This window comes from Archocentrus centrarchus, chromosome 6 (assembly GCF_007364275.1).
Source record: "Archocentrus centrarchus isolate MPI-CPG fArcCen1 chromosome 6, fArcCen1, whole genome shotgun sequence".
NCBI classification, from domain to species: domain Eukaryota; kingdom Metazoa; phylum Chordata; class Actinopteri; order Cichliformes; family Cichlidae; genus Archocentrus; species Archocentrus centrarchus.
The window spans coordinates 13,219,640-13,291,728 of record NC_044351.1 but is presented as its reverse complement, the minus strand read 5'-3'; the positions used below and the strand labels follow the sequence as shown (position 1 = coordinate 13,291,728).

Here is a 72,089-nt window from a genome sequence, read left to right as displayed (position 1 = left end):
GTTCTGGTGGCACGAGTATCTTTGGAATAGCGAATGATGAATTCTGGTGTAGTAGCAAATCAACTCTACAACTCTATGTACATGGACAGTTTTTTTCTGTGTTTTGGCCTTTCGTCCATGCATTAACAACATTTTAGGTAACCGAAAATGGAGCTTCTGAAAAATTTCTCCGGGGTGAAGAATTTCCATTTCTGTGTTTATATGTGAACAAGGAAGATAAAGATTTTGCTTCTTGCAATGTCAAAGTTGTTCACCTTTATGTTACTGTCTGCATGAGCCAATTTTCAGCAGTGGCAGACAGAAAAAAATACTGTTGCTGTTAATCTTACTAGTTGCAAGTCTTTTGTATGCTTACACTTACACTCATAGTTACTGTACCTCCATTTAAAATGCGGAGGTTTTAGAGTGAGCTTCAGATGTCACTGCTACATTCAACAAAGACACTTTCACAGGGCAGATCCCGCTGCCGCTGTCTGTCCAAAGATTCATTTCTTCCTCTACGCACCATCTTTGTTCACCCAATAACCCTGCCCCACCCCCCACTCTCAGGCTTCTGATTAAACAGTAGGGTTATATTGCCACCCGTTGCACTGGCATGCTCTTGGCATTTTTTTTTTTCCTGTTTTCATTTGGACGGAGATATTTTTCAATACACAAAAGTGGAAAATTCCCATTTTTTTTTTTTAAAAGTGCTGAAATACTTGCAAGTTCATCTACACAGTTCTGTCCAATAGTCTTGAGCCCTCCTTCTTTGCTTTATATTTTGTTTCCAAGGAGACAGAGACAAAGTTTTTCTTTGGACATAGGCTACTTTTTCGCTCATTTTCCCTGTACCTCATTTTCACAGGAATGTCTTTAAGCCACTTAATACTGACCTATAAATCATTCAAGCATAAAAAAGTGCCGAACTCAACCAGTGTTGCTTCTACACATAACAGACAACAAAGAATCAGTCTTAAATTCTATCTTTATGCATTTTGTTACTAGGAGCCGGTCACAAAAAGCACACAATTTGTTCCTATTTACTAAGTTGAATCTATGAAAAATGCCAAAGATAACACAGTTTGACAGGCATAAAATTGTATTTTTGCACCAACAAGGCAATTCCCAAAGACTTTTTAGCTGAAAATGTGGCATATACCAGGATGGTGTGCAGTGTGACCCTAAAAAATCTGAGGATACTAGACAAGGGAGGACAAAAGAAAAAGTGATAAGCCTAACAGACTATCTGCAGCAGGTGAACAGTATCCAACAAAGACCTGACACAGAACCTGAGAGATGCATCTGGCCCTTCAGCTCATCTATCTACTGTTCACTGAAGCCTCTTCAGAAATGGTGTCAGTGGAAGGGTGGCTGTCAAGAAGCCATTCTTAAGGAAAGGAAACAGTAAAAAGGCTGAGGTGTGCCAAACGGTGGAGGCTCTGTCATGATTTGGGGCTGCATTTCAGCCAGTGGTGCTGGAGATCCTGTCAAATCTGATGGAATTATAAATGCAGAAAACTACCATCAGAATTTGATCCACCATGCAAAACCATCTGGAAAGTGTCTGATTGGCAGTGAGTTCATTAGATCCCAAACACACTGCCAACGCAGTGAAAGCTTCAGCATTTTTGAGGCAGAACAGAACTGAACAACAGGCAGCCAACATCCAAGGAAGAGCTTTGAACGTCCTTCTAGAAGCCTGGAGAACTCTTCCCAAAGACTGCTTAAAGAAATGACAAGAAAGCTGCCTCGGAGCGTTCAGGCTATGATGAAGAATGAAGGTGATCATACCAAATACTGACTTTAAGCTTGTTAAAACTATACATTCATTTTGTACATGCTTCAATAAATGGCTACACCTGTTTCACCTCTTCCTAGCAAAATTGTGAAGACATGACAGATGCCTTTACAGTAGGACCTGGTCCTACTATTTGCTCATTGGTGTGTTTTTCTAATTAATAATAATAATAATAGGCAGTAAGGTGGCTCAGTGGTTAGCACTGCAAGCACAGCAAGAGATTCCTGGGTTCAAACCTGGGTAGGCTCCTTCTGTGTGTAGTTTGCATGTTCTCCCCATGCTGGTTAAATACATGTATACCTATAAATTTAAGCTAAATCACTAATGTAGTGAATGTGAAATCAAGAAGCAGCTACCTGGTCTGAAGAAAAATAACATAATAAAGAAACCTAACTGGTTGTAACTAATGAATGACAAAGAGAAATAGCATGCGGAAAACACAACAAGTCTTCAATTTTCAGTGAATATAGCTCAAATTACAAGTTCTTTGGCAGCATTTACTTGAGACTCTGTAAGGTAAAGCCTTATGGCATGAATGGTTTACAGTCATCAGCACTCAGCTCTCAAATTACATAAGAGGAAACCTGTTAATTGCTTTGACTGAAAGGTGTTTCGAAAAGCCAAGTTAGAAAGTTCACATGATGAAATCCATCTGCACATACAAAGCAGAAGCTTTAATTGTTTAAATACAAAACTCACCCATTAAAATCACTGGATCAAAGCAACTATCTACTTATATGTAATTGTGTTCCTGATGTAAATACCAAATTTTAGATAATTTCCTGCCCAACCAGATAGTAAAAGTATTACCTGTCCCTCTTATTAGCTTTAGCTGATATTTGTTAAAATCTTAATACTCTGTAGAAACCCTCCAGGAGATAAATTTCTTAAAAGCCCAAAACACAACCATGTTAATCATGTACACTCCATGAACCACATCTAGTTTTGGGGGCTCACGTGTCAAAGTGAAACCGAGTCTCTGTTAAATTAAGAGCAGTGTTTTGAAAGTAACACTATATTCTGTTGAGCCACTTCTCAGTGCTTTAATTCATACACAACCAAGTACATATTTGGTATACCAATACAAGATAAGAACTTGTTAAACTAAACCCATTTTAAATATTTATTTTACAAAATGACTCAGTTTTTTTTTTTTTTAGGCTAACACAAATTGAGTTAAGACTATTTAAAAATACCTGACAACTGATATAGATTTTTACAAGTCTTAGTGCAAACCAGTCGGCCAGTGGTTTCATTTAATGTGCAGAAGAAGATCATGTTACATTCTTATAGGAAGCATGAAAAAGAAAAAAAAAAAAAAAACTCACAGCAAAGTCAGTTGTGAGTCACGCTCACGTGGAAAAGGGTCATCTCAGGTAAAGTGATCACGTGGGCTTTCGTGATGTTTCAGGTGTAGCACTTCACCCTGTTATTGTTGACAAAAGCTGCTCCATATGCTGTTGTCTGCAAGAATTCAACCTGACACCGACACGGGGCCAGAAATGCCGTGACACAAACAGAGTATGGGATTCCCCTCAATTTACCTGTGACCTGCTTTTAAGGACAAGTCTGAAGGGATGAGCACCTATGCTACCAAGTGCTTTTGTGGGGGTGTGTATGTGGGCCTTGTTTGTTGTGCAGTGATAGGCTTAGATAGGCTGGCAGACGTGCCTTAACAAGATGTGGGGCAGGCCTTGATAACACAGTCGGTTGAGCTCTCTATTTTCAGTCATGAGACTCCACGAACTCACTCACCCCAGCCAGTGCAAATGAAAAACAGTTGGCTTAAGATTCAAATATCATCATATAGCAGGAAATTTGTTTTTCTGTTATATACATACAACCATGTGCAGCATGAATAACAATCTGGCTCAAACACATGCACGTGTGTTTTGCATTTATTCTTTCATTGTATGCTTGTAGTATACTATATTCTATAGTCTATGTGTGGCACTTGTGTGGGCACACACATTCACAAGAGATTGTTGCATGTGCCATCCAGTTCATTTATTGTTGAGTGTTTGTCAGGGTATTATCACTTCTAATCCCTTTCAGTGCACTTGGAGGGTCTCTGTTTGAGGGTTTTATCCCTCTTTGCTGCTGCAGATTGTCTGTTGGGCCATCCCCACAACCCTGCTGCAGTTCTGTTATTCATCACGGCATATGTTATTCATCACATGTTGTAATGAGCTGTCAGAAGCAGCCTTGACAAATGCTGCTTTTCTGCTTATGAAATGATCGCATTGGCCTCACACTTCAAACCGCTATTAATATCCAACGCTGACTGCACCTCACTTGTAAAATCTGTTTCGTGGGCACGCATTACCATAACTCAAAGGCAGGAGGATGTTATATCTGCAAAGTCAGTGAAATACAAAATTCATCATTGCATGCCAATGCTCTAAAAAACAAATAAACAAACAACAAAAAATAAACAACAAGAAAGACTTTGGTGAGGCTTAGTCAGGCTTTATCACTGAACAACATACTTTCCTTTACAGTAAGTGACCCCCCCCCCCACACACACACACACACACACACACACACACACACACTCCTTCCAGAGATGACAAACACACATTGTCCTCGTGCAAGGCCGAAACAATCACTTCCTTTGTGATGGAATGCTCGGGGGTCAGGCAAGGTCAAGGATCTTTAAGAACTGCAAAACGATAAAAAATGAGCATATGTGTGGAAAGGAAAATAGGACTCATTCACAAGAAGGCTATTTATATAAGCATTTGCAGTGTGTTTTAGTGTAAACACCTTATCACTAGAGGAGATCAAGTTTCTTTTTTTGTGCACGTCCATTTAATTTTTTTGTATTTAAATGCTCACAATCTGGTTCAGACAAAGTGTCATGTCTAGCACAGAGCTCAGCTTGAGATATTTCAGTTGCTGTATGGAGATGGTTTTGTTCCTCCTTGCGTCAGTCTTTATTTCCCTTCACCCCTCCTCATCTGCACTGGTTGAATCAGCACACTGGGCCTCCTGGTGTCACTTTGCAATGGCATCCCCACAGGCTTACTTTACAGACACTGTCCATGTATCAGTGACAGAGACCTGTCTCCCCAGCTAGAAGGGCCATGGTGAGCAGGAAATGACTTTGGAACAGAAATGGTGGCTCAAGTGAAAGAATCATCAACAAGAAAAACTTTTGCTTTTAACTGAGAGATAAAGACAAAACGTCGCAATAAACCAAAAGCAACCCACAGAGCCTTTATGTAATGTTTTGGCTCTTGGTCTCATTTTAATGCTTAAAAAGCATCTGTGTTCACTTTTTGCTGTGTAAAGTGCAGCATTTGACACGGCGAACAGTATGGCCAAAGGGTACATTTTAACCCTGCGCAGTGACTAAACAGCAAAGGAAGGAGATCAGCTTAAATTGGCGCACATGTGAATATTACTCACTGAACTTTTATCTGACCCGTATGATTAGAAAGGAACTTGAGCCGTAGAGTTTACACATGCAGCGGGTGTCATAGTCGAGCAGTTTATAGCTCCGGGGTCTGCTCTGTTAAAAGGTGCAAATGGGTCTAGACGCAGCAAGATTGATTGTATATGGATAGAATTTGGTGCACACTCAGTGAGTATAATTTACTGGGTCACTGGAGCTTGATTTTTATCTTTTTTGAAATCTTTGAAGTATTTGGAGAAAAAAAAATCTAATTAATAACAACACCTTCATCAGGATATCTGCTGACACAAATATAGAAAAAGCAGAAGAAGAAGGTTTGTTTAAATTAAAAAAAAAAAGAGAGAGTGGGAAATGCAAAGTAATGTAAACAATTATGTTCTAATTTGTCTACTACATTAAAGGGTAGTTCCAGTTTTTCACAACCTTGGCTTTATGCTTTCTAGCTTGGGCTTTTATTTTGAAACTGAATAAGTGAAATGAATTGCAAACAAGCCAACAGTGTAACACAATTATCTTGTTTTGAGGTAGAACTAAAATTGAGCACAATTAATACATAAGCAATAATCCCTCATTATAAAGACAAAATGTAACAACTACAATAAGAATGGTCTATTTAAGTCACCAAACTGTGGTGAATATTTATAGTGGGAAGTAGAGAGGGAAGTTTTTTGTAGCCATGGTAAAAGGAGTGATTTAAAAAAAATAACTTTCCTGTTGAATAGACTAAAACAGATAATGATAATGCTTTGAATGTGGCACAAGCTAGTAAAATATAGTGCTGCGAGGAGCTGTAGGGGTCCAATACTTACTTTGTTGATGGGGTGGCAGTCAATGGAGGCCTTGGTAGTCAAATCCCTGGCTGCTTAAAGTGGCTTTAGGGACATGGATCCTCACCTCTCGGTTGGGGAAGGAGTCTAAGTTTGTGCACGAGGTTGAGAGATATCAGGCAGTTACAACTGGGTTTACCTAATATAAAACACAGGTTCTGGAACCAATCGCCTGGAGAGGGGCTGGACTTTATTCCACGTTGCCCATGGTAAGCAGTGCTGAGCAGGGCTTTGCATACTGGCTCAGACTCTGTACACTGGGGTTTTTCCCAGTGGACAAAAGGGTTGCTTCCCTACACCTTTGGGCTGGGAAATGTATCCTGATTGTTGTTTATGCCTCTCAGAGTACACAGTCTTCTTGGATTCCTCAGGCACATCCCTGGACCCCACCCAGGGACTCCAAGAAGTGTAGGGACTCCCAAATGTTAGCAAGAGTGTGCTGGGAGTGCCAGGCAGAGGTCCTATTCCAAGAGATCTCAGCTCCCATCTCTGTAAGAATTTTGACAGCATTCCAAGGGAGGCTGGGGACATTCAGTCTGAGTGGACCATATCCTGGACCTCCATTGTTGAGGTATACTATTAAGGTGGTTAGTGCCTGTTGTGGTGTCAGTCTCTAAACCAAATAGTAGAAAAAAAAGTCCTTTTGAGTTTTGTTGCCTTCTTAGACTCTGGACATAGCTGACAGGTACCAATAGCCAAAGCAAGGCACAGCTAATGAACCAAAATTCAGGAGTGTGAGGAGTTAAATCAGACCAGTAACAAGGCTTTCAGTTGTCCTCAAAGCAATTCTGGCAAATCGACAAGCAACTCAGGAAAAGAAAGCAGCTTCCTACCTACACTGTATGTGGTGGGGATGGAGTGCTGCTGACCTGAAATGAGGATATAATCAGGGTCAGTGGAAGGAATGCTTTAAGGAGCTCTTCAGTCCCACTGACATGCCTTCCATAGAGAAAGCAGTAAATGGGGAAGAGGGAGATGACTTGCCCATCACTGTGGCTGAGGTCACTAAAGTAGTTAAAAAAATTCCCTGGTGGCTCAGCCCATAGAGTGAACTTCGCCCTAAGTTCCTTACGGCTTTGGATGTTGCTGTACAGGCTGACAGGTTGACTTGGGGACAATGGCAAACTGGGGTGGTGGTCCCTCTTTTCAAGAAGGACCGAGGGTATGTTCCAGTGTCATGTGGGTCACACACCTCAGCTTCCCTGACAAGGTCTGTGCCAGGGTACTGAAAGAGTCTGTTTACTAGTTGAGTCTGCCATCAAGAAGGAACAATGCTGTTTCCGTCTGGGTCGTGGAACACTGGAGCAGCTCTTGGACCAGCTCTTTTCTTCTCAAAGATATTCAAGAATTAAAGGATATGCAAGTTTGCCCAACCAGTGTACATGTGTTTTGTGGACTTGGAGAAAATATTGGCTCACGTCTCTGTGTCCTGTGAGTAGTGCTTGGGGAGACTGGCATATAAGGCCAGTGAGTGAGAGCTTGGTTCACATTAATGTCAACAAGTCAAACTCATTCCCAGTGGGTGTTGGTTAGGGCTGCCCTTTGTCATGATTCTGGTCAGAATTTTTAAGGATAGAATTTGTAGGCGCAGCCAAGGGGTAGAGGTTGTTGAGTTCAGTGGTCTAAGGATCTTGTGTCTGCTTGTTGCAGATGAAGTGGTTTTGTTGGCTTCACTGAGCAATGACCTCCAGCTTGTGGAGGAGTTCAAGTGGCTTGAGGTCTTGTTCATGAGTGAGGGAAGAAGGCAGTGAGAGATTGACAGATTGCTGGAAGAAGTGGCTGTGGAGGTCTGGGCATCTCTTCTTAGATTGTGACCTAGACTTGGATAAGCAGCAGAAAATGGATGGATGGATGGATGGAAATTTGCTAAGGCTATGGTCAAACCTGTTAAAAAAAGATCTAAAATGTGTTACAAAATTTGGTTTAAACAGCAATGTTGATATCTTAATGAGTCAGACTAGCCTTATACTATAATTTTCAATAAATCCAATCAGCAGAGCCAATAAATTGTTAGTTCCCACCCCAATACATCAAACTGACCCGACCAATCTTTTGAGCTCAGCCCTAAGTCTATTTGTTCTTATAACTTATATAATTTTTTAAAATAGTAAAGAATGTAAAGTACCGATTTCTAGAAAGAAATCAAGAAAATCCAACATAAAGCTGAAAATGAACTTTTTAAACTAATGCGATACAGAAGTAAAAACTATATGTCGGGGAAACATTTTCATCTGTAAATTCAATGCACCACTGAATATGTAAAGCAGCAGTATCATGTTTTGGGGTAGAGTCAAAGTAAGCAGTACCCGTTTTTATTATAATGATGAAGCATACCATTCCTGCAAAAATGTTGCTTAATTGCTTTTAGATTTAGAACTCAGTTTTCAGACTTTTAGAACAATTTTGGTCTGATTTTGGCTACAAAACGAATACTTTTCAATGTTGGTTTTAGTTTTATCTTGAGACTGTTAGGAATAAGCATATAAAAGGATATAGATTAATAAAGAATCTTTTCTATTAAGAAATATGACAGAGGACACTGTCTATAAACGCTGAGAAGCTCTTAAGCAAAGTTCCGGAGCACAGGTTCCTAAGTACTATTGCGGTTACAGAAAGGCTGTAGTTAAAATGCATGGTGCTGATAGAAACCATGCTGCTCTGAAAGATTTAAAATCTTTACTCCGTGCACTCATGGATATGAGTGACATTTCCTCACAGGGGAATAATCAGGTCACTGAGTGCACTTGTGATTGTTATTCAGTTTGTGAAAGTTGTGTATAGCACTATACATATATAGATACATTCCAGATTTTTTATGTCAGTCCCCACACCATGAGAAGAGACAGGTTCAACTCTTAATTCCAGGCAAGATCTGTTAAACAGAGTATTAAGATATGTTTGATCTTTAAGTGGTTTATGCTACATGCTAAAACAGAACCCAACGGTAAAATGCACTTTGACTCAGAACAACGGCCACAATGTTTATCTTTGATCAAGCTCTTTTTGCATCTTAATAGGGGTACAGTTGCTGTACATTGATATGCCTAGTGGGACTGGGAGTGTGGGGTGTCCGAGCCAGACACTGTTTCAATCACACAGCAAGGCTGGAATTGGAGGAGATGTGTTCCTCTGAATCTAGAAAATGGTATGCAATCAAGATTCAAGCCCCCCCCCCCCAACCCCTTACAGTTACTTACGCACACACATACAATCAAGTTGGCAGTCCAATCCACAGTGGTATTGACCGTAGTCAGGAAGTGCTAATGAAGTTATTAATGATATTCATGTGTGCAATAGCGTGCAAGTGGGACTGAGTCTCCATTAGCCAGCTGGTCAATCTGTCTCAACTTTAGTTCATTGTGATTAATAAAGAGGGAAGAAAAGAGCAAAAGAGGCCTTTTCTGTGAGCCTTGTCGAGTAAAAATGAGACAAAAAATGTGATCAAGACAAAGAGAGAATTCAAAAAGTCACTTCAGCAACAAGAGGATTTCTGCCACTGGTTCATAGATAATGGCAAATCTCCTGATATAAACTTTCATTGCATGGATGGTTATTTGCACATCTGACACTTTTCCTTACGCCTTAATATTTATAAGTTTAATTTAACTTTAAAGATTTTGAATGAAAACATTACTACAGATACACTGATGAACAGATACACAAATGCAGTATTTACCTGGGGACACAATGCTCTCATCCGCAGTGTTAGAATGGTCTGTTATGATAGTCACACTTTCAGAAATGGCAACAGTAAAGATGGAGAAAGGGCTGAGGAGCAGTCAGACCTCTGATCTGTGTGGGCCGGATCCAGTTGCTCTGGACTGCTTATTAAGAACCGCCTTCCCACTGTTGCCTCAAAGCTTGTCCAACAGCTCCCTCTGCTGGGTGTCCACAAAAACCAAGTTTAGACAAGCCCTCTTTAACCGCACTCCTAAAAGATTTAATGCAAATAAAAAGCAAAACTCAGTGGTCAGCTCGCTTTCTACAAGACCTGTGTTACCTGTTTTGTCTGACAGCTTGTGTTCACAGCTGGGAGTTAAAAAAAAAAAAAAAATCACCTTATCACCACCACTGCTGCTCTTTTTCTCAATTCAAAACAAAACTCTTAACTTCCTGTTTTCTCTGTGTGCACATTTACTTGATAATTAACTGGAAATAAATACAAATAGAAAGCAGACTGACTTTCAAATCACCTAACAGCTTCTCTTGCAGGATTTTGTGTTGCATACTTTGTCTCCACCTACTGGAAAGGCTCCGCTGCCACTTTGCTTTCCATGGCTTTTAATGGTAGCTTGGGCTGCTCACAAAAGCATTAAATAGCTATTCTATCATAAGCAGACAGTAGAGAACCAGAATTTGCCTTACTTAAAACAATACTGATAACCTTGGTAATATTTAAGAATATTGAACTACTTTGCTGTATTCTTAATGCCAAAACATAAAAGCGTTGTTATTCTACATGACCCTGTTGGTGAGACTTGCGGATAACACCTCAAAGATCAGATTTTTAACTGAATGGTTCTTTTGCACATCACATGTACATAGATTCTTGACATATTGCTCTAATTTATTATACCACACACAGATGGGCATGGATTCCCAAACACATCATCATTCGAATGGAGTCCTGATGACAGCGGTCAAGTCTGAATTTTATACAGGAGTGCCAGGATCCAACCACCCATTAACCACCAATATATCCCTAAATATATTTAATCGCTTGGTTATGAATGATTTATCTGTCCGACAGTATCCGGCGCCAGCACTGTGTACGCTTGGGAGCCATTATTCTGTTCAAGCTAAATGTAGATAAAAGAAAGACAAATTTATTGCCCTTGTGCACCATTGATATAATAGGAGGAATTGCATTGTTCACATTTGCTATCTGCCACTTTCTGTGAGCTTTATGTGCATCTGTGTCTCTGCCAACAGGCATTTTCTACAAATTCTGGTAGATTCCAGTAAGTGGTGTCAGACAGCTTTCCTAGGCTTAACGGGAAATCTGTCTTTAGGGTGCAAGATTATAACCTTTGCAAACCGCTGGTCAATGGAAAAGTTCTAATCCACTCATACACCAACTACTCCTGGGTGTAATATTGGCTCCAGGAGATACGGAGGTGGCCGAATTGACCAAAAACAAATAAATTCTGCAAAGAATAAAATAAATACTGTGAATACTCAGCATATGGGGAATGGAAGAACATTTTGGTCTCTGTTTTCTTTTAGTCACTTTTGATTATGTTACAACTGAATTCAGAGACCAGAAAATGCGATCGGGTAGATGCGGTTCTAATAATGATAGTAATCTCCACTCTGCTCACTTTAATCCCTTTTGTTCAATAACTAATTCCAAATTGCAGTATGATCTGAGCATTCATGTCCACATCACCACACTACTACATTACCACTCCACAGTTACAGTAGAACAGCCTCTCATTGAAGGCTCATAATGACTTTTGCTCTTGCGTGTCCTAAATGTTCTAAGATGGTCTAAACAAAGGAGACCTTCTGTTAATTCTGAAGGAATGCATGCAGTAAAAAAAAAAAAAAAAAAAAAGTGTTGTGCCGCAACAAAATAAAACCAAATGGAAAGCCTTTCATGTCTCTGCAGCTATAGTTTATAAAGGGGTTTATGCTAAGACTGAAAATATCATTGTCATGCTGGTAGAGGCTGAGGTAATGGCTCTAGCCTCAGTGTGGAGGATGGTTTCTCTTCTGTTCTAATCTTCACCCAAAACCCTCATACCAGATGGAAGGAAGACCTGAGGAGGTTAGAAGAAAGAAGGAACCTCTCAAAGCAGCCAAAGACCAAGTCCAGTGAAACTGTAGTGCCCCCCCCCCCTCCCCCTTGTTTTCAAGCAGCCCAAGATCCTCTCTGTTTGTAGTTCCAGTGGAGATGAGAATGCTGACAGGGAGCCATGGCTTTAGCAATGCTGGCTGTCACTCTCGTGTCTCTGCGGAAATGTCTTCTTCCTCTGTGCGCCGAGGGGAAACTTGAGGGCAGACACACAGACCGACAGACAGACAAACCGCAGGCAGCCCAGCTCGCGAGTTGAAATAGCAGTCACTTTTTCACAGGAAGTCATTCCTCACTGTGATGTTTCGCTGCTCAGACACAACAAAGTGGGCTTTTGCAGACACAAACACACAGGAAGAAAAGTGTAGGGTGAACGGGAGGCCAGCGTGAGAGTTGAAATGGAGTGTGTGTTGACAGCCTGTGCAAATTGTGTGGGATTTAAATCCTCAAAGCAACTTGAATAGCTTGAAATAGCTTCAAATAATATATATATTTATTCATATCCTTTTTTTTAGGGAAAAAAACACCATTTGTGTGTGTGGTCTGCTTACCCTTGAAATACATGTAAACTAAGCAAGGCACTAATCTGTCAGTGTCTCTATACTGGTGTCACCAGGGCAACGTCTTTGACATTCATTGTTCTTGACAATTCAAGGAATTCTGAGTATGACCCTCCTGACCCAGAATGATTTCTCTCTCTCTCTCTCTCTCGAATTCTCCTCCTGGCTGTCTCTCTATCCACTGTCCAACTTTTAGGAACTACAATAACTTCCTTGACCCAATATAGATGTCAGATTACTGTTGTGGAGTCAAACAGGCAAACAAGCAGTGTGTGTGTGTGGCTGTGTAACAGATCCATCCAAACATTCCTTTGTGTTTGTGAGGCCCCTGCAAGGTTCAGTGTGTGGCTGACACAACAAAGAGAACCTGTGTCTGACAAGCAGCCTGATGCCAGGCCCAGTCTGGGGATGCCAGAGAAGCTCTTAATGCTTTGAACCCACCTGAGACTGGAGCTTGTTTTAAGTAACAGACAGCGCAGACAGAGATGCATCAAGTTTTCATGCTATGAAGCAAATGACAGAAATGATTTACCTGATTGCAATATGATTTTTGCTAACGTCTTGTTAGTTTAGAGATCTTTAACCGGGATAATAAATTAGCAGTCTGTAATGAAAGGAGAGAGTCTTCATTCTTGTCCTTTTCTTTCTTCATTCCACTTCCATACTGTTATGCCAACTTGACTCGAGGCCAGTGCCTCATGCCTCAACATGCTACTTTATTGTGTCTCGCACATACTCTACCTCCAGCTTTCATGCAAAAGCGACCTAATGTTTACCAGTGCAGCCTGTTATCATGAAGTGGCATATGAATTACACGCTATTTAGTTTAACTCAGTGTTTCTGAGACTTTTTCTTTTGTAATTCAGAAAATAAAAAAAAAATTGTGCACCCCCCCCCTTCACATTTTATATTATTCAGTATCAACTGAGGGTAGCATGGTGGTGCAGTGGTTAGCATTGTTGCCTTACAGCAAGAAGGTCCTGGGTTTGAATCTGCAATCTGGCTGTGGCCTTTCTGTGTTGGGTTTGCATGTTCTCCCCATGCCTGTGTGGGTTCTCTCTGGGTACTCCAGCTTTTTCCCACAGTCCAAAGACATACCATTAGTGGTGATTCGAAATTGCCCATAGGTGTGAATGATTGTCTGTCTCTCTGTGGTTCACATACACAACATTTTATAATTTTTATCAGTATTTTTACTGCAAATGGACATGTGGTCACACAGGTTTGTCACATGATGTAATTGTAGTTCTGTGCTTCCTTACTTTGGCAATGACAGCTCATCAAACTTCATCTGATGAGGAAAAACTATTACATTCAAACTTCATAACTGAGGATCTTTTATTGGCTTTGTAAACATACCAGGTGCCGATTTACAGCTTTTCATTATTGTTATTGTTTGATATAGTATGACAATGTAGTGAGATCATGTGATGGGCCATGTGTTTGGATTCACTATTTAAATAGTTGTTGCTTCATCTGCCCAGGCTATTTTCACAACTTTTTTCTTCCTGAGGATTTAAAGGCTAAATAAAATCAAATAAAAAGTATGAAAAATAGCTACCTGCTGTACTGTGCAACTGTAACAGTTAGAAAAAAAATAAACCCAACAAGAAGCAAAATGTCCCGGCTGTTGTACGTCCTTTAAGCTTGCAGGAAGAAATATAACCATTGCATAACATGAAATCTTGGCATGTACCACAAAGGAAATTTTAAGGATGATTGGTCAAGCTAATTACGCTCTTATATCAACAGAAATCTAGCTTAAATATCACTTCACATCAACAAACCTGAAAAAGCACACAGTAAGTATCACACACTGCAGTGTATCAGACCACTATTATTATGCCTCGCTATACAGCTGCCAAGCCATCAGCGAGTGGATGCCACAGATGGTCTTTGCATATTGCATATGCTGTGTTTGGTGTTGGGATAGTATGGGATAGTTGGGATAGTATATGAAAAGACCCTCTTACAGTGCCAAAATATGAAAACCACATTCTTATATCCAAACATTTCAGGCCATCAGTATAGAAACCTCAGTCTGCCAAATGCAACAGAAACAGTAGGGATAGACTGAGGAGAAAGGCACATGTAAAGATGGAGTGGCCCGAGAATGGCCAAACACTTTCAAAAATGTTTTAAAAAGGACACTTAGCTTATGCGCTCATCTAGAGTGATTGATGCTGGGTTTGTCAGCAGAATAATGAAATTCTGGAGAAAAAAAAAAAAAAAGCAACAAAAAACGAAAAACAAGTTTGGCCCTTTGAAGTTAATTTGACTTAAATATAATATCATTGTGCAAATAACGTATGATGTAATGTAAGACAATAAAAGAGAATGCTTTTATGAAATTATATTTTGTTCATTTTGCAAAGAGAGTCTGGAGTTCATTGTTAGCCACATTTTTATGAACTGCTCTGCAACTGAGTGAAGACAACACAGTTCCACTGGCTCTGTAAACTCAGCTAACCAGCTTCTTCCCCACAGCACGTTTGTCTTTGTGATTGCCATTGAAACGGTGTGTGGTTAATATCTCTGTGACCCTGATTGGAATGCCAAAACATTATCACTCGCCAGAGGAGAAAACACTGGGAGACGTGTATCAGGTACATTTCTGAAATTCTGCTTGATTTCTCAATGAACTTGGCCCTTGTTTTCTTACTGTGACCTGAGGCCAAGCCTTACCGGTTTGTGTGAGCTTTCACAAAAGCAAGCCTCAGAGTGTGCTTGAATGGCCATGGGACGGAAACGCACGCTGTTTGAGTTAGGAGAAGTGCAAACACAGACAGTGCATGGGTCATTGTGTGAGATGGAGAGGAGAACGAAAGACCCACTCATACTGCAAACACTCCCAGCTGTTCAGATCGATGTTTGCGTTTGTGTGTGTGTGTGTGTGTGTGTGTGTGTGTGTGTGTGTGTGTGTGTGTGTGTGTGTGTGTGTGTGTGTGTGTGTGTCTGTGTGTATGCATATATGTGCACATGTCCAAGCACTTGTCCCCGTCCATAACTGCGGCCAGATACAAATATAGCACCACACCTTAAGTCAATGCACTCCATTTAGATTTCACAGGTATGTAAACTCCAACATGAAAGTGCGCATTTGATGTATCTGCAAAGTTTACCCAAAAGGGGAGGAAAGTTAATACCTAATGAAGTTTTACAACGTTATCTCCTTCATATTCCTGCCTATTGGGGCAAAACATGATCAGAACATTCACTAATAGCTCTCAGCCAATGGACCAGTATGCACTGGAATCAATTATGTAAGCCGGTTACTTAAAGTACTATAGAGATTGTTGGAGTACTACAAACACTGAAGCCCTGAGGCAAACCTCAAGCTTACTTGTTATATTTGATTTATGCTTTATTGATGAGTTTTTTTTTTTAAAGATATAACAGCAATTATACAGTTGAATTGTTGCTTCTGGGCATAAGGAACAAGTCATGTTAATATTATAGATGAAATTGTGTTTAAAGTGCCAAATTGACATGGACTCTGTCTGTTCTCGGTCCTTCTCTCATATCCACTGGCTTATTAGAGGGCAACAGAGAGTACTGCTTGTATTCGCTCCACTGCACACAATGTCTGGGGGGGTCTTTGCTACAGACACAAGTCATATGTCTGTCAGATTTTATTGTGAATGTAAATGCTAGGGTTCCACTCTCTGACCAAGGAAGCTGAAATGCGCTTGATGTTCTTTTTTTTTTTCACTGTATTTTTTTTTTAAGTGACGAAATGTAAAGGTGTGAAATTTTCTCTTTGTGTCTTGTCTATATTCTATTGTATTATAATGTTTTTCAGTGTTACGGCCCTGGCAAGGTGTATCTTGTAAGAGAGATTTTAGTCTCTAATATTTATCTGGTGAATTAAAGTTTAAATAAAAACAAATTAAAAAAAGATATATGCCCCTCCATGGACAGCCCATCCTCATTTAGCTGAGATCCAGACTGTGTTCAGACTGTGGCACACAGGCCTCCTGCCCATCTGATATAATGCAAATATCTGAATGCAAAATGTTTGTCCAGTGCAGTCAGGCCAATCAAATCCTATTGAAGAGCGAAAGGGGAGCATTTGATTTTCTTCTAGAGGTTTCTTCTAGTGCGTAGCTGTGTGTATTACTGTGCGTGCATGAGTTAAACTGCGTTTGACATATTAAGCCTGCGGGCGCAGACATTCATTACATTATGATCCCTGGATGACATATAATTTTGAACTTTTAAGGATTCTTGAGAGTCATCAAAACATATGATTAAAAAAAAATCTCGAATACTGAAGATCGATGGAAGAAGCGGGTAGACGTATTTTGCTGATGCTACTTCACTGTGCTTTTCGGTCATTAGCAGTATTAGCTGGAATATCAATAAGTGTTTGAGCAGACAACGTAAAGTCAGAAAAACAGCCATGAATTATGCCGCCTTTTGCGTGACATATGCTGTTTGATCAACGTGCTATGATTTGTTCCAGTTAAATGTGTTCCTGCTGAACTACTGCATGCAGTAATTATCAAGTGTATATTGTATTACTTTTGTGAAAACATACATACTCAACTAGTCACTCACATTTACTCACGAGCCAGGTCTAGACACATGGAACAGTAGCAACAAATCTTAATCTCAGTCATTCTAAGACCTCTCCAAGTTGAAACTGGACTCTTTTCTTTCCTCTATGTCATTTCATTCATTTTACTGAGGGTGTTCTTGAATATAGACTACAGCTTTGGCATAGTGTCCCAGACTGTCAGATTTGGGAAAACCGATCCTGCCTCCCTGCACTGTCTAAGAGCCCTGGCCTGATCAGGAAAACACCCGTGACAGTTTGGCTAGCGGCCTTGCTAAGAAGTGAACCCTATTTTAAATAGCAACATTGCAAATTAGTGTTTGAAGGTTTTAACATTATGAAAAATGAAAAACACTCCTCTCGCTTTGAGCTTCAGTTCAAACTTCATACAGTTGCAGCAAGTGGCATTGGACACTATGGAGAGGAACCAGCCATCAAAAAAAACCTGCCTTCCATCAAGAGGGCATGGTGCAGCATTTCAGCCTGGGCTAATCATCCAGGAAGAAGCAGGCTGGGATTCATGCAGACCCAGCCTGGCAGATCAGTGTGTGCACACATATGCACACAAATGAGCCTCCAGGGAACTGATATACCAGTGAGCATGGTCAGGAATTAATCAGACACTCCCTGCTTTCCTGTACCTGTAGCTGTGACTGAACAGGACAGATGAATAGGCCAAACCCATTAAACAGGCTAGGAGGAATGGTGGGGCTGTTCTAATCTTTGACCTCATAGTTACATGTATGAGTGGACATCTGACATGCAGGTCAATTACTGCCAGCATACTTCTGCACATCCTCATCATCATATTCACAAAGTAAGTCTGAGCTTGGCTAATTGAAGGAAGTGTTAAAATTAAGAAGAACAGAGAGTTACAGAGAGATGTCTGATGGAGATTGAAAGGGGGACTTTGTGAGTACAATATAGCCATTTCCCCCCTCTTGCCTGGGGCCCAGTGTAGATGTGGTGGACCCAGCCCCAGACGCCACTCCGTGGTTTGGCACACTCTGCATTTTAGCCTTCTCACTGTTTCCAGCTGAACCAGCTCCCATGCAAACACATGGGCAACCGGTGGGTTTTCTTATTTAGTTGTCGGTCAAGAGTACTTAATAATATTCAAAAAGACAGTGCGACATATCATCCCATGCTTGCCAAAATATGATCTGTTTTTTTTTTTGTTTTTTTTTGTTCTCCTCCCTCTTCCCAACATTTTTCCCCTCTACGGTTTGGGAAGAGAGTATGGAGATGAAAAGGAACAGATACACAATGCTGCAATCTAGACAAAGTTTGGCTGGCACTTATTAAAGTACTAGAGCAGACTAAGAAAATGGTAAGTACAGAGCAAAGACAGTGACTGCCTTTCAAGAGGCTGCAAATGGAAATATTTCAAATACAGTGGCCTGAAATGCAGCATAAAGCAGAGGCAGTGATGTGGCGTATGACTTACGCAGATTGATATGTCCTCACTGACCTAAATGCTGTCATCCCTGCCTCAGCTTTTTGAAGTTAAATAAACAGTGTGTCACAAGATCTTCCATTTACCACCCAAGTGCTACAGTGTGTGAGAGATTCTCTGTGTGTGTCCGCGGTGCTTGTGTCTACGGTTTAATTTGTGGGTCTGTATGCAGATTTACTGCACGGACACAGCGGGACAAGTAGTGTGTGTTAGTGCGCACGGGGCATGTGTTCACCAGTTTGGATGCGTGTGACATGTCTGTGATGACAATGGCGAGTGACAAATAATGCTGACGCACACTGTCCCTAGTCTTGATCCTGCTTCAATAAAAAAGAGTCGGTCCTTTGAACATTTTAATTAAACTAAACAGGACCATCTCCACCCAGGCCTATGAGTTATGTACATTTGAAGACAAACAAGACCATCTTTTACAGGGTAGACATCAAAAACATGTCTTTTTTATGTCACCCTGGGCCTGCATGTTGACTTTCATTATTTCTAAAATCCATCTGGAATTTTGATGGGCATGTTTTGAAGGAAAAGGCCTTGAAAACCACAATGCAGGGATGTCTTGAAACAAAGGTCTCTGCGGTTTTGTCTGTTTCTCGTGGCGAACAACAGCCCGACAGTCTCTGTGCTCAGATAGCTCATGTCTGTAATTTTAGTTTATGCCATCATTATTACAACACGTTAGCCATTTTTCATGCAGTTTCTTGGAAATGTACAGAATTGATGGCTTATGTGTTCTCTAAAGAAACATACTAAGACCATAAAAATGAAAGAGCAGAGAAAAGGGTCCCTCGGATTTGGACCAGCTAAAGTAAGCAAATAAATAAATAAATAACTCAGTTTGAATATCATTAGCTGTGACAAAAAACAGACTATGGTAAAGTGGAGTGACCTTGTCAAAATGACAGTTTTACTGCATTTTCTCCAATAACCAAACATGTTTAAGCAGAATTTAGTTTGAAAAAAAGAAGCAGGCAACGTCAAGAGTAATCCTGAGTAATCCTGTAATTCTGTAAACAAATAGTGTATATATATATATATATATATATATATATATATATATATATATATATATATATATCTGTGTGTGTGTGTGTGTGTATATGTATTCCTGTTGCCACCAGAGGGAGTCTTCTTAGTCAGATGTACAAAAATTCCCAAAGGAGTTATCTCCATAGTCTGAACATCTGCTCAAAATTCACATCACCCTGACTCAAAGACAATGAATGCGAATATTGATGTGTTGTTTATTTTTTTTTTTTTCATGCATGTCACTGGTGATCAAAATCACTAACAGAATACCACTGAACCAGTTCATTATTATTAGTCATTATTAGTCATGCAGTGGTATTTTTTTTTCTTTCAAACAGCTGGAAAGCCATTCCTCCTCTGTTTCATTTTATGGGGTTTACTGTTGTGGTGTAGCCCATCCGGACTTGTGGGGCAATGCCTAATGTTGCAAGCGCCTAGCCGGGACTACAGACCTATAAAAGGCCATTTCACTTCGTTCCTTTTAGTTTTCTATACAACAACTACACGTGTTGAGCTCAGCATTGAAGCCCGTCCCATCCTCTGCATACCCATGCTTGAGGAGGAGGAGGAGGACTCCTTTTGTTACCTGTATAAGACTACCTGGCGGTTGCAAGACTACCTGGCGGTCTGAGTTTAAGATGTCTTCAAAACATAGAAACAACGATGTTCAAACGCTTTGAACAACACAAAATCCACAGGGTTTTTAGGACACAGCAGTGTGGGCAACTAGATTTTTTTTTCTCTCTACCTGCAAGGCACAGCAAGTGGGAATTCTTAATTAGGTTATATCGTCAAAGTAAGGACGAATAGGAGGCACTTCCTCCAAGAACTCATTCACCTCTCAAGTCCGACCCTCTCTCAAGTTTCATTTTGGAGTTCTTAGCCACCTTTCAGGTCGTCATCAGCATCTCACCTGTACTAGTGGACCATGGATTTCGCGCGGTCGAAGATTTCCAAGGAGCTTCTGCTAGATGTCGCGGGAAACAGACGGTATACTTGCATCTGGAAGGGTTAAGAAACCTGCCAATGTGAGCGTGGCCACTTACTGTTACAGTGCATGGCCTCTGGACAAAGTGGTAACGATCATGCACGAATCCCTCCGAAGACGGAGTCTCTGCGTGTTCCTGTGTTTTGGCATCATATACCTCAGACTCGGGTGAGTTTATGCTTCTTATCGAGACACTGTTTTCCTCGCATGCACAAGCCTGAATATGAAATTCGTTGCGACAGTCAGACACATTTTAGAGGGACGATTCGGCTGGCCTCTGACCTCAGAGCTAAGCATGATGATGAAAAAAAAAAAAAAAAGTCAGGTGTATTTAAACATATAGGACTCATTACATCTGAACGCCTGTGACCGGGGAATGTGTTATGCGTAAAAAGCTGCAGATCTGTTCTCATGCCAACAGGCAGTACGAGCGACTGGCATTTACTACCAGAAGGTTATTTAATTCACCTCATGAGACTCCTTCTCCTTTGTTGCAGAGGATCATTTGAGCCGCTGTCTCTGCCTCAGATTCAGCTCACCCCTGCATGCCTTCATTAATAGCGGCACACTGAGTTGTAGCTCCACATTCCATTGCCCAGACGGAGTTTTTACCTGTTTTGCAATACCTCACCTTGATACATAAACACAGAAGGACGTCTATCCCTTCCTTCTCTGCTGCCTCTATACCACAGCGCCTCTCAAGCGCGATTATGTTCGGATCTCCAGGAAGACACGCGTTAGAAGAATCGTGTCTTTTTGCCCATTTTCTGCGCGCATCTTAATGTTAATATAACATTAATTATTAGTGAAATGTTCAGTGAGGCGAAGAGTACACGTTCTAACCTTTAGATACACCTCTGAAACTAATATGCTGAAACCAATATAAATTAGCTGCTTTAACCATAATAAGGCCCAGGGGTTCTTTTTATACAGTTGAGTATGTAACCCTGATCCCATTTAATTCGTGCAAAAGCAGAGCCCGAGTTATTAAAAGTATTCAGTCTATAACAGGTTGCTTGTTTTCATGTGACACTACATTTGCTTCAGTAAAATTGAATGATTAAGCTCCATGCATCTTGTTATTAATGCACCGATTCCATAATCTCGGAGATACGTGCAGCCAAAATGAATCAAACAACCATATCACATGACAGTAGCTCCTTTATGGGTCTCCTGTCTTATTGTTTACTAATCCTGAGCAGTTAGCTCATTCCTTCCATCCTTTTACTCTGGCTAAGTCTTTCATGGTACCCTCTTCATGTACAATGACTGGAGCCTGCAGGTGTTGAGTGAAAGTCACGATGCTGAGAAGATAAAAAAGGGAGGGGAAAAAAAAAGCCTCCACTCACCAAGCTCTGCCACAGAAATCTCCCCAAGTATTTTATTCCTCCTGCTCACGTCCAATCCCAATCAACAGTGCAGTGTTCACACATTTACTTTCATCAACCCTACAATTTGAGCAAAGACAATCCGGTTTTAGAGCAGGGTCTCAAAATCAGTGTTTGACTATGATAGGATGGCAGTCATCAGAGCGCAGCAGACAGGCAGACAGCGGAAATATTATAGACGCCTATAGAAATATTATAGTCTTACCACAGGAAAGAATAACTCATATTTGAGTTCAATGAATTATGGTTTATGTTTCTAAGGAAATGTTACAGGAGTACTTAGCAGAGGACACAATCCTGTAAATGTCCCGAAATGCTACAAAAATGTCATAACAAAGACATCCCCTTATAGCAGCGGTAAGTTGCAGTCATATATATATATATATATATATATATATATATATATATATATATATATATATATATATATATATATATATATATATGAACTTGTTGATTCAAAATGGCACATCCTGCCAAGAAATGTGCTGATTTTTTTTTACACATGGAGCTCTGCTGATAGTGTGAGGCTGAAGCAGCCGACCTCTGTGTTTGTTTATTTTTGGCTGGATGGCGGGTTGGGGTGGTGGTGGCGGGTGTGGGTGGGTGAGTGGGTTGGATGGGGGGGGGGGGTGATAATGATGAATGAAACCTTCTGCGCGTCCAACGGGAATCAGATGAGTGTCACCCTATTGTCCCGCTGTGGCAAAGTGGGCGGATAACAGTGTCTCTCCCTGCCCAATGGCAGGCACGACTCTCATGAGAGCGGAGAGAGGCACTTTTCTGCCATGCAAAATCCCTAAAACCATCATCATTCCGGCTCGGGAACCCACAGTACTGTGTAACAACCTCCGCTGCTCAGAGATGACAGAGCCAATCTCAGCGCACACACGGCCCTGGGAGCTTGGAGCTGCGTAGAGTCACCGCGCAAATACAAGGAGACGCACATCAAGTTCTTTTTGATTTTGTGCGAAAAGGGATCTAAAGCCGGGAATTAAAGGAGGGTTTTTTTTTTTTCCATCGCAGTCTGTGTCGTCTCACTCAAACCGAGCGTGGCCGTTTGCTCAATGTCATCATGATCCTCTTCTCGTCGCGCAGTGTACTGCTGTCAGTCTACTATCCGCAGATTTTCCTGATACTGACGAGTGGCAGCTACCTGTAAGTTTGAGCCAATTAACGGGTCCTTAACTTCAGTGGGTGCGCGCGCTCATCCTCAGCAACACATAGGCTCACGGGTTGGGTTTTACTCCTCTTGCAACCTCCTTGCTTGACAGCAGGCTATATTTTCTTTGTCCTAATAATCAAAAGTCGTTTCCAAAGTGGATTATTTTAGTCTTTCCCCATCCACAGGTTAAAGTTATTTACACCGTGACACCAAACTGTAACGAACAGGGATCAGGTCTAACAGAAGTGCAGCTCAGGCAGTACATTTTTATTTAACTCGAGCGCAGCTTGTTTAACAGACCTAATGTTATCCAAACGTTAACTCCGAAAGAGAATACTCATCAGTGGAAACACCCGGGAAAACGATCCACGTGGGAATGTAGTAATTTGGTGTAAAGCTCGACGCTCTAATGTGCCATCCCTCAGTGAGCACGTCTTCAGAGTAAGTAGGGCTCCTTTGCTTTAGCCTGTCGGATTTCAAACATTTTACAAAATCAGGAAAATGATACTTTGGAAACTGCAACATTGATTCATTTTGGCCACTGAGCGGCAGAGATGTTCAAGACAATTAGATTCAGTTTTTTTTTCTTTGAGGAAAACTTAATGCCATATGTGTCCTTTTTACGTACGGAAGCACCTTTTACCTGCCAGCGCGCGTGAAAGATTATCGTCACGCATTACCTCATCTCGTCTTGATTTGGGACATTATCGTTTGAAGCCGCATCTTAAAATATCTCCCTGCAACATGTACGTGATTGGCACTATAATGCGCTGAGCTTTGAATTAAAGTATCTTGCAGAACAGTGGCTTTCTTAAAGTTTCCAAAATAATTACTCAAGCATGGTCCCTTGCTCCATCCTTTGCTGCCCGGAGACCCCAAACCTGATGCTGAAATAGATGTGGTTTTTGGTTTTCAGTTAAAAGTAGGTTACACTACTAAGTATAGTGATGGCATACACATCAAAGTTAAATACCATTGTTTGTTTTGATTATTTAAGTATGTTTTCAGTGGTGTATTAACCGCAGGATAAGCTATGAGGAGAACATTTAAACATAGATTCAAAATAATACAATACCCTTTCATCAAAACTACAGGAAATGTTTTGGCATGTAAAACTGTAAAAATTTTTGCAGGGCTGTGGGTAGTAAATATGCCCTGAGCCAAAGTATATATCTATGTGGACCTTTGGGGTCACTGCACACCGAGCCTGTGGAAACAATCTGACAACTGTCTGTGGGTGTGCATATGGTTTAAAACAGCACAGATAGGGTTTTTTTTTTAAATTCTAAGACACTTTATTGCCCTGCTCATCTTAAACACATTTGTAAATGAGAAGCAAACGCAGGCAGTTGAGCTCACTGCTAAATTTACTGTTAATTTCATCAAGGGGAAAAAAAGAGACTATTTATTCACTTAACTTAAGTAAGTTGTGCCTCAGGCATTTCTGTGAGTGCCTTCCTCGGTAGAAAATGCATGCCTGGGAACTCAACAGTCTGTCAGTTATGTTCAAAGTGTTCCATGTGATGAAGCAGGTGGCTGTAAGCAAACTGCATGCCATGACGCAGATGATAGTTGCTCTTAAGGCCACACTGCGCTGTGATGGAATCTTTAAGCTCCTCACCACCCAAACCGGTTAAGATTTGAGCTCTTCCACAGAAATGACTTCACACTGATCGAGGCCAGTGGTGACTGTTTAGTGTTAAGGTTGTTGTGATCAACGTAACACAGAAATGACCGAGTTTCATCAACAATATTAATGATAAAATGGTCTAAAAGCACAGTTCTTAAAATGTGCTTAGTTTAACTTAAAAAAAAAAATCAGAATGGATTTACAGCTAAACAGAAAGAACGTTTAACTGTGGTCTCTACATGTTTTAGGTTTACTCGGTTTATGGTATGCACTGTGCAGAGTGATCAGACTTGGCAAAAATGCATTCCACCTGCTGCTTTACAGTTAACACACACGTAACCCCTCCTCTCATCTCTCTGCAGCATCACCGCTAAGCCATAATCCAGTGACATCGGCAATCGATTAAACCCCACACAGTTTGCATTAATCAGTGCTTTGGCTTATTACTACATGAAACTTAACTTTACTTAATATTGACAGTCCATCTTATGGGAGATCTGTGTGACTGTGGGCGAGCTGTCCCCATGCTGCTGGCATACAGCGAGCATACGCTAAGCAAACAGAATCGCATTTGCGCACTTTGATGATGCAGGGATTTAAAAGCTTAACTCTGGAATTCTCTGTTTGGTGTTGTCTGTTTGTCGTGTTTGCCCACAGTAGACTGTGATTTCTTTAAATTAGCATGTAAAGGACATGAGAAACAGCTAACAAAGGAGGGCTATTAAGAGGTCTCTTTGTCAGACCTAAAAATATCAGTGTGCTGTTGTGTTGGATCTTCAGCGGGTCAAACAAACCCGCTTTATTCATCTCTAATGTTCATTATGGAAGAAAGTGAATTTCCCCAGTTGCACGTTACTCATCTTAATGAGCCTGCCTTTCCGCCTTGTACAAACTGGAGGTCATCGTTGTCATGAACTACCAGGCATGCAGCAGAGGGTCAAAGAGGGTCAGAGAAGTTCAAGCCACTTTACAGCTGAGAAAGCAAAGCGGGAGTGAAAAAAGCAGCAGGCTTCAGTGTTGACTGTGAATACAGAAGCCACCAGATGAACGGCCTGTTTTCTAAAAGGCGATTTTGTTCTTATTATTTTTAAGTCTTCTTTTATTTTATTTTTTCACACCTAGTGTAGTGATGCATGTTTGTTTGCACGACCAAATTTAATAATTCTTTTTTTGTCTAGTAAACATCAGGCTTATGGTTTTCTCTTTTCTATTTCTATGAAAATGTGCATCCTAACACATTGACATCAACTAAAAAAAAAAAAAGTCTTTACAGCCAATATTTATGGTAACTTTGAGCACGGAGTTGGTAAAATCAACAGCGTACCCATTTGCGTGTCCCTTTTATATGCTTTAGTGCACTCCCCTGACTGCAAGACCAAGAGAATGTGTGTAGTTTGGTAACAGATACTCCTCTCATTGCAGTTCGGATTTATTCTAACATTTGTCTTTGAAATCAAGATTTATGTTGTTCTTCCATTGTGGAGGAACTTAACAACAATCAGAAAGAGAACGCGGTCGTCTGAGAGTTTTAATAATCTGAAATCAAATCTACGTTCTCCGTCAGAGCCCTGAGAACAAGAGCGCGCCAACCTAAAATCTACATCCCTAAGAGCTGTGTCTCTGCAGTCTCTCCCTCTGTTTCTCTCCTTCATCCGTTCTTCCATTTCACCCCTTATATATGTTGCCATTGCTTTTCGCTGACACACAACTTGCCTGTGTTGGTTTGGCCCGTTTGTGGTCAATACTTCGGAGGTCGACATCATACTTCAAACACAGTGTTTGCCTCCACGCTCATTTATGGCTCCCTGTCCCTGACATGTTTGAAAAGTATGTATCTACATGGTTTCAGGGGCTATAAACAGAATCTTGGAGAAAGTCTGAGTTTTTTTTTTTTTTGGTAATCTGTTTTGGTGTTCTCAGTGGCTATAAAGCTATCACAAACATGTGCTGCTATGACTGTTATGAAGACTGTTGTCTGTTTGAGGAGACAAGGAGAGAGGAGGAGGTGTCATTTATTGCACAAGATATTACTACATTACCAGTGAAGAAAACCTGTGTTGAAAACCTTGCGTATGTTCACTGCAAACCAGTTATAGGATGTGGGTAAAGTTAAAAAGAGTCTCTCATGAAATTTATGGGCAATTTACACTCCAAGTAAGCTTCAAGGACATAATTACACAAATCATACAAATGGCATGACATTTGGTTAAAAAGTGAATGCTAAAAACTGCAGCATCAGGCACTGAGGTGGTCTGCACAGTGCGTACACAAGTCTGGAAGCTATTCACACCAGTATGTTACCTAACAATTGACACAAAAACCCAAACAAATTACTTAAACTCAGGTCTTCCAAAACATTGGCAAATGGTGTTTGTGAGCAGTCAAATAAGCATCTCGCTGTCTCTCTCTCTGGGCTGTTTTAGCATTTTTTTTTTTTATAGGTTGGATTAAAGCTTTCAGGTTTTTCATTTACCTCTAATCCATTAAATGGTAATACTCTCATGCAGCACAGCTTTCACTTTACTATGGAATGTGCATCAATCACAGGCTGAATTGAATCCTGTTCTGGAGAGTCTCATGTAAGTGAGTCAATCTGACCATCCTCTGGAGGTTCTAACTGAGTTTGTTTGTGTGTGTCTGTGTGCGTGCATGTGTCTGTGTGTGTGTGTGTCTGTGTGTGTGTGTGTGTGTGTGTGTACAACGATGCACACATGCATGTATGCTGCTGCGTGTCTGTGCCTATGAATGCATGTCTGCATGTGTGGCGGTGTGTTTTTCTTGCTTTGGCAGGGCCCTGTCCTCAGTGGTGGCTCTGGGTGCCAACATCATCTGCAACAAGATTCCAGGGCTGGCACCTCGCCAGCGGGCCATCTGCCAGAGCCGCCCAGACGCCATAATTGTTGTGGGCGAAGGGGCCCAGATGGGCATCAATGAGTGTCAATACCAGTTTCGATATGGACGCTGGAACTGTTCGGCGCTGGGAGAAAGAACAGTCTTCGGTCAGGAGCTGCGAGTAGGTTAGTCTGCGTTCTTTCACAAATTGAAAGGGTATAGTGTGTGCTTGTGTTCATGTTTGTGTGTTCTGTATGGCAATGCATGTGACAAACCAATGCAGGTTTTGATTATTTTTTTTTTAAATGATGGAATTTCTGACACTGATCTCTTCTTTAATGAGCACGTTTAATTAGTATGAGGCCTTTGGAGTGGGGTTGAAGTTAGGTTCAGTGTTATTGTCTCCTACCCTACAGGACTCTACTCTTCTGCATAGCATAATAACCATATGCTACACAGAAGAAATGACATAAAACTCAGAATAATCTAATCCCCTTATGTACATCCACCACTTAGGAAAAAAAAAGCTGAAACAGTCAAGACAATAAGATTTGGATGCAAAACAAAGCCACAAAAATAATACAGCTTAAATGATATTTTACATTAGCAGCACACATTCTTCTAAATTTATAAAAATACAAATTCACTGCATTGAAAAGTCCACATGTATTCACTCATAATAACTATGTATTTGGTATTACATTGGTTTGAATATAACCTCGGGGTGAGCAATATACTGCTTGAATAGCATAAAGGAACAAACCATTTGAGACATTGTACAGTACAGAGGCATAGTTTTGTGCGTTTGTAGTTGCTTAAGGGGTACTTTAGGAGGTTAAGGGTAGGAATGCTGTGTAAGCGATAAGGTTGCTGCTTGGTCACGAGAGATCACTTTTATCAGGGATAGAACTTCACAAGTGCTTGTTGGTGTGTCCCCCTAACAGTTATTCACATCACTAAATGAATAACTTAACTTAAAAAGGGGACTAAAACTTAGATGCTTTTGTGTAGCCAATGTGCGACGCTGAGCTGACGGTAGATAATTTGTTTCACTGCCTGTGATCGCAACTATTAATTTGGCGATGGCAATGTAGCTGACAATAATAATACCAGTAATTTTCTTATTAAAAAAAAGAAGTTACATAATGCATGGTTCGAGCCATCTTATTGTCACAGTTTTGTGAAATAGTACCACGAGAGCATCAAAAATGTTGTACCAAGCCCTGACCCTCTGAACCCCATGAAATATGGCTCGTAACAAGCCAAACCCAAGCTGCACACATCACATAGTTCAAACTCAAACCAGTAACGCACAGTCTCTTTTGATTCTCTATTGTATAACCAGTCATGTTGCTCAAGAGGCTTTCGCATGCCACTGATTCCACCCCATCTTTGCTGTCCTCATCTCAGCTGAAAATGCCGTATTTCTCTAGTGTTCTCTGGAGTTATTTTGCTGATGCAGTTTCTGCAGCGAGTGTGTCGGTTAGCAGCATTCCCACCATAGCTGGCTATGTCAAAATTATGGAAAAGCTACCGAAAAGCGCAGCAGCTCTAATGGGGAAAGCGTATGGCTGAAAAACGATATTGCAAATGAAGAGACAACTAACGGTGTTATTGCAGAGAACTCGTGTCAAAACGAAAGAGATGGACACATCTGTTGTTAATTGGAATAAATTGGTTGTGTCCATGCCTGGCTGGTTCATTTGAGTGTGTACAGACAGTAAAAGCCCCAAAAGAGGGCAAACATTTACATTTAAAAATGCTTTGGTTTGAGAATCTTCTCAAACTTCTGCAAATCTCTTTTGCGCTGCTTTTGTTTTACAGGGACTTTTATATATTTCCTTTCATTTAGATGCTTTGTTGTCATTACATTGCGGCTGGGCTGTGCATTTAATCCAGTGGCTCTGTTCACAATCCCTGCTCTTAAGCAGCAGCTGAATTAGCTCCAGCTCCTTTTATCAAAAGCATTTTTTTTCCCCCGTGTTGTGAATGTGGTGCTTTCTTTGGTAATGAAGCTCATGTTGTTTTCCTCAACAACATTTCCCCCCCCTTTTAACTTGCTTTTGTACTTTTATTTTATGGCCTTTGAAGCACTCAGAGATTTATAAGTGATATTCGGCAGTGGTCCTTTGGATGCATCTGCACCTCTCTTCTGCATTTGTGCGGAACAGCTATTAATGCTTTTATGTATTACACTGCTTACCCAAAGCAAATTTTAGTATTAAAACATATATTCAACCCTATAGGGGGTCTTCTCTGCTTTTTGTCAGCGATGCAGCATCTATATTATATTTAGTAATGGCGTCATTTGAATTTTGTGCTTACTTGTTTGGTTTCCATAGTAGATGTGCCCGCACTGAGCACATCACTATTGGTGTCCAGTTATAGTCAGAGACCGATGACTGCTGGGCCTGTCATGATTGTTCTATAATGATGGGACTTGGTGGCCTTCTCAATAAAGTGTCCCTACGATGACGTCTTCCTCTAGACCAACATGGAACTTGATTTAAGTTAGGGTTCCCAAGGCAGATTTTGGGGTTATTCAATGAATAAATAAAATAACCAGCCAACAAGGACTTATTTTTCCCCTCATTTATGTTCAAAAATAATCCCCACAAAAATCCCCCACCCCTCCACCCCATTTTCTATTGTCATGTTTGAACCACACACAAAGTTAATGTGCAGTAAAATAGGCTGAACTGTACAGATTTATGTGAAATGAGTGTTACATCAAAAGAACACATGCCAGTAGAACTTAAACTCGCTCAGTTACTTCACATTTGTAATCTACAAAAGGACTTATTATATGGCACCATGTGTGTCAGTGCAGTGACACCAAATCCTCTCAATCTGCATCTCTGCAACTGATGTGAACGCTATAAAAAAAAATCTTACACATAAATTTCTACTCAGAGAGCTTGTTGCACACTTGGAGGAAGCCATGGCTTGGTGAAAAGTCTGTGCAGGATGTTAGGTCATCAGTTTGGTTTTAGAAGGCATAACTACTCTGAAAGACCTATAATCACTTGTTTAGCAGATATTTCTTGCTGCCATTGATCAAATTGTGGGAAAAAAAGCAAACCAATTTAGGGCCAATTTAGGGTAGTGATAAAACTGCAAATACAACTGCCTTGTGCTTTAATTCTTAATTGGATATTTCAAGGGACACCGCAGAGACACCATAATGCTTTGATGATGCAGAGGACTCAGCTTTTTGTTTTTGACTTTTGTTCCTATAAAATGTTTATGATGTTGGGAACAAATTAGCAATCAGATGATTAAACCTGTCATTATGCAGTCGTACCCATGATTTCCACTCCAGTCCACTACATCGGTAACTTGATGTGCAAGATGGTCTGTTCTGCAGAATCAGCTGTTTGGAAAACATCTGGTCATCTCTATTGTCGCACCTAAACCACAAGTTGTGGCTGCAGCCTTATTGGCTGGTAGTTACTCAGGTTGCTGACTGGCACAAGTGCATAGCTTGAAGTCTGATCATGACCTTGTGAATCTCCCAGATCTCTACCCCCAGGTCTGTGCTTGCATTATAAAGAGTAGCATGTGCTGCGTGTTGATTTATGGCTGTTTGAGTTGAGCCTATACCAGGTGTGCCAACCATTATCACAATATTACTTACTAGAAATGATGCATAAATGTGCATGCTTTTTCACCTGTCTCTCTTTATAAGATGATCCCAATAAGATGTGTTTGTACACAGAGTCATAGTGTGCAGAGTGCCCGTAAGCAGTCTGGGAATGTGAATAAGTGATAATGTGTTTTAATGTTTATGTGTCGGTGTCACAGAAGGTGTTTTTATGACAGAGTTTTTTGGTTCAGTGGTAATGAATTTTAACACCAGCTCCATCACCCTATCAGTGGACCTCTCTAATGAATTTCTTGTTATGTGCACATGCACACACGAAGCCCCTCTACTAGGAGAGATCAGTCGGTATAAAAAGTATTTATATTTATGTGCTTGAACTTAAACCCAGTGACTGCTGGATACAGGTGTGTGATTATTGCGTCTTGAAGAAATGAGATCAAGCACTCTGCTGCAGGAAAGGGTACTGGATGTGATTTAACTGTGCTGTTTTAGTTTAGCACTGTCCCACTAGGTCATCGTAGGAAACCACAGACACCACAGCTACTGCAGAACTGCCCTGTCAGACACAGTGGAAAGTGGGCGACTGTATTTCGTCTCAACACCTGAATTTCAAGCTGCCAGCAGATTGCATGTGACATTCGCAGTTGTGATAGTTTCCAGTGATTATTGCTCTTGATTGAAGATGTAACCATGTTTTCTAACCACGTCTGTATGCATTATGGAATTCTTTAGCACGGCATATGAAATCATGGAATACACCCCTCCGAGAAAACGTTCCGATCCCCGCTTCAAATCTGCAGATTCCAACATCATCATAATCAAGTCTAGGAAAAGCTGTTCACGTTCTTCTTCTATTTAGGTTTTTCATTCAAATCCCCCAAATTATGAACACTAAACCTTTTCCCTCCCACTCTGTGATGCAGTCTTAGGAGGGAGGAGATGTCGGCAGTTTTTCAAGAAGTAAAGATCAGCCGACCGCAAGTCTTATGCATTCTCTTTGTACTGCCTTCTCTTGGAGGCAGTCTTTCTTTTCTGGAGCTGGTCCAAGATATTACATTTGCTTTCCAAGAGAACGCACATTAATAGCTGGGTTATTGAGTATTACAGGACCCAAGATATCTCCATTCAGCAGAGATGATTTAAAGACTATCTATTTGGTATTTATTTCACTTTTCTACTTTAATCGTTGGTTTTAAAGGATGGTTTCTGTTGGCATCTCTGCTCACTTGACAGTAAATGAACTGAGGGTAAAAAAAAAAAAAAAAAATGAACCCACATAACTGTTGAAGCTCTACCACTCAACAGTTCCACTGTTTTGCAAAGAGTGTTAGCTTGCTTATTATGCACTAACTGACAAATTGGAGTACAACACCGTAAACTCAGCGCTGAGATTTGAAACTAGCAATTTGACTGTGTCTCTCTTTCCTCTGCAAACGCAGATTTAGCATTATTCCTTGTGCCCCGCTACAGTGTTGGCATGAGTTGGTACCATCAGCCTGCAGAAATGTGGAATGAATTATCCTGTGCTAACAGAAATGGGTGTTATTGAATGACTTGTTGCAGTCTATTAAGAAGCAATAATAAAATTAGAAGCACATCCATCAGCAGCTTAGGAGGAGGAGGAGGGGCGGGGGGGTTCAGGATAAGAATGGCAATTGTGGTCTGCCCTCCAATCCTTGGCCTGGTTTCTGAATGAATCATTCTATTTTAAATACTCCTGTCAAGACTGATCCCATAGCAGTGATTTGTTGATACCAATTTATTGTGCATAATTAACTGTTGTGTTACACATTTCACATACAAACAAAATCTCAGTGTTCTTCTGTGAACTTGCTTTATTTTTCTATTGCATTTATTCTGCTTGTCATCCATGGTCGATTCAGCTCTTTGGTTATCGATCTCCTTATCAAAGCATATTTGAACTTCGTTCCTCTTTTTTAATGACATGTTTTGACTTGGTAGAGCCTCATCCTGTGTGCAATGAGACATTCCTTTGGCTAACTACCTGTAATAGAGATGCCCTTCACTTAAAAGAACTACCTATGAATACCTTACAGCTCTGTTCAAATTGCAATGCACTTGAAGTCAGTGATTAGAGCTTGAAAATGGACACCTTTCAACAGCTACACTCAGCATCAAAGGCCAACACTGGCCCCCTTGTCATAAAATGGCCTGCTCTGGTTACTCTTTGTTTGACTTTCCAACCAGTTTGTCACCATCCTGATCCATGCTTTTCACGTGAAAGAGGTTTCTTGTTGTACTGGTAGTGAAATATTGCAAAAGTTCAATCATGCTGCCTTTGGCTCATTGCACAAGAGCAGATACAGCACTTGAGCAGGTGAGCCACTTGCTGCAGAGGGAACACAGTGATTAATTTTTTCCATTGTTCTGGCAAAAACAAAGATTTGAATTTAAGTGTGGTTAAAAGAGGACCGTTGTGGCATACCTAGGTAAAACTGTTGCTTTACTTTTTATAGGTAAAATTTTTTTTTTTGTACTGTCTCATTCTCAGGTGCAGAAATGCCACCCCAAGCTATGGGTCACAAAAAAGAAAAAAGAAAAAAAAAAAAAAGGAAATGGAAGTAGGGTAGAGAGGTGTGTTAATGCCTGCATTTCCCCATCCTCCTCCATAATATCACCTTCTGGCTAGTTGTTTCCTCTTTCCTTTCACCCATTTCCTCTCAGAGGATCAAGAGTGTGGTGAAGGCAGTGGTTGATCCACCTGCCAGAGCTACGTGGCTGCAGGGGCCAAACCAGCATCTAGACACCAGAAAGGATGTTTAAGTCAGCAGGTTCATTGAAAACCATTTGTGTGGAAAGAACTCCCGGACAGGCACATACTTGATCAGGAGCTGGAGATCCAGAGCTACCTCTCAGAGGAGGCGAAAGGTCACTACAGACACGAAGAGCCAGACATAACTGAGGGAGGTTGTTATTTTTTTGAATTCCCCAGTTAAACAGTGGAGGTGGATAAGTAAGTGCAAAGGGGATGTGGTTGATAAAAATTTGGGAATTTTTGGCTTAGTGCTGTATATAGCATTCCCTTTTATAAAACCTGAATTCATGAAGAATAAAGTGTGCCAGAAACAACCGATTTTTAGCATCTTTTCCCCCATTCTGAACCGAATAATCAGAGAAAAAAAAATGTGTGTGAGACCTTTTTTTCCACATTGTTGCTGTAGTTAATTATAATATATATTTTTAAAAATTACTTTGGTGAGTTTGGTGTCATTTGAGAATCCCTGTGGTGTCATTATATTTCCTGAACAGTCATAATTAATAATTATGATGCCCACATTTTATTTGTTGTTGAAGACTTGAAGTAGCCATTAATTTGCTTTTTCCCACATGTCTCCAATTCATCTTACACACCGCACTACAAGCTCTTGGGCTGAGGACAACAGAATGCTTGCAGATTATAAATTCTTTGGTGGAGCTCCTTCCCCTTCTCGGAATCAGTTGATGGTCATTTGTGGTGAAATCATATCTCCACAGAATGCAAGTAAAACATCGCAGTCTAACCTAAGGCTAATAATGAACGGACAAGAAAATCTATTCAAATGACCACGTGGTTTGGTTATTGCTTTGTTTTCTCTTTTTTGACAAAATAGGAGCTAATGCAATCTGAAAATGTTCATTTTGACCAGCTGAACATTTCCAACAAACTCCCTTTAAATCACACAGTGATCGTGTCTTAAAAACAGGCATTCGAGGAGAGTATAAACAAAGCAAAGCAAAGCAAAGGAATCAGTCCGCATTGTAATTTCAGCCATCTACACTGTCAAACCCCACAATTATTTAAAATTCAAAGAAAAAATAACATGGCATAGGTGAATAAACTGACATCTCGAGTTTTAAAGGCTATGATTGGCTGGGAGTAAAGCCTCGCAGAGAAAAAAAAGGCATATTACCTTGTTTGACGTACAAGGACTAGCTTAACAAAGACAGTTAAAAAGGCATTCTTCAAAACTGTTTTTTTTTTTTTTTTTTTTTTTTTTTTTTATCAAGAGTACACAAGTGGATACTTTGACACTGGTGAACTCTCCTGAAATGCCATCAATCATCTCACTGCCACTGAGGCTTTTTTTCCCTTTGTGGGATTAGTTCTTGTTGGTTTTACGCCCTTCAGGCATACTGTGGTTACCAACTCAAATATGTAATCATTCACCCAATCCTGCTATCCCATAGAGATAAAAAAAAAAAAAGAAGTTATCATTAAAGGATGGAATATTGAAGCTGTTATTCCAAACTGATAAAAGATCTGATGCATCATAGCACCGATCTGCCAGCAAAGCAGCAGATTCACTCCCAGGCAGCCAAGTAGTTGGCACCATGCGGATAACAGCGTGGAAATGACGCGTGCATTGTGTCATGGTGGAGCGGTGGTGGATAAAAGGCCCATTTTTCAGCCCATCATCATGTGGGTTGCACTAATCCTCTCTGCCTTCCTCCGTGTGAGTCCAGTGAAACTAGAGCGGTCAAGTGTGTGTGTGTGTGTGTGTGCGTGCGTGCGTGCCTGTGTGTAGGATCTTTCCCCAACTTTATCAGATAGGAGAGTCTGATGCTTTGTTGTTCTAGAGCCCGTGGGCTGTGGTCCTCATTGGCAGCAAAGGTCATCTCTTATGCTTTTTCTCCCAGTGTTTTGCCTCACATCCCCTGCCCACATCACGTGCCTGTATCTAGGGTGTGGCCTATCGTCCTACGCAACCGAACAGCACTATCATTGCCAGGTCCCTCGGCTTGTTCATTCATCAGCTCTGTCTCTGTCTCAGACCGTGTGGGTGTGTCGGGTGCTGGGGTTCCTCTTCCTTTCCTCACCACTTTCTAGTTCTCTCTGCTGCCCACCCACAGTCTGTCTGCTTACATGGCCCGGAGTTGTTCAGGGGTCCGACCCTTGTGGCCCCTGTGCATGTATGTATATACGTATGTGTTGCTTGCCCCTCCCTTGCCTGTAGCCCTGTGTTATCAGTGAGATCTGTGTCTGTCTGTGTCTGCCACTGCAGCTAGACACAGGAGGAAACAGGATGCAAGAGGATCAACTGTAATCTCACTCTGTGCTTTGTTCCACACAATCCCAGGCCCATCACTGTATTCTCTACATGCTGGCCCACCACTGGACATTTGCATGTGCCAACAATCACATCGCCGCTGGCTCGCTTAGGTGAGCGCTCATAGATGGGCAGTGTTGGTGCATTTTAAGGCAGAGGCACTGGTTGGAGGGAGAAGATGCTGAGAGACACGGAGCTTTATTTGACTGTGTGATGAGCAAATATCAGCAAATATGAAAATGTTTAAGTCTGGAGGTTTCTTTTGTTATGAGAAAGGAACCATGTCATCAGTGGCATATTTGACTCGTTGATTATAGTGATGAGGATAATGATGTCTTCAATGATGTGCCGTGGGATTCACAGGTATCTCAGTAAATATGTTTCCGTTGAAGATGAAACAAATTCAAATAAGATTGAAATTGAGGAAAATCCTCAACATTGTCCTCGCATGAACTTGATGAATGCCTCTTACAGCACACGGCGGCCTGCGTTTGTAGATCTGTGCAGGTGAGGTCCTGATTTGGACTCATTATTAGGATGAAAGGGTGGAAAGAAGGATTTGTGCTTGTTTTAGCAAGCCTCGGTATTCAGTCGAAAAGCTTTATCTCCACCTCGGGCAGATCAGAGAAGAGAAAGGATGCTTTTGAAATGTTTTGTGCCAGCACAATTTTCTTTGCCTGGGAGGCAGCTTACTTAAATTCTCAGCATTTAATGCTGTACCGGCAAAGTTAAATACTCTCATAATTGTTTTAGCTTTACTGCTCAAAGCCCTCCTTATTACACGAATCAAACTCGAGAACCTACAGTGGGTGGCTGTGCCAAAGCGTGTCACTTCCTCAGCTCTGTGATGTGAGTTCTCAGAGAATGTGGAGCCTAGTTCTGGTAAAACAATATTATTTTATTGTACAGGAACATGGCTGTGCTAATTCCTCAAGCTGCAAACCTCACGGACCACAACTTTGTCTATAATTTGCTGGGAGCATATGTTCATAGCAACGGTACATAAAGCGGAACGGAAAACAGTAGTAGAGAGCGCAGTAGTCAGTTCAGTGATTGGTACACAAAGCGAGGGGTTTTCCTCCAACTTTCTTCCCCTTCCATGGGGCCCTGGAGACAGAATTCCAGCACCAGTATGGCTTTGGTTAGAGCTTATTTTCAGTATTTTTGGTGTCATAACTTTATTATATGTGTACAGTGACGTAAAATAACTTTGTTATGTCGTATACATTAACTAGTGTGCATCATATTTCCATTTGAATAACCCTGCTGCAGAGTGACTGGTGTGTTTCATGTTCTGATTTTACTGCATGATGCTTTGGTTTTGCTTTCTAAAATGATGACCAGGGGCTTTTTTTTTTTTTTGGCTTTAGTGTTTTGATTCAATTTGTATACTTTTGCTGCAAGGCAGGGGAAAAGTAAGAAAACTTGAGATTTTGTTTTTTTTTTTAAAAAAACAAAAAATGAGTTACATGTTACTTGGGAAACAGCAGTCCTAAGCACTCTGGTTATCTCCTTTTTTTTTTTTTTAACTTTAAAAATAGAGCTGGTTATAACTGCCATATACTTTATTAAAAAAAAAAGTTTGTCATCATGTTTTTTTGTATCCTGTCAAAATCCCACCATAGGTGTAAAGACTCTTGGCCACCAGCAGGTGACACTTTTCCCTTTGTTCACTGTGTGCCATTCGTCTGTGACAAGATGTTCTTATTCATAATGGATGTGAAACTTGAATTTCTGGTGTGTTGCGGTGTTGTTGGAATTTTATTTCTTATGCAATCCAACCCTCCTGTGTCCCCGGGGTGTGAGTGCATGTCTGGGATGAGGGGACATTAAAAGGCTTTCCCCTTCACTGCTCCAGCACCAGCGGGCTTGGCTTGTGTGGAGAGGCAATTCAGCCACCCTGCTGGAAACCTGCCGGTTTCTGTGTGCATTTGTGTGTGTGTGTGTGTGTGTGTGTGTTAAAGTGTATGTGCATGTGTGTTTTGCTGTTGTTTAGCAAACACTGTCTCCCCACCCCACCACACCAGGAATCCAACCTAAACTACTTCTCTCCAGTCCTTTACCCATCCTCTGGTCCACCTCATCTTTGCAGTAACCGAATCACATCTTTGCTGTGATGTTTTTAAAGCCACGTGCTTCACTACATCCCTCTTAGCCTGTGCACCTTCCTGTGTACTTGTGCAATCTGAATTCTCAGAATCACGGTCATGTTTTATGGGGAAGTGTGATGACAAGGACAGAAGGAATTTGTTTCTGGCTGGCAGTACTAGTAAAATAAATTAGTTCAACATCTACACTGGCCACTTTGTAAACGTGAGGTTAGTCATAATAGTAACGGATGAATGTGAGAAGTGCAACATGCAGGTTGTCAGGCCATTTTTGTTCTCTCATGACTTTTTTCAGTATATTTTAAACATTTGTCTCATGATGGGGCAGACACACAACATGACTGACCTTGGCCTGGTTTTTGGAGAGAAAAGGGCGCTCTACAGCCAGTTCTTTGTCCAAGTCCCTTCAGTATATCTTTTCCCTTTCCTCTCCTGTCAGCAATATAGCCTAACCATGGCCGGTGAAGAGAGAAGAAAGCAAGGCCTGTTGAGGTCAGCGGCAGTGTTACTACATCAGCTTGTCTATACTACACTAGCACTGCCTGTATAGTATCCCCGGTTGTAAATCTTCTATGCTGTGTCATGTGAATTTTGGCTAGCGGTGTGCCCGCCTCTGTCTCTAAACACAGATTGCAGTTTTAGCGGCAAGCCACTACATCCAGAGATTTCTTTTTATGTCCTAGTTTCGGCAGATGGTCAAAAGACACGATGGGCATTGCAGCAGGGGGCGGTGTCCAAAGTGGTGTGGTCCGGTAATGTGAAGGCCAAAGCATACTGCATCAGTAGCCTCCAGAACATTTCTAGTTTTAGCCCCTAACACAGGGCTACAACAGAGGATTTTATGCTTATTAGCTCCCTTACCTGTTCTCAGTGAAACAAGGCTGATCTTCTTGCCTGCTTTCTTGGCTGCTGTAGCAGACACTTGCCACTAAACTCCATTAGACATCTGGTTTAATATTCCCCCATTCTTCTCTCCTGGATGTTTCCAAGTTCATTGAGGTTTTTCTGGTCACTCCAATTTTCCACTGGCAGCTAGCAAGGCTATCCCAGGGTGGTTCCTCCTGGAGTGCTGTCAGGACTCTGGGGCCAGCCTCTTTGGGGCTTTTTGCTGCTGTTATGGGTGCATTTTTCCCTTCAAAATTTCATCAAACACACATCTGTTCGGAGCCTTTTCTTTCCCGAGGGCACAGGCGTAAAAAGATGCTGCACACACAGGATCTGCACAGTACACCTATGCATTTCTGTTAAAATGTAGGTTTTGTGACTATATTAATATAATTTAGCCAAACAATTCGACACCAGAACACAGTGTTTGGTGTCTAGGCTCTGAGCTCATCACCTCCTCCAAATATGATACATATAGAAATCGGGGGTGATGAGTAAATGTTCACCCAGAGCCTACAGGTGATGCTGTGTTGGTAAAGGGGTTGACACATCAGGGTAGTGCACTGACATGTCGGAAGGAGAGATGGGAAATTCTGCAGCTAGACCACCAAATCGGGAGGGAGGATGTTTGGAATATGACATGCGGAGAGCGAAGCACGTTAGTGTGCATGACGCAGTGTGGCTCGGGTTGCCTGTCTGAACTAGCTTGTTGGCTTCACTCCACTTATTTTGTTCTTAACCTTTCAATCTTTGATTTATGAGTCAGTTGCTTTCAGGGAAACAGCATTAAAGCATTCTCTATTCCAATTGTCATTATTTGCCCTGTGAACAGCACGAATTGGGCCCCGAAATGTGCAAGCATCTAGAGCTCGGAGTACCACCCTTTCTCTGGAAACTGCCTTTATCCTGTTTTAAACATTACAGCGACACTCTGGTTGTGCATCTATGTGTAAATGTGTTTTTAACAGTGTATGTGCGTAAGGGTGGAGGGTAGTGGAAGTGTGTCGTGTTATTTTATTATGTGGCCGGTCACTGAGTGTTTGCATGCATGCGTATGCATGTGAACAGATCTACATTACAGCTGTGTGACTGCATTTGTGCATGAGGTGGGGGCAGCAGAATGTCACCACAAGCTGGTGGGGCACAGCTCTGCTACTAACCAAAGGAGCAAGTGGTTGTGAGTCAGTGCCCACCGGGCAAACCTGTGGCTATGGTATTAAGTCTACAGTACCAGTGCCAGGGTAGGAAATTAACAGTGGCTTTGGGTGAAAACAGCTCTGAGAGTTCAAAAATGCCCCTGAGACCAGAATAGGAGGTGTAAAAAGTCCCTCTCAAAAAAGAAGAGGAAATGAAATGGAAAACAGCTGCAAATGGCTGCATATTAGCAGTATATTTAGCAGTATATAAAGCACATTACTTTTTAAATAAAAAAGTTGAATAAAAATTAGTAACCAGTATAAACCCTATTGGATAACACAAGCCATCGAGTATTTTCTTGGCATCCGTAAAGCAGCTTATATCTAGTTTCCTTGTAATTTTCACTTTATCATTTTTGTACTTTTGTACTTAAATGCTGATCTACTGGAAACTTCTGACATGTTTAGAAGATGCAGTCAAATGCATTACACTGTGATTTAACTGGTTAAAATATACCAACAATAATACATGAAAAATGACTAGAACTCCATCCAAATTCTACTGGAGTTTACTAACAAATAAATCAGTCTCTGTCTACAGATGATTTGATTAATTATCTTTGGTTCAAACCCAAGTTTTTTTTGTTTTTTTTGCAGTGTGTATTGGCGTCTAGGTCCAGTATCCAGCAGCAGGAACTAATGTTTTGGTCTAAAGAAATACAGCAATTTCTGTTTGCAAACTACCAAATATGATAAACTAATAAATGATGAACCAGCAAGGAGCTTTTGGCTCTCTGAAGTGCAGAACAAAAAACACATTTTACCTAGAGTGATTCGAATAATTTCAGCTGAGTACATTACACAACACACATCAAAGACTTACAAAACATCCTTCTCCACAGGCTGAAAGGCCCCTTAAAACACTCCCTGGTTAGCCTTGTTTCTGAGGATTGGCCCCTTCTAGATTATTGCCACTTGAAGGGAGACCAGGGTTGTAATAACCCCCAGTCTTTTCCGTACCCAGAGAAGATGCCTTTTAATTCAGATTCCTTTGTAGCCATTAGGGGAAATAGTACAGTTCCTTCAGAGATGCAGGAAGTGAGTGCAATTGTATGACATGGCTATTGTCATCCTCCTTTTAGCTAAATTTGTACCCAGGTCCTTGAGATCATGTTTAATCCTAAATCCATCACTCAAATTGATGATTTTGTGATCAAAATGTGACTTATTGTAGTGGTTAAATTAATACAAATAATTTAAATTAATCACAGTACCCAATTTAGTCATTTATTTTATCTGTCAATGAGAAGTGTCAAACATTTGCTGGTTCCAGCTTCTCAGATGGGAGGCATTTTTCCATTTCCATTTTCTCTTTATTTCTCTGTTATCTCTCTTATTGGCAAAACAAAATATTTGAAGTCTGCACCCTGGGCATTGGGAAAATCTAATCCAGACTTTCCAAAATGTTTAATTTATTAACAGGCATGAGTATATATATATATATATATTTTTTTTTTTCTATATATATTCCGTATTTTTTTCCATAACCATGACCCTATTTCTTATTTTTGACTGATGAAAGTGTATATTATATTTTATCCAAGGCCATAAGCTCAATTTTTCAGCTCATAAAGAATAATGTGAACCTTCAGTTTGACTGCATTCATGGCCAGTGAGCATGTATTGTCTTTAAAGCCTTTTCAGACTGAAGTACAGACTATGATACACAGGTAAGATGAACTCTATCAGGTTTAGCTCCTGCTCTTATCTTTTGAAGCCCTGGTACCATCTGGTTTAGGCAGCACAGCACTTCCTTTCTTGTCAGTGATCAGTATCAGAGGCAGCGAGACCTGCAGACCCCAACTGTGTGCAGTGTGGGCAGCAGTACAAGGTGCTCCTGTAGAGGAATTCAGCACTTTGGACAGCACCTACACCAGCTCTCCCCACACTGGAATTCCAACACTGCACTCTTGCAGGCTAGGCCCAAGGAATTTGTGGTGGGAAGTATGACCACATTTCTACCAAGGTACAGAATGCAAGCTGTTTATGAGAGGAATGCAAAATGGTGGCTTATCAAGATGATGGGAAAGATTTTGGAATATCTGTGGCATTTTCAAAATCAAATTCTCTTCCCTGTGCAATACTACGTGGAGAGGAGTGCTAAACGTTTCCTTTTCATTAGATGGCTCTGGATTTGATTGCTGTTGTACTTTTTTGAGAAATACTAAAAATATTTTGGATTACAATTTGAAACAAAAAAAGAGAATCTTGTTTTAATCTGTCATTCTTCTTACTTGAGATTGTTTGCACTGGGCACTGTTCCCAAGCTGCTAAAATCTCATTTCATTTAAGTAATTCTCAAACAATATCTTTATTTTCTTTCAGGCAGCCGGGAAGCAGCTTTTACGTACGCCATCACAGCAGCTGGGGTGGCCCACGCTATCACAGCAGCATGCAGCCAAGGCAATCTGAGTCAGTGTGGATGTGACAGGGAGAAGCAAGGTTATTATAATCAGGAAGAAGGCTGGAAATGGGGAGGATGCTCGGCTGATATCAAATATGGCATCGAGTTCTCTCGGCGCTTTGTGGATGCCCGCGAGATTAAAAAGACTCCACGTCGTCTGATGAACTTGCACAACAATGAGGCAGGCAGAAAGGTAAAGAAAGATGCCTTTATTCTTTGTTTCACATATTTTGGGTGCAGAAGTAAATCTCTTTTGCAATGAGCTTTTTTTTTTTTCTTTTTTTTTTAAACACATTTTGGCCATGATGTCACAAAAACAAACAAACAAAAAACAGGAAGCGAGAAATGTAACAAAGCTTGTTTGGAAAAATATTGAAGTAAAAATATATTATTTAAACTGTCCCTTGTAAATGTCCATCACAGACAGAGCACACTTAACTCTAAACAACGAAGGCTACAGTAATTGGATTAAGCTTGTTTTTGTAGATCCCAACTGTGTTGCAGCAATGCTGCTTCACATGTCAGCAATAGTTTGATGAATACAGTCTTATCATGATATAAATGATGTCTGGAGCAACTAAATACAGCTGGCTGCACTATGGGAGTAATTACAAAGAAGAATTATTATTTATTCTTTAAGTCGCCGATAACAGGGCGTAATTTTCTGCCAAACTTTCCATGAATGGATTTAATGACAAACACATGTTTGTCCATAGATGCCGGGATGGGTGTGCTAATGTGTTCCTTTGAAAACACAAACAGTCCCAGATAAAGAGCTCAAAGTCACACAAACATGTGACAGAGAACTGTGATCAGTCAGTTGATCAGCAGCTTATTTCTTAGAGAACACGCTGCCAAACTTCATCATGAATGTTAATGAACATAAGACAGGGAGAGTATGGGAGGTGAATAAAAGAGAAAGGACAATATTAAATTGAAAACTGGATCTAATTAATAACTTCAGCTGTATAATGTTCACTGGGAAAATGGAGCCTGCCCCAGTGGTTGCCAGATGGAGGACTGCCATTTATCCTTTCCAGTTCCTTTCATGGAATTATGAAGTGTAAAGTCAGGAACAGGATATTATTGCAGTTGTCTGCACAATACCAAAACATGTCACTGCCATTTGACTGCATCTATTCAGGGTGTGAAAGCAGGCCAACAATGCTAGTGTTAACACAGCGGACTGATAGGGTCTACACTGCATGCCAGGGAACTGGCAGCTCTCTGGGTTGCAGTTGGCACTGTTGCTGTTCTCTGTCTGAGACTTGGAAACTCAAATGCTATGAGGATGTGTCAGATTCTTTTTTGTTGAGACTGAAGGAAAAACCAAAATCTTTATTTTTTACAGTGTAAGAACTTATTAAGGATGCAGCGGTCTGAGCCTTCCCTGAGCATACCTCTGTTTGTTTCCCAATGCACGCACTCCATTAGTGTCAGGTGGATTGCATAAGTATTAGATAAAAAACAAACAAACCGTAAGTAATGTGAATTACATTAAAAGTTAGAGACAGATAGGAGTCTGATTGTTCAGACCATTTCTGACGCTCTGTTTTTAGTCTTGCTCATAGTCCATAAAACATGTTTCTGTGTACTACTTACATCATCATTCAGCATCCACTGAATTAATGAGCTAAACTGGGGATGATGGTTTGACGAAATCCAGGAAATCAAACACTGATCCAAGCAGTGCATCTGCAGTTTGCCAGGTGGAAGCGCATACATATGCATCACTGTATGTAAACTTAACTTTATGAAGTTACATCTGGATTTTGTTCATGATTGGCATTTTAAATGACAAGTGTAAGGGGTGGGGTGGGGGTGGATTATTACCATCAATATTACTATTACTACTGATTGATGAAAAACCCAACCCCCCCCCCCTTACACACACACACACAAAAGTTTTATGCATGGTGTGTATCTGGTCGTATCAGACTAATCAGTAACAGATCAGAGGCTTTGATGGACATACTTTAAGTAAATGTTTCCATACATATGTCAGACTCCTTATGCCAGACATTCCTTGTGGTTTTTGTGCTGTGCATTTTTGGAAATCCTCACTCTGAATTAATACTAGAGGCATGCTTGACATCTGATCCCAGCTTTTATGTAGTTAGGAGGGCTCCTTTTTTTTTTTAAAAATCAAATTTCCTCAAACCACATGAGTGCATAGACAAGACAGAGAGAGCTATAGAACATCACTTGTGTACATTTCATAAGTGTCTGACAGAAGTGATGACTTGTGCTGTTGGCGAGGCATCGCTCCAGGAAAAAGCTACAACCACCCAGAGCAACAACAGAGGCACAGGCTTTGTTCAAGCAAATGAAGAGTTCTTAATTGGGTTAAAAGAGTCATTTCAGGACTGTTAGCAGTGGGTTAACAGGATCCAACTAAATGACACCCTGTGATTCCTCTGTTCCTTTGTCTTTGAGAATAGTTACACACGCTTTTTTCTTTCTTACTCTCAAGGAACAAAGGATTGACACTTGAATACTGACGACAGCACACAATATTTACCATATGCCGCAGGATTAGGAGAAAAAAGGAGACTTTTTGCCCTGTGTACCATATGTTGGAGATAAACCAAAAAAACCTTAGGATCAAATCTAAGGAAGGGAATCACATAAGAATAAATTGTCATATAGTCACATGTCAGATTGTAATATAACATAATATATCAAAATCCTCTTCCTTACCCGTATGGCAGTAAGTCTTTTTTGTTTTTTTAAATCACAGTTCTGGTTAAGAACCCACACAAACCATGAGTGTGTGTCCAGCTGTAAACAATTAATTGAGTTTGCCTGTTTGTACACTACATGTGTAACACATTTAATGGCACAATGGATTCAAATTTTCAATGGTGATCGAAAACATATGAGATGTTTATGTTTCTGCATCACTAATGTGGCTTGGGGAAAGTATAGACACAATTAGTAAAATGGGATATTACTAGTTCCCTAAGTACAAGTTTTTCCTTCATTCAAGATTTGCAACTGTGTATCACAAATGACTGAAAACGCAGATATACTTGGATTCCTCTATCAGCGCTCAGTGAGCGGAAGAATATCCGTCTGTCCATCTCTCTGTCTGCCTGGCAGCAAGAGTACTACCAAGCTAAAATTCATGAAACATGGTGGAAAGGTGGAACAAAACATGCAAATTCAAATAATTTTCTTTTAAAGTTGTGATGGGGCCTTGGACTTCGCAGACAATTCAATTCAATTCAATTCAGTTTTATTTATATAGCGCCAAATCACAACAAACAGTCGCCTCAAGGCGCTTTGTATTGAGGATAAAGACCCTACAGCAGGAGTAGGGAACTCCAGGCCTCGAGAGCCGGTGTCCTGCAGGTTTTAGATGTGTCCCTGATCCAGCACACCTGAATCAAATGACTGAATTACCTCCTCAGTCTGCAGTCAAGTCCTGCTAATGACTTCTATATGTGATTCAGGTGTGCTGGATCAGGAAAACATCTAAAACCTGCAGGACACCGGCTCTCGAGGCCTGGAGTTCCCTACCCCTGCCCTACAGTAATACAGAGAAAACCCAACAGTCAAAACGACCCCCTATGAGCAGCACTTGGCCACAGTGGGAAGGAAAAACTCCCTTTTAACAGGAAGAAACCTCCAGCAGAACCAGGCTCAGGGAGGGGCAGTCATCTGCTATGACTGGTTGGGCTGAGGGGAGAGAAAAAAAGACATGCTGTGGAAGAGAGCCAGAGATGAATAACAATTAATGATTAAATGCAGAGTGGAGTATAAACAAAGTAAATAAAGCGAATGAAAAGAAACAGTGCATTATGGGAATCCACCAGCAGCCTAGGCCTATAGCAGCATAACTAAGGGCTGGTTCAGGGTCACCTGATCCAGCCCTAACTATAAGCTTGATCAAAAAGGAAAGTTTTAAGCCTAATCTTAAAAATAGAGAGGGTGTCTGTCTCCCGAATCCAAGCTGGGAGCTGGTTCCACAGAAGAGGGGCCTGAAAGCTGAAGGCTCTGCCTCCCATTCTACTCTTAAGTATCCTAGGAACCACAAGTAAGCCAGCAGTCTGAGAGCGAAGTGCTCTGTTGGGGTGATATGGTACTATGAGGTCTTTGAGATTAGATGGGGCCTGATTGTTCAAGACCTTGTAGGTGAGGAGAAGGATTTTAAATTCAATTCTGGATTTAACAGGGAGCCAATGAAGAGAAGCCAATATGGGAGAAATCTGCTCTCTCTTTCTAGTCCCTGTCAGTACTCTAGCTGCAGCATTTTGGATCAGCTGAAGGCTTTTCAGGGAGCTTTTAGGACAGCCTGATGATAACGAATTACAATAGTCCAGCCTAGAAGTAATAAATGCATGAATTAGCTTTTCAGCATCACTCTGAGATATTGTGCAAATGCAAAAAAGCAGTCCTACATATTTGTTTAATATGTGCATTGAAGGACATATCCTGGCCAATGTATCAATGTATCAAACCTTGCAGATTTCTCGAGCTTTGTAACCTGTCGCATATCTATAATTGCTACAGCTCTACAGCTGATTTGTTGTCCCTACCACTCCCCAGGTTTTAGAAGAAAGGATGAAGCTAGAGTGCAAGTGCCATGGCGTCTCAGGCTCCTGCACCACCAAGACATGTTGGACTACACTTCCAAAGTTCCGTGAGATTGGCTACGTACTCAAGGACAAGTACAATAAAGCTGTGCACGTGGAGGTAGTCCGGGCTAGCCGACTGCGCCAGCCCACCCACCTCAAGGTAAAGCAGACTCAGGGCTACCGCAAGCCCATGGAGACAGACCTTGTTTACATTGAGAGGTCACCCAACTACTGCGAGGAGGATGCAGCCACAGGGAGCGTGGGCACCCAGGGACGTCTGTGCAACCGCACGTCACCGCATACAGACGGCTGCGACCTTATGTGCTGCGGTCGGGGATACAATACGCACCAATACACAAAAGTGTGGCAGTGCAACTGTAAGTTCCAATGGTGCTGCTTCGTCAAATGCAACACATGCAGTGAGAGGACGGAGGTGTTTACCTGCAAATAAGGACACAAGGAGCTCAGAGCCAGGAACGTGATGCACCAAGGACTAGCTAAACGAGGAAAACCCGGGAGAACGAGCGAAAAAGTGTGTCTTCGAGATTTTGAAGCTAAGAAATGGAATTTACACTATCAGCTCTTCAAGGCGTCGTTTTGCACAGCAGAATCTTATCTAATTGCTTTTCAGAAAGTAAATTCTAAATATCAGTAGGTAATACCCCAAAACTTTACTGTCACATTGAGATTGTGCTTATGTACTGATGTATCCACAGTGAAGTTGGGACTACATGTAAAGAACGAGGCCCTCGGTGGGAACTGTGCTTTGCACTCTGGGATTTGTAATTGTTAGATTGCAATATAACTAGACTTGCATGGAGAGGAACAGTCACATGGGAGTTGATCGAAATGACAGCCACTGTTTAAGTCTTTGATGAAAAACGTTTTATGGGTTTTGTCATATTTTCACTAACGGGGGAGGGGCACAAGTGGATCTTGACATGAATGATACCCCTAGCCTGGCTGGGGCTAATGGTGGAGGTCTGTAGAAATGAAGAACATTTTGTATGTATGGTGCATCAGGGTGCGCCAATATCTGAGTGGAGAACTCTGTTTAAACCCTCTGCTGCCAACTGGAATATGGTGGAGTATGTTAGTTTTCCAGTCACACTGGAACTGTCTGTTCTGAACACTGAAAATAAATTGTCTATTTATGTTATAGTATCTTAAAACAAAGCACTAACGGGTAGACATGTCTTTTTTTGTACTAAGTGTAAAGAAAATTACTTTTTAGAAACTCTGACTGGAAATGTGTGTCTATTAGAACATGACCCCCCCCCCCCAACCCCTAAAACACCTAATCTTTCCTTTAAAAAAACAAAAACAAAAAACAAAGTTTTCATGGCTACTGGTGTATTGACAGCAGAATAGATCTTTACATGTTTCGCATTCAGACACCTTGGCTCTGTTATGTTGTACAGTAACAGCTATTTCAACGGTTGTGCAATTTCAGTCAAAATACAGTAGCATGAAAACACTGCAGAGATCCTTCCTCATTAAACATGAACATTAAAACTGTGCTGGATGTGGATGTGTTAGGTGCTGCATCTATATTTTCTATTCAGACATATGAGAACTAAATAGCTCCCATTTTACTCAATTTGACAGTTCGTTGCTAAAATATCGATTGAATTAATTCTTTATCATTTTTTTTTTCAAATTCAACCAAAGACTAACTTGGAACTGATAATTTACTTTTTGCTTATTCTCATTTTGGCTATAGGGGTATTTTACTTCTGGCTAAATAAGCTCTCCTGTGTAACAACAATAAAGGATATTTCCACTTTATTACAACTTGGATCTTACTTGAGGAATCACATTGTGCTCACTATGGTAACTGCTGAAGTGGTAACGTGGTGACACAAAGTATCACAGAGAATAAAACGATTTGAAATTAGAGATCAATTGTAAAATAGTGCAGCATTTAGCCTAAACAGTACTTTATTGGTAAGGGCACCCAAAATACTCTACATGGATGGAAGTATTGGGCCACATCTCTTAATCTTTAATTCAGGTGTTTTCAGACCTGTCGCCACAGGTGCAAAAAACTGAGCACCTAGCCACGCAGCCTGTCTTCACAAACATTTGTGAAAGGATGGCTCGCTATAAAGATCTCACTGAATAGGATGCGACCACTGCAGCAAGTCAGTTTATGAAATTTCTTCCTTCCTAGATATTCCACGATCGACTGTGAGTGGTATTTTTTTTTTTCAAAGTGGAACCACATCAACTCAGCCACGAAGTGTCAGACTGTGTAAAGTTACACAGCAGGACTGCTGAGTGCTGAGGCGCAGCTCTAGCACCAGACTCGACGCATAGATGATAAAGGTGCTATCTACCAATGTTCTCATCATGAAAGTGAGTCTTCATTATTGTAAAGAATGTCGAATTACTCCTTTAATCCATGCAGTATAAAAGAGGCAAAATCAGTTTTAGCCTGGCACTTTATTACAACCACTCACTGTTTTTATTTCTTTTGACATATTCATATTTAGCTTTAGTGTATATCAGTTTATCTTTGGTTTACATAGTGATTAATAGAGTTAAGATGTAGAATGAGTTTTGCACATTTATAACTCCACATTTTACTCATATGATGCAGCCTAGTCTTGCAATTTGCATGATTAGTGTCATTTAAGATGTAGTATTAGCCTTTTTTATTTCAGCAAAGGTGCAACTCAGATGGATTGAACAAAGCTACCATGTTCATAATTGTGCATATTTACTCAATTAAATAGCTTAATATAACAACATTTCTAGCATGTATTCTTATACCGACATGTTCTCTTTCTCCTGAAATAGCGCCCCAAATAACTCCAACTAGAGGCATTTAAAAAATGACTCAGATGCAAATACATTTCCACACATAAAAAGCTGATGTGTCTTTGATTCAATGATGAATTGCGTTATGAAACATACAAGAAAGCTTACCCTTGAACCCTAAACACGCATTCTTCTTTTTATTGCTCACTGCCTGTTGGTACAAGAGTGTTCCTGCTCAGTGTTCAGTTGCCCGTGTCGGCTGTTCCAGCAAACATCCAAAGCTATTATTTTCATAAATTTTCTCCCTTCGAAGGAAAACACACACATTAAATTTGTTCATTGTGTGTGTCCAGGTTTGAAGCCAAACTTTATGTCGAAGTCTGTTATTCAAACATTCCAACCACGCTTAATATAGTAACTGGCAAGTGCATTAGGAAGCATAAATCATTAAAAATCAAAAATAAACAAATCAAGCACTCTGCTGACTTTGACGTTATTTTGTACACAGCACATGTTCGTAATATGCTGTGGTCTGCTGTCTTGATTGTGGCACGCATGGAACAGAAGTCAATTATCTCTCCCCAGTACGGAAAGGAGCTTCTTGCCTGTGTCAAGCTGAGCAGTGATCACAACGCAGAGAGAGGAGGAAAAAAACAATGCGCAGCAGAGATAATGGAAACGCAGTAAAAATGAAAATATGTAAAATTTGTAACATTTCATTCTGCATACAGTTAGAACTGTTTTTTGTTTAAGGCTTAATTATTAATCGGATTAACTGGGCCTGTCAGCACTTGTTACCTTATTCCTTTCCATGTCTTTTCTATTATGGTTGCAAGTGTAGATAATAATAGTAGATATTACTGTTAAAAAAAAAAAAATCATATGGCTGATAAGAAGAGTCTAAATGAGGATTTAGCATGCAGGATGAAAGGACAGCTGCCCTAACTCCCAAGCCTCGTCATGCTCTGTGTGTTGGCAGAACCGTTTGGAGTCACTAAATGGGTAGAGATCCTTCATGCAAATGACCTGATGTGAATAGGAAGCAGCTCAGTATGCCTCTTTTTTTTAGACATACAAACAAGAGTGTAGTTCTTTAGTGAGGGTGTTTTTGAGATGGATGGGATGGCTCGATGAAAGGAGGTGCATGTGAAGCCGGAAACAGCAAGTGAAAAGAGTGGATATTTAAGAGAGGAGCTAATTGAGAATGCATTGGCGAAAGAGTGAGTACACTGTATAAGTAGGAGCAGCTGTCATTGAAAGTTGGGGACTGCGTGCAAAGCTAGTAAAAATGACATTTTTTACATTATACAGTATATAGAATTAAATTCAAATTTTCATTAATGTTGGAGAAAAAAATGAACAAAGCTTAGAGTTTAAAAGCATTTTTTTTTTTTTTTGGAAACAGTGAGAAATTTTGAAACTTGATATAAATTTACACAATTCACAAATTACCTTTTCAGACATTATTAGCATCGGTGGTTTAATCTCTGTGAAATGGATATGTGAATGAGAGCCATTCTACTTCGTCAATTCGATGGGCGCTCGCACTCGTCCTCCTGTATGTGAAAAGCATTGTAGGCAGGCAGCAGAGCAGAAGTAAGATGTGTTTTGTTAGTTGTCTGAAACCCGGGGGACCGGAACCACATAAGCTCCCCATATTATGCCCTGGATTGAGAAAAATAAATCCATTTGTTTCTGACAAACATTTTGTCATTAAAAATATGAGATAGAAAAACAGAGTCTGCTGTGTGTGCCTTCTTCTAAAGCAGCTATTGTTTGGGTGTCAGGATAATTAGTTCATTGGAACATATTCTGCAAGCTAATGCTTCTGGTCTATTTCACGCTGGGAGCGATGCACCCACTTTTCCAGGAGGTAACATAACTGCTGGAAAGGATGAACCTTGCATCTGCTAAGCCCAAGCATTAACTTTATGTACATTTAGAACATTATCATGCTATTCAGAGCTCACTGGTAAAATGTGTCATGGACTCAAGAGCTTTGTGAGCCAGAGGGATGCCTTTAAATTAAGGGAAAGAGTCACAAGACTGAAGAGAAGAGGGAAGACAGAAACATGAAAAAAAAATGTGCCTGTGGAAGGGGGGTTACTTCCTTGTCCTTTGAACCAATACAATATCTTGGCCCAGTCCAATCCTCAATGTGCTCTACAGAGATTTTTAAAAGGATGTCAAAGTAATTAACTGGATCTTAGCCAAGTGTTTATAAACCAGCTTTTAGCTGAAATATGACAGGATAGTAAACACTTGTTTTTCCCAGGTTTTCTTTCCTTTCTTGTGAAGTTAGAAGGCATTCTGAAATTCCTTTGAAACGTCTCCAATTTTCTACCTCCTTTTGTAAGTTGTAACTTTGGTAAGGACATTTGGATGAACAGCTTGGCTTTTCAGAGATAAGAGACGTGATGATGTGTCAAGCGAGAAGAAATGGTGGCAAAAAAAATGACCCAAATGAAGGGATGAAATTTATGATCAAAGAGTCAAACGTCTGCTGAGCCGTTTCTTGAGATTAGCCAGACACCAAGTGAGAAGGACTGTTGTCTTCCAGACGCTGCACTTCAATTACAGACTTCTCCTAAGTAGAGGCAGGGGATGTTTAACAGCCCCGTGGATGACAGATTATTTTGGGGGCATTCCTCTGAACCTTGTTTGTTATTCTAGGATATAGTCTAGATTTTGGATAAAATCATGAAAGCGCTACTGTGTAGAAGGCATCTCTTAGCAGCCCGTGATAATGCAGCTTTAAAATTTAATTTTCAACAAAGCAGAGGAGCACACAATACAGTGCAATGCTGCCCACAAGCACAGCCTGCAGTAATTAAGAACACAGTCTTCTTTTTTTTTTTTGTCATGTGATCACTTGGAGTGGTGTTTTTCTGTGTTCCTATAACTTTGTTTTGACTGCTTGTCTTCATGAAAGACCATCATTTGGAGGTTTCTCATCATCTGTTTGATATTAGTGGTGAGGAACACATGGCCATTCAAAGGCAAAACCCTGTGTGACATCATAGACCACAAGGCAAAGTGGGGATCATCAAGACCCCAGACTGAGGACTCTGAACACTACCTGACTGCCTTCATCCATCTGTAGCTATATTGTTCAAAAAGATGGACCAACATGGGTCTCTGCTTCTGATGTGTGTTTGGGGGTTTTGCAGAACCGTCTCTTGCCGCTTCTGCAAAGACAAAGGAGAACTTTGTACGTGGTGATCGAAGGAAAAAGAACATGGCCCAATTCCACATTTTTTTTTTTTTACCTATATAGAAAAATAAACCAAAAGGAACATGTTTTTATGGATGAGCACACTAAAAATGTCCAGCAAAGAACTTTAAATACCTTCAGATTCACAGATAGCAAAATGAGCTATGTCTTTATAAGCAGACAAGACATTAGCCTGGGGAGTAATGACGCCCAATTTGGCATGCACACCTGTTTATATTGGACTGGGGCACTAAGCAGCGCTTGTAAAATACGAGCAAGGTTAATACTTATGTGGCGACGCCCTCAGGCCTCACAGCTACAGTAAGGACAGCATCAGCAGTCTGAGATGATGGGATGGGTCTAACCCCAGGCGCTGCTGTTTGTGTTCGTGTGTGCAAAGCTCATTTGGTAGATTTGAAGAACACATTTATTTGTCGGCACACCTCGTGTGTGTGTGTGTGTGTGTGTGTGTGTGTGTGAGTATGCGTGTTTCAGAAGACAGACACATCCCTATGGGAAGTGGGTTTCTACGTGGACACATTTGGTGAAGGGAGTTCGAGGACAGCCCACACGCGCTTTTGTGCTGCTCAGTGTCCAGTGGTTGGCTAGGCCACGACTTCTCCTTGAGGTTATTTTTCTCCTCATGTTTTGTTTTCGTGAAGTGAGGTTGGGGTTCTATAAGCAGACTCCACCTAGGGGAAAACTACAGGCCACTTTAGGGAGATTATCTTAGCACTTCACCCCCCCTCACCATCTGTGAAGCAAAGCAGAAGACAAACGTTCTGAAAGGAACGAATAATGAATTTCACAATGAAAACTATAACTTGGTAATATATTTTCCAGGCCTTAAACGCATACTGTTTCCTAGGACGAAAACTGACTCATTATTTAGTAATTCATTTTTCTAAACCATGATTTATTTTTTATAAAATGGAATTTGGCACATCCTAGCATGCAGATAATAAACCCAACTGACTGAAATTACAACAAACTAACTCAGTCCAAACCATAGAAAACCAGAAAAGCTTCAAGTGCTGGACTTCATGATCTGTTCTGATAAAACAACATCAATGCGCTACACAGCTGAAACCACAGAACTCGACACTCCGCAGCTGTGATTTGTCGTTTTTTTCTTTGTTAACTTACACAGCATCTAGTGTTCTAAGCAACGACACCAAAATCTGCAAAGTTATTTGTACACCTTCAGCCTTCTGTAAACTGCCCCATTGCTGCATCTGCAACAAGTTTATGACCGTATTCCTCCACTAAACAGCAACACTTTTGAGTCAGTTTCAGATGATACTTCAGGAGAAGCCAACCCCACTAGACAGCCAGTGCCAGTGTAATTTGGTGCCAGTGTATCATCCTTCCCTGTCTAGCCTGTGGAAAGAGCAGTGGTGGTAGTGAAGAGGTTCCATGATGTGGGTCACATGCATGGAAAATTCTGCTGAATCCATTGCTTTTCCATGGGAATGGAAGGTCACCGGAACAACACGCAAACAGCTCCAGCTCAACATGTAGCTAAGTGTGCTGCATGGAACACTGGGCCCTGTTGTTCAAACAAATTATTTTGTGACATTGTGACATTTAATGGCTTTTTCAGCTGTGTCAAACCCAAAAAGTACTGGAGATTTAAGCATTTCTGGCAGATAATGATGAGCAGTGTGTACAGAAAGTTTGCTTAAGGCAAGTGATCTTGTCCATCTCCTGCTCAGAGAGTTGATGGCTAACTCAGTCTGTCAGCAGAGCGCACCACAGAAAAAGTAACATTAGAGAAACTGGTTGCCCAGCACTTGTATATTTCTATCTCCATCTGTGTTATGGGCTGGAAGTGGGCTAGTGTACATGCCTTTGAATATGTAGGGCATTGGACACCAACTCCATGTGGTTTGGGAGAAGTTAAAGGCTGGTTGGGGCTTTAATCCAGCAACCCTCCTCCCAGTTTTCCCCTCTTTTTCTTGTCTCTGTGGGTCTCAACCCCCACCTCAACCCCCCGTCCCCACCTCACCCTCACCACTGGCTCCCCTTTGCCACACAGACCCATAAGCACCCCAGGTCCCAAAGACCGTCATCTCCTCACCACCCTCCGCCACCCCCTACTACACTGCATCCACACCAACTGGGCCTTGCCTCAGCCCCGGCCTCCTAATGGCTGATGGATGTGCCGAGGTCACAGTGATGATCGAGACAAGTCCTCTGGTCCATCACTGAGTCTTTGATCAACATACTTAACCCTTTCTTTCTAAGAACCCCCCCCCCCCTCAGTGAATGAGAATGTGGGGAGATTGAGTTACACAGTCCTGGGTAGCAGGCAGGCTGACATCCCTTTGGTAACACATGTCTTTGTTTAAGGCAAGGCTCTGGCACTGACAGTCCTCTTCCAAACTCCTGCGCTTCTATAATACTCAACCAGAGTTACCAGGGAGAAAATGTAAAAGCCAGAGTTTATAAGAAAATGTGCAGTTTTTTTACTGAATGACTCGTCTATTCACTCAGTCAACCACACTGGTAAACCAGTAGACAGGAATCTTGATTTTCTTGGAAACCAGCTTGAATGAGAAGATTAATGAAACTGTCCATTGAATATATGGGTGCAGATTTCCAAGAGAACATTTATTTTGCCCTGCAACACTTTATCCCAGCAGTCAAACTAATGTCTATCATTTGGAAAGAGCCTGTAGAGTTTCTTTATATTTTAAAAGCTTTTACAGCTGCTATACTGTAGCTGTCTAGGTCCTGATATTGTTTGAATACTGCTCAGTGTTTTGGGAAAATACATTTTAAATGTGTTCCAAAAGTCATTTTGTGTAGCAGGTGTCAACTTGTTGAGCAGAACCGCACAGCCACCAAAACAACAGCGTATTTTCTTCTCTCTTTTTTTTTGTGATACCACAAAGTAATTGAATTTAACAAGGCTTCTTAGAAACAGAGTACATATTTTGCTTAAAGCCAGAACTTGGTGATTATACGGTAGTTATTTATAGATAATCTGAATGATGTTTATTTCCAAGCCAGTCTTTGTATAATGCTTGTTTTTTTTAATGTCTTCTGTGACACTTTAATATGGCTGTGAAGTGCCATATGCATTATAAATCTAATTTGAGGATAAAGAATTGAAATGGTTCATTGAATTATCATTTCAGATCTTTTGCTTTGAGCTCTGTAAACACAACAAATCAAATTTATGTTCTCACATAATAATCATGCACATTTTGCTGAATGCTGTGAAAGATTAGCAAAATATTTATTTGACTTTGAATTTTCTGTTTGATGATTGTAGTCAGCCTCTCACCACATACGGACTGAAATGTGGTCTGAAAGAATAGTTGCTCAGCATGTTCATTTCAGGATCACCTTACCAGATTTCGGATATGTTCTATCAATTAGCAGCCCTGGGCAGAAAGCAGAGGAAAAATTAATATGTTTCTAATTTTAAGTGTCATGGTTTCTGCACATGGACCTGCATATCATCCTTCCAAAGAAAACTTCTACCCGTATATTTTTCTGTTTTATTGAGCTGAATTGCAGTAAAATGTGATCCACAAATACATAAACGCATTAGACCTCACTCGGGAAGTGCTATTAGGTCTTGGAGCAGCAGTAAAATCCATTTTAAACTCCTGCCAGTTCACTGGCCTGCAACCTGCAGTTACACCTCTCATCACTCGGACCATTAAAGAATATGGCCTGCTCTACATGCAGCTGAAGTGATGGGGCACGCAGACACTGCCCCATCCTGCCCTGTCATGCTTGGCCTTCGGTGGACTTTCCCCCATGCACACAGGTTGTTGAGCCAACGGCAGCTGTCAGATGGTGGTTGTTGGCGGGGTGTGGTGCCTGACTAGCGGGTCTGACCAGACACTTGTGCTGCTGCGCTGAGCCATTAGCAGAGAGTTGACCCCAAAGCCTTCCCTCAGACTACTGGTTGACGTACTGTGGTTGTCGGGGTCCACGATAGCTTGGGTGAATCACAGCTGAGTGGATGACCCGAGCTTCCAGCGGTCACATCAGAATTGGCTAATTCTGACAGAAGATGTCTGGGCTTCTTTTACATGTGTATTTTTTTTTTATTATTATTAATCTTTTATACACAGCCTAAGTAACTTCACAGCTACACAAACAGTGATTTGTGACCCACAGTAATCCTGTACTTGAGTCATAACCCTTCTTTTCTCTTTCCTAAAATATACTACTCAAAGTTCCCTCTGTAAGATCTTCAGATCTGGCAGGAGAATAGTGAACACATCTTAAAGCAGCGTTGGCTTAAGTGGTGACTGTCCCTATGGCAACGTCCTCATGTTTTCAGTTTTAAACTGACGTCTCAGTATGTCCTGTTGTTTCCCGATATGTGGGGTTAGAAACTGTTATACATGTAAGAGGTGAGTTATTAGGAAGTCTGTTAATTACAGGGCGTGAATAAGGTATGCAGTAAATCTCACAGATTAGAGGCTGGATGTAGCAAACTATCTGCAAACTCAACACTTGGTACTTTACAGGCCCCATGATGGTAGAATTGGATAACCACAATGCCAAGACATGGCATGGAAGAATCACTTTTCAAAGTCAAGCTGAGTGCATGAAAGTGAAGCTGATGAATGCAGATTTATAAAATTCTAAGGGGTTAGCCAAATGCAACGAAGGAACCACTGCGCCTCATTCCACACTTTCCATGTTATACTGAAAACTTTCCACATATGACCTCAAATCGATGGATTTTGTGTTAAAATTCAAAGTGCTGACATGGTGACAGAGGACACATGTTTAACACTTAACTAACTAATGATTAAAGTTTACAACTTTCATTATTTAAAAATGTTTTTTTAAACAGTTTTGTTTTTGCCGCTATGATTTTACTATTCGTCCAATTCACATATCATGGAAATATATTTTCAACCATATGCCAATATAGTAAAAACATAAATACTGTATGTTTGTTGGGGATGGGGCCAGGGTTGGAGCATTTTTTTGGGTATGATTCTATGACATATGATGCACAATTTCTTTCCTGGCTACTGACACTGTGCAGCCCACTCTCATGACTCTTAGAAATGAATGGATTTCAGTTGGAGGTATGTTTTGTACCAGCACCACACATCCTCTCATGGGACATGAAAGGCAAAGTGGAAGAAAAGCTGACATTTGCATTTCTGAATCCCTTTTGTGAAATAACTACATTCATATTAATACCTCAAAAGTAAAGCCCTGTTGTGGAAATAGATTTCCATCTAAAGCGCCAGTCGCACACGCCTAGAGACCGTTTGAGGACCTCTGAGCAGCCACCCTTCACCAGGGAAAAATCTCTATCCCAATGTCAACCACCTAGCTAATGAAAATTTTAAATCAAATTTATGCATGAGTTCCAAAGGAAGATCCTTAATCACTCATCTGCCTGCTTTCTTAGGTGTTTGATTGTCTGTTCTTTATATCACTTCCTCTTTCCCGCACTGTTAAACTCAATTCTGACATCATTACACTAGTCCAATCATCTTCTTGCCCTCCTTCTTTGAGTCAATCAGAATCCACGCTGTGTGGTTTAAATCTCTGTGCTTTTCTGTCATTCTCCCTTGTAGGCTCTCATTCATTATTATGAGTTCTTCACAATAGTTGTACTGATCTAAAGTTTCCTAATTTAGTTTGTGTTACTTATCTGAGAGGTTCCCATGTCAGGACATGATTTTAATGGTGAGAACATTCAGGGCGAGACCTTGCTTTTTATGTATGTTTTTATGGTCTGAAAAGTGAGTTGTCAATAATTAGTTAATTGTCTTATCAGTGAGTATTGTTAATAATTATTCCAAAATATTTAAGGTTAGTGACCTGTTCCATGCCCAGACTTTTCATGATAACTCACATGAATATGTCAGACAAGGTAAGAGGTTAGTGGCATACTGGAGCAGTCGTCAGAATACTGTAGAAGGAATAGATTAAAAAAAAAAAAAAATCCCTGTAGAACAACAACATTCAGCAGTTAATATTATTGTCGTAATATTGTCGTAATATTGACCTCTCACCACTCACTCAACAACTCTGAGTCACAGGAAAAGGCTGCTACTGATATTCAGGATAAGATGGGAGTGGACCATGTGGACCGACAAAGGCAAAATCCATTAAAAAGTACACAAACGCATGAGCTGGCATTGTCTAGGTGACTGTATATTGATGAAAGCACGAGAGTGGTGTCCTTTTTTCAGTATGATAACCAACTCATTTTTAATGCTACAGATTATACTGATTCAAACCTTGGTATGTGCAAATTTGTGATATTATGGTATAAAATAAAATTGATTTGACTTGATTGTACAACAAACACCTTGATATAAGGTCTCCTAATTGTTTATCGTTTATTAAAAAAAAACAATTGTGACGAGAGCATCTAATATCTTTTCCAGGTGTTGCCATATTTAAAGACATCACAAATTTATTGAGTAATTACAGTGCTATTACTAAATGATGGTCAAAACTCTAAATTATTCTAAAATTAGAATTATGCAGTTACGTATACATGATACTTATACAAGCACAGTTTGAGTACAAAGCAGTACAAGCTAATGAGGATATCTGTGACACATCAAATGAGTCATATTAGAGATGATAAAAAGTGAAAAAAGGTGCACAAGTAAACACAAATTTTCCCACTGGGTGGGCGCTGAAAAAGACTCAGTAAGAGAGAGAGTGAGTGTGGATCAGAAGGAGATAGGTCTAGAGGCTGGCATATTCACACACAATGGCCATGAGAGACTCCTTTCTCCCCTACGGCTGGCCCTTTCACAGGTTCCTCCTCCCCAGCACTGAAAAGGACCCCACATGAGTCCTCACTGCCCTGTCTGTCCACTTTCTTTTCCCATGATTCCCCAACAGCAGTTTCTGGGTGGTGTTGTGTCTTATTTGGATTCATTTACACCCCCCTGCCTGAAGAGCTTGGTTTTGTTAGGGCTGTTGTGGTAGCCTGCTCACTCTTTGGTTTAAAATATGTTGCATGTCAGTTATTTGATGGTTTGGCTGTTGACAAGTGTTGGTTACACTCATTTGGCTGCTCGGAGGAAAAAAAAAGGCCTCCAATAAGAGTGAACACTTGAGTACATTTTTCAAACGTGACATATTTTTTCAGCTCTGCTGTTTCAACATTGCATGAATGGTTTCCTTTAACCATAATATAATGTTGCTGGCACAAAATGTTCGAAAGAAATATTTCCTAATTATGACTGGGGAACATAATCTGTGATCAGATATCAAATGAAACCAACGTGGCATGTTTTCGTGCGGAGAGCAAAACTCCACTCTACAATTTTGGCGAAGCAATGAGATGTCTGAGATGCTCACTGACACTTTGCTCTGACTCAAAAAGACTGAGAATCATCTGCCACAGTAGCTCTAGCATTTTCCTGGGTTTTCGATCAACAGGTGCACCACCGCGAATCTCATGGAAAGAGTTAAGAACTAACCCTCCATCACTCCCAACCCACATAAAGACCTTGTGGATTGCACAGGAGGACAGTGGTAGATATATCACATGGAAAAGAGATATGGCATACTGCTATGGTTCTGTGCCAAAGGAGCTTGGAGAGCCATGTGCGGTCAGAGCGGTGAGGGGAGCCCTCACTGTGTTGGCAGGCACGTGTGCTATACTGCACCAGATGCTGGTTTATGATCATTCGTGTTAGGCAATTGCAGTCAAGTGTCTACCTGCTTCCATTTTAACCATACTGAAACTTGTGTGCCGCTGTGTACTGATTAAACTCTAAGTACAAGTGAAACCTTAGTATGTTTGATATCAGTGCAATGATTTATTTCAATTTCTAATAAAAATATATCAACCATGTTGACCACTAAGAAAAACACTTATTAGCTAACACAGTGCTTCTGGTCTGAATATTACTAATGTCTTAGCTTAACTACTCATTTGAAGATTTTCCATTGGCCATGTATTTGATATTTGGACATACCAAAGGAATGCTTTTAGTGGTTGATATATAATTAGTTGCTGTATAAACATGTTACATTCGTTAGACAAACTTGAGTTATGAAAGCTTTGCATAAGTTTTTTATTCCATATTTTTGTTGCTTGGTTTTTGACTTTGTGTTAAGCCGTTCTGCTACAGTATAACCTCCAGTGTGATAAGTGTACTCAATATTCCATAAGTTACAAATGTTTTTCATCCCACTGGCAGACAATATAGGGGAAAAACAAAGACTGGATACTCCATATTTAGACACAGTTCTGATAAAGCTTGAATAAAGATGGAGGTAAGTTTTATTGCTGTTGGTTTGAGAAGTTTTTAATCAACAGTTTTGGACCCCTTTCCACAGCCAAAAAAAAAAAAAAAAAAGACTCAAAGAACCAAAAAATGTATCACATCAGTGCAGTAAATTCCTGTTACAAAGTTAACACAATAAAGATGAATACACGAGTGGTGAATAACAAGCCCAGATGCTTCCACACAGGTGAACTGCATGCAACAATTTAGCAATTAACATCAAGTCATGATCTGTAGCATGAAATAGGTTCCGTATTAAAGTGTGGATGGCCAGAGCTTTAGTCACAAAGGGTGCCAAACTTGCTAGTGTTTCATTATATACAGAAACTAAAGTGAAATATTTATTTAGAACTATGGGAAAGACATTAGTAAACATCAGTAAAGCAGGTTCAGAAACTGTCATCAACAGCACACATTTATTTTGAAATTGGTGTTTTTCACTTTGACATGTGGGCAAAAATAGCCAAAAGGACCACTCTTCCCCAGGAGACTCAGAACTGATCTGAATGGCATTACACACTGCACAAAAAAGTTTAAATTAAAAGAAAACTTTGAAAACACATCAGAGCTAAATGAGAAAAAAAAAAATCATGCTAGATATCTATACTGATATCAACTAAATAATGTGTTAGGAACAAAAGCATACAGTACTACATTGTTTGATGGAGATGAAAATTATCAACCTACAGAGGGCTGAATTCAAAGACACCCTGAAAATCAAAGTGAAAAAGTGTCAGGACAGGTTACTCCATTGTTATGAAATTTCCTTTCAACAACTCAAAATGGTACTCAGTAGGGCTGGGCGATATGGACCAATAAAAAAAATCTCAATTTTTTATTTTTTTTTAGCTGAATGGCGATATGCAATATATATCTCGATATTTTTTTCTTCACAAATGGTATTAAAAAAAAGCACTTCTGAGTCAAAGCTACATGTCCCAAATGTCACACAGGCTCTTTTATTCACATTCAGCTGTAGATGTACATGAGAAATTGCTCAAAAATAAACTATTGGCATATTTAAATAATTATGCTCCTCAAATAAATTAATGCTTTTTTGCCCTATACAAAAAGACTCATAGCTGGGCTATTAAAATGTAAACAGAAAAGATACAGATCAGAAATAGCAAAAGGCTGACTTATTTTTTACAAAGCCAGTCCGGTGAAGTCTTCTTCACTGGAAAGTGCTTCCTTCTGTGTGTACTCTAGTATTCTGTGCAAATAACAAAACATGTAAACAGACTGAATGAACAAAATTTCATCCTCAGTCAGCAGAATTCTAGCCAGCTCCGTAAATCTATAGACATATGTGCTGTGTCTGCAAGCACACAAAAAAGACACACTTCCGCTATTAAAGTCACGTGACTTCTGGTACAAACCAACTTCTGCTATGGAGTTGCAGTATGGCGGGGCCCTCTTGCCTGCAGCCAGGGCCAGGGACTCTTGAGGGTCCGGGCGATGCCAAATTGTATGAACGGACTTACTATGAAGGCTGTATATATACAAAAGGGGAGGATTTCAGATTTACAAAACTCTCCAAAAGTCGTTGATGTCACTGGAAAAAGTCACTAAATTTGTCGCTAGTCATTTTTTGGAAAAAAAAAGTCACCAGCAGGGTCTGAAAAGCCGCTAAATCTAGCAACAAAGTAGAAACAATGGAGCGAAATCCTAAGTTGGTTTCATCTAAAACCACTGGTTGTAATGACCCACACCTCCTTTCACACCTGGATCTACAAGTATGATTGTAATTGTGACATAGACTATATCAATATAAACGATGTTGTCTCATCTTATATCTTGTATGAAAATATATAGATATTTCTTAAAAACTTGATATATCGCCCAGCCCTAGCACTCAGTAGTTTGCATGGCCCCCATGTGCTTGCATGCATGCCTGATGTTGGGGCATGCTTGTAATGTGATGACAGATTGTGTCCCGATGGATTTATTTTTATTTAAACTTTATTTATACTGGTAGTTGCATTTAGACTCAGTGTCTCATTTGCTAGAGAGACCTGTTTCAAACAAGCATTATAAAATTACAACAATAAAAATAGAAACAATAAAGTAGTGAATAAAAGGCCAAAAGTTTACACAAACAAGAACAATTTCCAAGTGATGATGTGACAAAATCATTTATATGTCTTTTAAAGTCTATGAGTGAAATCAATTGAGATAACTGCAAGTCCTTCTGTAATGTACTCCATGAAGATGGGTCAGAGGACCATGCCTTCTTTCTGAGCTCTAGACAAACTGATGGAACAATGAATGTAATAAAGTCTTGAGACCGCAGACTATGACTAAACTGTTTACGCAACATGTAATCAGATAAATAAGATGGGAGTAAACCAGAAATAGATTTGTAGATGATGATACCAATGAACTATCCTTCTAGAGGCCAACAAGGACCAATCAACCAGTGACTATAAAGTACAGTGGTGTGTTAGATGTTTACAGTCAGTTATGAATCTTAATGCCCCATGATAAACAGACTCCAACAGATGGAGAGAACGAGCAGGGACATTGATGTAAATTATATCACCGTAGTTTGGGAGGGGTAAAAAAGTAGCAGCAACAAGCCTTTTTGGATCGGGGCTACGGCTGCAGTGATGCAGACGCTGCACTGGTCCATCGTGGTGAAGAGAGAGCTGAGCATAAAAGCAAAGCTGTTGATTTACTGCTTCATCTACATCCCTACCGTCCACCTATTTTTACAAGTTTTGGGTAGTTACCAAAAGAACGAGATATGGATACAAGTGGCAGAAATGAGCTTCCTCCAAAGGGTGGCTGGTCTCTCCCTTAGAGAAAAGGTGAGGAGTGCAGTCATTCAGGAGGGACTCAGAGTAGAGCCGCTACTCTTCCACATCGAAATGAGGCAGTTGAGTTGGTTTGGGCATCTGACCAGGATGCTTCCTGGGCGCCTCTTGGGTGAGGTGTTCCGGGCATGTCCTACTGGGAGGAGGCCCCGGGGCAGACCCAGGACGCATTAGAGAGATTATTTCTCTCAGCTGGCCTGAGAATGCCTCGGTGTTCCCCTGGAATAACCTGGATGATGTGGCTGGGGAGAGGGAGGTCTAGGTTTCTCTTTTTGGGCTGCTGCCCCTGCAACACGGCCCTAGATAAGCAGAATAAAATGGATGGATTGAGGGGAAAATGTAAAATGGCATTTTACAGATTTTAGATATGTTTTTACAGCAACACATTAGAATGTAACAGTTTTATCTTTAAAATAAAAATGATTTTAAACTTGTTACTGTATTTTTACAGTCCTTTTGTGTGGGATGATTAAAAATCAGACGAAGTTATTCTTTTATCTTTTATCCTATAAAGAAAAAAAATCTACCTTGATAACAGTGGTCTCTTCTAGGAGGAAAATGCTACCTTTCATAGGCTACAAGGGGTCACTGAGTAGTTTTAGGAGTATGAAAGTGATGTGAATCATGCGCTATGTCCTTCACAGTCACCAGATCTCAACTCAGCTGGACACTTATAGGAGTTTTTGATGTTAAGTCGAACAACACTTTTCACCACCCTCTTCAAAAGACCAAATGAGGGATTAGACTACAGAGACTGACAGAATTAATGGCAAGGCACACTGAAGCAGACCTGGAGGAATATGGTGTTTCAACCTCTTACAATAACAACCAACCCCTCAAGATACTTGTCTCTAGAAGTGTTTGTGTCACAATTAAACCACACAACAACAAATCATAGAGTTCAATAACAAGCACAATTCTTATACTATCACCATGTCTGTGTAGGTTCTCAGTCATCAAGGTCATCATGGCAGCCTTGTGAGCTTGGAAAGAAGGCAACTGGACTTCTTTGGGTTTGTGAAAATATTTCCCATCTCATCCGAAAGGTTTCTTAGTTCTAAAACAACTGATGGAATGTCCCAGGTAATAAACTAAACTTCATTACCTGGGACTTTCCAACCAGGTAACCAAGGCAGAGTCCAGGCAATCAAGTTTAACTGGAAAGCTCTGCCTCCCAATTCTAAAACAACTGACAGACACAATAAAACCATTCTACAAATTCAGGGAAAGGGTCCAGGGCCTCTCATCCAAGAGGCTTCTTCCATTTTAAAACAGAGTCCCAGATAATAAATGAAATTTGATTACCTGGGACTCTCTTAAACCCAATGAAGTCCAGTTGCCTTCTTTTCAAGTTCTCAAGCACAATATAACTACCACTGGGATAACACATTCATTAAGTTGCCTATGGCAATTGGAAAAAATACCAAATGTGGAGTCATGGCCATAGGACTTCCCTGTAAATAGTGGCCATGCCAGTCATTAGTCCTGGGTCACAACAGCTATTCTAGTCAGCATTCACCATGGTCCAGTTGTTAATGATTGCGTTCCCTGTGCTGACACTAAGTGGTGAGTCAGGTCAAATGGACATTCAGAGGAATTCCATCTTGGAAATTCCAATGCTGCTGTTCCCTCAGGTTCACATCATGGAGGGTGCAAGGGAAAAAAGCTGGAACAATGTGATTTGGAATCTGGGAGGGAGTTTGTCACTGCTTTTTCACAGCTCCTGAGATATGAGTTAAACATGCGGAATGTTAATCTGTCAATGTGTGGTCATGGTGCGTTTTTGTAAGCGACTGCGATTTGAATCACGAGGCCCTGTGTTTGTGCCCGGGCCCTCTCTGCCTATCAGGAGCGATTAGAGGTAACTGGTTCTGACACCCTGATGGCCATGAGAGACATCCCTTGCCCGCCAACAAAGCCACATGTCACACACGGCCATCTTGTTTTCTCCCAACAGACCTCTGGAATGTAGTTCATCCCCTCGGTCTCCTCAATAAGACCATTCTACAAATTCAGGGTGAGGGTCTATTGAATCTTAACCCTTCGGGGCGATGGATGCAAAGTAGCTCTCAGCATGTGAAACTATGTAGAACGAATGCATTTTAGCACCCTTTATCTGCCCTTCAATAGACTGTCTTCATTGATGTAGGAACTCTAAAGCCTGTCTCAGTAAACTTGTCTCCAAAATGAAAAGGTGAATCAGCAGGGAAGACATATGTGATCATCAGCTGAGGCTCCAGAAATCTGAACAATACAACTGGAAACACAGGACTGTTTTAGGACAGACAAAAACATCCAACATAGTACAAAACTGTTGAAGTGTATCTGAGATTCCAAAGCCAGAGTGTACCAGTCATAACCTTCTTTGGTAGCTCATTTGAAGTAAGTGAAAAATGCATTTTTTAATCCCAGTATGCAGGGATAAATCCATGCCATGTTGGAAAAACATTTGCACCACAGCTCTGGTTTGTGGCTGGCTATTGTACGGGGAGTGGTATTTCACTTATGAAGTGATTCCGTTACAGCTGTCCCCTCAACCATCCCCCCTTCTGCACGCACTCACTTACTCCCATTCAACCACACACACCCCCACACACACAGGCTGAACTATTTAAACACAGTTCTCCATAAAGAGTGTTGGAAAGGTTACTTTTGAATTGTAATAGCTTACAGATTACAGGTTACCTTGTTAAAAAGTGATAAGAAGTGTAACAATTTTAAGATCTGACCTTTTTCATCAAAGATGTTACTTTTAATTTCTTTTTGATTATTTTTTTCTTACCAATAATTTGACATGGGCAATAAAACAGAAAAACGCTATTAAGGCTGTACATGTTTGGGATCAAGCCTTTAGATGTTGACAGCATTTTGACAAGCTTTATGCTGTTATGTTAGAGTCTCTCATTTCTCACTCATCATTTTAGAAGGAAAATATTATTAAATTTCCAGCAGTAAAAGGGTGTTTTTGTTCAATGACATGGCCACTCATCTTCAGCCAGTCACAGATATGGCAAACTAATGTTACTTAGAGCAATGCACATTGGTTTGCTAGGCAGTTAGAAGTTGAACATAGCAGGATGGCAGCCAGTGAAGTCCTATCTAACTATTGCGGCCTTCGCCATCTTGGTATTTGTATAAAGGGCTTAACTAACAGAAAACACTGTATATGGTTTAAACAAATGCTTTAACACAACTCAGACACAAGTCCAGATCCACAGCACTCAAGAAAAGGTTATATTAGAAATAACATATTATGCCAACATGCGCATCTACAGTGAGGCCCAGCAAAACTGCCTTGTAACGCACAATCTAAAGCTGGCTTACTAGATTCTGTGAAATGTCATCTTCTAACTAATATAAGCTGAATAATATATTTCACTTAGCTGGGTTCTCTGGCTATGTGGGAGGAAACTAATCTTGAAAAGATTATTATATTTACTTTTTTTGGCAAAGCTCTGAAATGGTATGGGAGGTAGTCGTGGCTTTTGTGGTCAGATGTTTATTGTTTATGCTTTGTATTTATCCCTAATTAATGCTGTGCTGATGAGTCCTGTCACAGACACCAGTGAACAACAGTCTGGTCTCACGCAATGTGCGGATGATTTACTCCCCACATTCAAGGCCTTGGAGGGTAGCAAAATGCTTCCTCCAGCTTGTCTCTTTGAGCCAGAGCAGGAAGACAGATGCTCTAGAAAAACACACAAAAAACCCCCAAAGACTGTCAGTCTGCATTCCTGTTAACTTCTCAAGTGCACGTCTTTTTTGGAAGCACTCTACTCATTTTCAGCATGCGCATCAGAGCAAAATGCAGTTCAAAGTCTTGTGTTTGGGAATCGCAACTGTTACACGTTTTTCCCAGATGAAAGTTTGCGACACACATGGAGACAAATCATAGGGGTCACTGCAAGGTTTCTATGACCCCCTTCCATGTCACTACTCCATCCAACAAATCTGTGTCATAGTATTATTCTTTTCAAATGATTTGCTCACTGACAAATGATGTGTGACTAATTTAAAAATAATGTGACTTGTCTTTCGTGAGAAATGGAACCTTTATCCAGTTGGAAATTGAATTAACATGCTGTGTGAAATTAAAAGTGACTGACCGTGATATTATGTGTTGCATTGTGGAGATGGTGGCACTAACAAAAAAAGAGACAGGAGGCTGAGTTGGAGGTGGTAGAGTTGAAGATATTAAGATTTTCATTGGTAGTGAGTGAGAAGCTTGAAGACAAAGATAGAGAGGCGAGGCTGAGATGATTTGGACATGTACAGAGGAGGGATGGTGGGTATACTGGACAGAGGATGCTAATTATGGAGCTGCAAGGCATCAGAGGAGGTTTGTGACAGAGGACATGCAAAGGGTTGGTGTGACACAGGTGGATGAAAGGCTCTGCTGTGGTGACCCCTAATGGGAGTAGCTGAAAGAAGGTGGTCAGCTTAAAACATGCTTTATAACATTTTGTAAGATGCTTTATAACATTATGGCCTTATAAACTAGTTTTAATTAAAGTCTTAACAAACAGGTGGTCAGTTTATCAATTTGGCACACATTGTGCAATTGTTATTATTAATTTCCTGTAAGGCAAGTTGAATATTGACATATTGGCTCATCTTTTTATTTTTTCTTTACTTGTTTTTACTGAAAACAATACTGCATCTGGAAATTATACTAATAAGAGCAGTAAAACTGAGCTGGTGGGGATATGTAGTGCTGTGTAACTTTTATGTTTGAACCAGTATTGGTGCCTGGAATTTGGTACCGGTACCCAGCTAATTTTGAAATAACAAAGTCACAATTTCTCTTACATACTAAGTTCAAACATCTTAATTGAAACATTTTGTTACTTATTTACATTTTAAACACTGCACCAGCTGCCTTGGTCACGGTTTAATAAAGTCTGTGATGTTGACATTACTGTCAGTGTTTGCATACTACAACATTAAACAGTAATATTTGACTCTCAGTGGTTATAATTACACACTAAGGTTTCAGACCTACTGTACTGTCTCACATAATGTGTTTGTGTACCATAAATACAAAAGCTCAGTGCAGCCCGTGTAAAAATGCTAAAACATCAACCAACATAGTAAAAAAAAAAAACCTCCCGACAATACCTTATCCAACTACCTGATTACCTAAAGAAGACGTCAGGGAAGCTGTCGATGTCTCCATCCAGGTCACCAAAGTTCAGGCAGTATACAGTTCTCAGCTAGAATGAAATTGTCACACAGATAAAGTATAATATTCAGCTCACTATTAAACAAGGAGATGACATGATATATTATTCTAACAGATCAATTCCAATGCCTAGTGCAGTATGGGGAATCATATTCTTTCCTCCAGAATTTTCTGGAATTAGATCTGTTCTATGTAGTTTAGGATTAAAGACGTATGTGGTTTGGAAGTCAAGCGTGGGGTACTCTTTTCTGGACTGGCCCTAAATATACTTTTCTCTACTTATGCTTAAAGCATTTAACATGTCTCCTCTACCCTATAGAGGAAAACATTGCTATACTTGAGTTTTGCCTGGAGTAAGGATCTCCCCAAGGGACAGAGTGGACTGCTCCCTTAACCCATCATATCAGCGGGGCTCCACCGACATATATAATCTACAATGCATAACTGCCTCTTACTGTATGCTGCTGCTATACCACTGAAGCCTGACAATGCCAAGGCCTGTGGTGACTTGGGCACTGCAGGCCTCAGTTTGTTTTTGTCTTGTTCATGGGTACCAAAATCATATTTCACCACCTGAGCATAAAAGTATTTGGTTCCAAGATTCATTTTTGTGTGTAGGTCACTTTGCTTCATGCACAGTGTACCACAGGCTTGATGGGCAGAAAACTGAATGTGCTAAAAAGAACTACTCAATAAATAAATATAATTCCATTGTACAGCTACCTATCAATGCCACTGTAGATCATTCCTATACATTAAATTGAGCATGCTGAGCAGCAAAGAAAGCAAACAGATCTCATCAACTCATCAACACAGCTGAGGGCTCAGAACTTGCAAAGCACGATACTGAAACTCCACAAAATAATCTGTCATCTATTTCTAATCTGTTAGCACATTTGAGCGTCTAACAGAATATTTGTGGATATATTTCCACATATGAAGTCGACTTTGAAGAGGAATTGGACGTTCTCTGGGCCATGTTGAAAGACCGGGCTTATATTGACATGTGGTGAGATACAGAACCTGGAAACCAATCAGGTTTACTCAGACTAGGCCAGACCAAACCAGTCCAAAGTAGTGTGATCCAATTGAAAATGAAGAAAAAACAAACATTAGTTCTAGTTGCCAGTCCAAATATAATGCTTGAAAGAAATGTGTTAGAAAGAACTTTCTTCCCTGTGCAAAAAATAATGCTTTTTCAGCGTTCTCTCTTGATGAAATTATTATAATCATATTAAATAATAAAGCCAAATAGCCATTGACAAGACAATAAATCTATTTTTATTTGCAATAGAAAGAAAGTGCAGCTTTCATCAGTTCTTCCACAGTGCCCGAGGCAGGTTCCTTCTCCGTGGTGTGGCCAGCACCCATCCAGCCACACAGGAAGCATCTTCTACTGCTTCCCCTCTTTTCTCTCTCTCCTCATTTCCCTTCTTTTTCTCGCTGTCTCCTCCTCACTTGCCCATGGTGGAAACTATTAACAGGGCAGGGTTCCATGGAGCAGTGTGGCTAGGTTATCATTCATACAGCTTTCCTTCTCTCTCTCTTGCGCTCTCTTTTACTCTTAGTACAGTAATCCTCAGCACACAACCCAATATAGCGGGGGGAGACTCATTGCCCTCTGTTTTTAGACCTCCACAGCCACAGGATAACGATTTTTCCTGATACACGCGTGGTGCAAATGCGTAAGACTTGACCTTTTTTTCTTGGGCCCTGGTGTGTCACAGACAGGGGTGACATGGGAAGGAAAATGTGATGGCCAACCGACTGTAAAACAGTTTTGCAGTGTCAACAGAAGAGCAATGTAAAGACCCAAAGAAATCCTTTGTAAATAGACAACTTAGACCTTGCAGGACAAGTAACATTTTTAGAAATCTGTTCCCTTCTAGAAAGAGATAGTTTAAGATTGGTTTGTGACATTTTGCTTTTATTTATTTAGTGGCACACAATACAGATAGTTAAAAAATATGAGGGGAAAAAAGGTGAGTGTATAGGTGGCAAAGACTCAAGCAAGGATGCTAAGAGCCTTTTTATCTCTGTGGCATATGCCCAAATCATATGACCACTGGGATATACCGGTTTCCCCGGGTGTTTATAGGTATTTTATTTTATTTTTTTTGCATTAAAAAAACGTGGAAATTAAAAAAAAACAAAACTTTTTCTAATGCTTGGCTAATGCCCCAAGTACAGATCTGTACTTAAAATACAGCCATGTATCTCTTTCAGAAAGAATCCAAAGTACTTAAATATGAACCATAATGAACTATTGTATCAGTGGATTGTACGTGTATTATGTATATGCAAAATGGAAATCTCTGTATTTCCATTCCCCCTGAGTAACTTAAAATTCAGTTTCCCAGATTGCAATCCACCGTCTAAACCTCATGCACTGTAGTGCAGTCTGTCCTCTCACTTTTAATCTCTCAGCCAGCCTCATCATCCTCCTTTCCTCCTCCTCCTTTCCCCAGGCTGCTGAAAAGCTGTCATTGATGAGAACACTGTGAGGGGGTGAGAGGTGCTCGGGCCCCACGGGTTCGTGTAGCAGCTCCACTGAAAGGCTCCCATTTAAGCACACACACCTGTTAACAAACAGC

At 40.6% G+C, this 72,089-nt stretch overlaps 1 protein-coding gene across 2 annotated transcripts; it reads left to right on the top strand.

The window, feature by feature from the left end:
• Positions 1-20,349: 20,349 nt before the first annotated feature.
• wnt7bb (wingless-type MMTV integration site family, member 7Bb) lies at positions 20,350-49,249 on the top strand. Of its 2 annotated transcripts, none has more exons than XM_030730977.1 (4): positions 20,350-20,593; positions 27,399-27,625; positions 42,607-42,878; positions 47,237-49,249. In XM_030730977.1, exons 1-4 carry the CDS (start codon positions 20,409-20,411, stop codon positions 47,714-47,716), a joined length of 1,164 nt encoding a protein of 387 aa, XP_030586837.1. In that variant the 5' UTR covers positions 20,350-20,408; the 3' UTR covers positions 47,717-49,249. The 2 variants fall into 2 exon arrangements, with proteins under 2 accessions (XP_030586837.1, XP_030586838.1); XM_030730978.1 differs by lacking the exon at positions 20,350-20,593 and adding an exon at positions 22,644-22,971.
• Positions 49,250-72,089: the final 22,840 nt, after the last annotated feature.

Coding starts and splice junctions, on each gene's coding strand:
- wnt7bb (XM_030730977.1), top strand. CDS start 20,409: ATGTCGCGGGAAACAGACGGTATACTTGCATCTGGAAGGGTTAAGAAA. Junction 20,594..27,398: donor ATCATATACCTCAGACTCGG/GTGAGTTTATGC, acceptor TTGCTTTGGCAG/GGCCCTGTCCTCAGTGGTGG. Junction 42,879..47,236: donor ACAATGAGGCAGGCAGAAAG/GTAAAGAAAGAT, acceptor ACCACTCCCCAG/GTTTTAGAAGAAAGGATGAA.